This window comes from Heliconius melpomene, chromosome 3 (genome assembly GCF_056956725.1).
Source record: "Heliconius melpomene rosina isolate 202511_hmr_F chromosome 3, ASM5695672v1, whole genome shotgun sequence".
NCBI lineage: Eukaryota > Metazoa > Arthropoda > Insecta > Lepidoptera > Nymphalidae > Heliconius > Heliconius melpomene.
The window spans coordinates 5,527,352-5,599,440 of record NC_140391.1 but is presented as its reverse complement, the minus strand read 5'-3'; the positions used below and the strand labels follow the sequence as shown (position 1 = coordinate 5,599,440).

Genomic DNA, 72,089 nt, shown 5'->3' with positions numbered 1-72,089 from the left:
GTCGAGTTGATAACCTCCTCTTTTTACAGAAGTCGGTTAAATTGTATAGAATAGTAATATATTTATAATTTATATTCTGTGTAAATATTTTACGATTTATTATTATATGTTTAATTAAATATTTAATACATATTTCTACAGTAATTTTATCATTTTTATATCTAGCAAGTATTATGAAAACTCTTTACAGTACTAAACCTCTTATCCTTGACATCACACAGTATGTGATTACAGCGCCTATTCGGGACGAGTAGTTTTGAATAGGGTGACGGAATAAGGGTCAGTTATATAGGGCTGGCCAATTGTTAGCAACTATGGAGCTACGTATGTCAATTGTTCGCATTGTTACACAGAATTATAGGTAACTAGAAGAAATTTATAAATTTTATATATTTATAAAATAAAAATATTTGTTTTACATTAAAAGAATTCGTAAAAAAATAGCTTTTCAGAGAATGATTAATGGTTTTTTTCGGCTTCAGGCTGTATCTCGCATGTAGGGTAGGTAGAGGAAGCCTTTCCGCCGAATTCTGAGGCATTGTGTGAGTGGCGAAACTTAACGCCCCGCTTTTCCTCGACACCAGATATATATAAGTGATTTTTATAGAATTTTTAACATTTTTTTCTATTACTAAATTAAAATATTATAATAGCTTCAGCTTATAATATTAAAAAAATATTGTTTAGACAATTAAATATACATTATTTGTATATTTTTCAACTTAGTAAATTTTCCTAAAGACAATTTAGAACATATCTCCAATATTGACAAACGATAAAGATTCTTCATATTGGACTAGCCAATTGGCAGTGGGGTAAAAGGGTGGGGGGGGGGCTGGGGCAGGCTTTGAAATACCGTGTCCTTCAACCCTGAACGCCCGTTGTATTGTAAACTTGACGTTCCTTTACACAGCGCAAATACTCAATTTATCTTACTAAGTAACTGAACAGCTATATTCTGGTACCAGCAGGTGGTTTTGATCACATGCTGTAAAATTTGAACACGTCTTCGTTCTATGTCATAAATGCTGCATTTTTGTAGTGTCGATTGTATTATATTTTATAGTTTAATTTGTTTTTATATAAATAAGTGAATTATTAATAAAATAAACTAATAAGTTACAGTCGAGTTGTAGTTATAAACTATGAACGATTTTTTTTTAATTTGTAAAATATCTCGTTATAAATTATTTATGAAATATTAATAAATAAATTTTATATTTTTTTATTAAGGTTTTATATGTATTTTGGTCCTGTATATTAGTATTTTTAATTACTAAACGTTCCTCTAGTTCAAACAATAACACCTAGCTAGCTAATTTCAGTGACGTAGCGGTGCCGTCGCACCGGGCATCAAAAGGAAAGGGGCATCAAAGTCGACTTTGTTTTTCTTTTTTTAAACCTTAGACCATTTTAAAGGGCATCAAGTCCCCTGAGCCGCACCGGGCAGCAAATACCCTAGCTACGCCACTGCCTAAATTCCACAATAAAATTCGAATCTACACCCTAATAACAACTTTAACTAAGAACACATCAAATAAACGACTCAATCGAAAAACAAAGTGGCCGACAGTTCCATATTTGTAACGGGTTTTCACTGAAGAGCAAAAATTAGTAGTAGTAATTTGATGCCTCTCAGTATTGGAGTCACGTCGCCGAACTGAATTAGATTTCGTCGAGTCAATTTTCACAAGATAGCAAACGAAGCATCGCAACCTGCCATACTCGTAGTGCTGTACCACGCGTGATGTAACGTGACGTTATTAGCGCGGGACAAAGGGGGCATTCCGATTGTGTCTTTTGTAATAATATTGGGAATTTCACACTTATTTATTTGAGATGTTTTTCTTATTTATCATTTGGAAAATCTGAGTAAAAATGAAATATAATGAGTACTTGTAACCTGAATGTAACCGCACAGTTATAACACGCGTTTCCAGGTCGATGCGGCATAGGTACTTTTAATAAGGTTTTTACTATGAAGTAAACAGTTGCTAGTACCTAGTGGTTTCTCTGGTGTTACAGGGTCGTCGGCAGCAGTGACTTAACATCAGGCAACTCGTAAGTACGCTTGTTTGTCTTCCTTGTCTTTTCTATAAAAACTTCTATAAAAACACGCATAGCCTTGAAAATTCAGGATAATTGGAGAACTGAGTGTCTTACCATTAGATTCTCTCTGCCTATCCTGCTAAATGTGCAACACGGCGTGGAGCCGAAAGAAAAAATTCAAATTTTCCAATAAAAGCTTATTTCAATCGTAGTTTTAGAAATACTTATCAAAAAAATATGACTTAATTACTGAAAATGATTAGTAAACAATGGAAGACAGAGAAAATAATGTATTATTCATCAAAATCCCGATAACAAAATGAGTATAAAACCAATTGATATATCCTCGGAATATAAGAAATAGAAACCAGTAAAGAAACAATAAACGTCTCCCTCGCGCCGAACAAAGGCATAAATTGTTCAAAGTGTCAGTTACAATCACTATTGTCACATTCAATCATAGCATTCAAACATTACGCGGAGAAAGAGGAAATAAAAGAACTCGATATAAGAGTACCGGAATTTATATAGTAAAAAAACTGATCTCATCCAATTTTGCATTCAATCTACGAGCTCGAGAATTGCGCCTTCCGAGATGACCCCCCACTTCCTACGCAGTAAAACGATGACCTAATCCCGTTTATTTGATTTGAGTCCGACCGCACTCTGTGTTAACAATTTGCTGGAATAAAATTCACAGCCGCAATGATAATAGAAAGGAATGTATGCAAAGAAAGAAGAGAAATGAAACAATGTCATTTTGAAGCCAGTCGTGGCGTAGGAGCACAAATGTGGAACTGTAACGTGACGGTTGTGGGTTCGATTCCTGCTCGAAGAAATGAAATATTAAGTATTTTTTAGTTTTTCGCTCTGGCGTAGAGGCAAAGCGCCATATTGAGTTCCTCTACTCATCACGCAATTCCTCTAGAATTTAAAGGAAAATGGGGGGGGGGGCAATTATTATTAAATTTATAACTATTCTAATATTATTTAATCACAACTTCACAATCACACAGAATACAAACATAATAAAAGTTATTTATTATTTAAGTTTTATAATAATTACATACGACCTAATTCTGTAAACGCGATCAACCGTTACACTAAATGTTAATAATGTGCAAATTCAACCATTCACGTCGCCATTAGAACGGTGGACTGAAATCTGCGGCTAACCAGTTAATTTTCGATTAAAACCATACTTTGATTTATTTGGTGGTGCACCCAGCATGGTGGTGGGCACATGGTGGTGGGCACAGCTAGTTGATGTACTGGATATAATGTAAATATTTGTATGTACTTGCGATTTCAATTCAATGTTTATAGCTGACATACTATTTACATAAGGTATTACTAGCTCGCAGTAACGAAATGCTGAGTCAAATTAAATTTAAACTTGAAACGTAATTGTGAATTAAATATGTTGAATTAACAAAAATGATTTAACTAACAACTTAAATATGTACTTAAACTAAATCTTAAAAATATTAACTAAATTCTGCAAAATTATTCATTATTTTTGAATATATTATTTTTAAGTATAACTAATTTAAGGCCAAACGTTGCGCGATGTGTGACTGTAATTCCAACAGATTGAAGATTCGATTCCCACTCGAGCAAATATTTAATATTTCCATTTTCTCTAGAGCGGAATAGAGTTCAGCCACTCAATATACAAAAATTATATAAATTGCCCTAATAATATAATTTAATTAACAAAATTAATTTATACATTCATCAAAACATGAACAGGTTAAGTTGATTTCAACTACAACCATTAAGACTCCATGTTTCCGGTACGTTCGCGTTAAAACTCCTTTGAAACCCAGTGTAGCTGACGAGCTTTGATTCACCCAATTTCACGTGCCGCTGGACCTGCTTTGCAGCGTAGCAGGTCCAGAACAAAGAAAACTTCACTTCGCGAAACTTAATAAGCGATTCTAATTTGCTTTCTGTTTAGGTGCTCGTGTTAACGGGTGGGTTTGTTAATTAACGACATTAACATTTCTAAAGGGGTATGTGATGCGGTCAATGACCTTATTTTGTCATCACAATGCTGCAGAAATCTTATATGTATGGATATAATTAAGTTGTTAAGAGGAGGAAGAAGTTAATTATTTCATATAAATGAAGTAATATGTATTTATCTTTTATATTCGACACGGTCACAGTGCATATTTGCATAAATAATTACACTGATACCACAAGCTATATTAGTCACTCGTTTGTCTACTTTTCAGCCTCACGCTAGTGAACAGACACTCTGCTCCATTTCCGCCGAATACTGAAGGCATTGCGTAGTGAGTAGCGCAGTTCAACACCATGCTTTGCTTTGCTTGGCAAAACTAAAGAGCGAAGAAAAGAAAATATAAATATATATCTTTCTCGAATGGAAATTGAACCCATAACTTGTCCCACTTACAGTCTGGCCTCAAGTCACATTCATTGTTTCTAAGTAAGCTGAAAGTGGTAAACAGATAGAAATACAAATATTTTATATGTCATACATTTTTAAATATACCCTAAAACCAAGTACTCATTAAAAGGTTATATTGAATGACTTAAAAAAAATATTATGAAATAAAAACAATATTATATCGAGAAATGGAGAAAAAGTAATGAAACAATATTAAAATCTATACCTTTATAAGTTATGTTCTACTATATTCCTATCACAACAGATTTTAGAATTCAAATAATTTTATGAAAACTAGATCCTTGTCAAATCCATTCAAAAACAAATAACTTGTAGAAGCATTACTATAAATAAAATTAATTATTGAAGAGAATAAAAGGTTGTGAGAAAACTTTTTCATAATCCCTTATGAAAGAAAGGAATGAAGAAGTTATCAGAACTCAGAGAGATTGTAAACAAAGCCTTTAGTGAACCCTGTGATTAATTTGAAAGAACACTTCCAGCCACAAATGGCCTGTTAGAAGTTTATTGCAGTAAAAACTCGACTTAGTACAGAATGACGCGAGGCTTATAATAATGATGTTTAAACTTGTACCATTAAAACAAACTTTTCACTGAAATCCTATTTATAATATATATTTATGTGTATAATTTATTTCTATATTTATTTTTTATAATCGTTGTTGTATATATTTATTATTTACACGAGATGGAAAGATGAAATTATTAAGACAGCAGATTCAAGCTGGCTTACCAAATCACGCGAAGATTGGCTTTTGGATCTATGGTTGGTTGGCTGATCGCTTTACCTGTATTTATTTATTTTTTCTTATTATAACTAATGCTTGAAAATTAACACATAAGTAGCAATTTACTAAAGACGGTCTGTAAAAATGAACTTCAATTCATACAATTATTTTTTTCAGATCGCTTTGTTATCCCTCTTATCCGTCTCGTGGAGGTGCAATGCTTTATTAATATTAAATATTCAAATATATATTCTTTTGTCGCACAGATAAATTTAAAAATCTATGCAGTCAAAAGATACTAGCGTTATTTATATGATTTTCCTTGCATTTTGTATAAAATATGCCGCGTTATCAAAATGTATAATAACCAAGACCTCACAGGAGAAATAAAAGATATTCATAAAGCCTGAAAATGTTAAATTAATCATATTTATATTTATTAAATATCATAGTATGTAACTATTAAAAATGTATATTTGTAGTTTTTTTTCAATTTATATAAAATTAGTGCATACGCCCGCAAGCTTAGAGCTTGTCAACTTTTATATATTGTACTTTCCGTTGGGCAACAATCATGAAATTGGTTTGGAAGCCTCGGCGGGTCCGAGTCGACATTTGTCTCATATTATGTGACACACACGTAAGCTATAACCAAAGATAAAACTTGACAGCTATTTAAAATTATCCTTAGTTATTTAATATATAAATTAAAATTCAGAAATTGATTGGGCAATTAGAATTGATTTTTTTTGTTTTTCTTTCTTTTTTGTTCGCATGAATGAATATATAAAAAACGCGTCAAGTGCGATCTGGACTTACCCACCAAGGGTTCTGTTACAATTTCAGGATTGCAGGTTAACGGGAAGTACCTATAAATGATGAAAGATAACACACTTAAATTTACGACGAATGTACTCTTTTTCTATGAAATGAAGTACAAATATAAGTTTGTAATGATTTTTTTCTATAAAATAACTATAAACTTTCGCTATTCAGATGTTTTTTTCTTAATTTTATTGTTAATTCTATATACATGCCAAATTTTAATCTCCGATCTCGATTTCAGTTTGATATCTTTACTATCTCGAGATAAATGATCTTCACAGACGGATAGACGTACAAGAATATAATCCTATAAGGATTTCGTTTTTACTTTATGAGGTACGGAACCCTAATAAAAATACACAACACTATAATTAGAATTAGACGTAGGTAGCCACCCAAGTTGTCACTCAAGAGCAACATGTATTCATAACAGAACAATAACTGTATCTAATAGAAATTAATATTCTACTGAAAATAATTTCATTGAACAATAGAAGCTCAATCTGTTTAATATTGAAATCCTCCTATTAAATGTAGATAAACGGACTCTGTAATAATTTCTGAGATTGACCCATTGTGTATAAGACTATTAGATTTATGAGGAAGTATTTTCAGGTCAGTCAATAAAGGTATTTGCATATTATCGGGCCACGGACAGAAGGTCGCGTGTCACTAAGGACGAATTACCATAAGAATGGATGAATGAATCAAACATCTATATTTAAATTTTATTTTAGCTATTGTTATATTAGCAAAGTGTGGGTAATAATAGGTTGCCATATCTAATATCTAATTAATGTTATTTTTTTGAATATTTTCTTATTGTATGTGTGAGAAAATAAATGGAACTGTATGATTAATATATATATATATATATTTACAGTTAAATGTTTATTTTTATAGCTTTATACAGCTAATATATTTCCACAACAGGATAGACAAAGAAAATCTAATGTTCCGAATCCGTATACGTAAATAAATAATTATTATTTATCGCCAAATATATAAATTTATTCCCCCATGTGGGGATTGAACTAACAACAATTACTTTCACAGTCAATATAGCCTCTGTAAAATTTTTATATTTTAAAATATTGGATATTGGATATTTTTCAGTAATTTTCCTTTAAACATAATAAAAATATACTTAATATTATTAATGTATTTCATTTATTTTTTTTTTAAGTGTCAATTTTTATACATTTTAATTAGCATTACCTTTTACACCTCGTCGTTGTCAAGTTAAGTTTATTGTCGCATGATTCTCGACAATTTCCTAGCGACAAAAATTTACGACCCACTAAATTGATATACCCTCAGCCAACAGCTTTTACTTATATATTATTCAATTGAGAACCAAATGAAAGTTTGGGTCACGATAACTGGAATATAACTGACATTTGAATAGCAATTTGAACATCTCAAAGTCTTATTTTGTGTAGAAGTGGATCTCTGGATTTTAATAATCTTAGCGCTTACAGTTCTAGAGAATCAATTTACTCAAAAATCCATATATGCTGGGAGTGCGGCGTGTAAGGAACAATATTTGCTACCGACGCTATATTCGATACTACGAGTGTATTGCTATTATTGAGCTTCGCGGTTAAATGAAATAAATAGACAATATCGGACAGCTAAAGATTTAGTCGATATTTATTTTTTATATAATTTAAATCCAGGGGGAGGCCAGTCGTGGCCCAGAGGCATAAAGTGTGACTATAAACATGATAAGTTGGGGGTTCGACTCCCACTCGAAGATTTTTAATATTTTTATTTCTTCCTTCCTATCAAATATATTTACAGAATTACTAAGACGCATATAAAACGTGTAAATAAGTATGTATATTGTATATTAAATTAATTTTCTATAGTTGATTAATTTATATGTTTTTAATTATATAGATTAAAAAATATATAAATTTAAACTGTATAAGCTCTTATACGTAAAATAAAGTCTTTATAAAAACTATTTTTTAGTGTGGTTTAATCGAGTTGAGACCTAGAAAAGTAAAGGTCGACCTAAAATAATATTGTCACGCAATCTTCTTACTCATTTGCATTTAACTCTTACAAAGTTCACTGATCTTATTTAATATTTAACTTTAGCTGTCGGTAAATAGCTAAACGGTATTATATTTTTTATTATAGTTTCAAAGCTCAAAGCTTTCAATTAGTGGATTTTTTCATGGCTCATTAAAATACAAAGAACAACATAAATTCTATTTTTATTCGTCAGTATTAAAGAAAACACTTTTTAAAGTCATTTATCGATGGAGAGAACCTAGTGATAAATCACCTTTCTTCTTCACCTGAATCGAAAATTTATACTGACAATAATAGAAATATTTGTGCGACTTTTCTTGCCATCTTGTCTTTTTTCTGTGGAAATAAACAAAGAAAACAGAGAAACAGAAGAAAGAAGAAAGAAGAAAGAAGAAGTAAACAGAAATTTTGCGCCAAATTATGCTGATGATGCTAAAATACATTCTAACATAAATATCTTTAGTAAAAACTTAAAATCTGGCCTTGGATAATAAGAATAGCACAGTCGATTATAACATTAAAAAGTACGACAAAATAAAATTAAAATAATTGTAGTCTGCATTGCAAACGCATACTTCACATATACGAGTAAGGGTTCGCCTTATGGAAGGTATAATTAAAATGGAATAAAAAGTAATGGGAATTTTAATACTATATATATTATATTTGATATCTTCACATAACAAAGGAAGTGCTCATTTCTCCTCAGAACCACATTACATATCTACGAATTAGATTTTTATTTAAGTGTTTAAAACGTTTTCTACTAAGAATGAAGTACGTAGTAGAAAAGTATAAAGGTTTAAAGCTTTAAACAAAAAGTTTTACATGTTCATTAAAATGCCACGAAAAGAATGATATAATATTTTATGTACTCGTTTGTTAGAGTTATTTTAATGAATTGAATCGTTAACTGTTGTTTGAATTAATTTTTTTATGAATTATACATGTATAGCTTTTATGTCGCGCATTGGTATGTTCATTATCCTAGCGTCGTGATTTTCAACACGAATTAAAAGTCAAAAATAACAAGCCAGTAATGGTACAGGAGCACAAGCGTGTAAACGCGACAGACTGTGGGTTCGATTCCGACTCTAGGAAATGAAATATTTTATATTTTCTTTAGTTTCGAGGCAAAGCGCGACGTTGAGTTTCGCCATTTAATAGGCAATGCCTCTAGAATTCGTTGGAAAGGAAAAAGTGAGTGTCTTAACTCTCTGTCAGATGCGGAATACAGCGTGAAGCTGAAAAAAGACAAGATAAACAAGTAATTTGTCCAATATCCATAGGTTATTTAAAGATTTTACAAAGTTAATAAAAATAGACATTTGTATATACATGACCTTAATTTCATTTGCTACTGATGAATTATTGAGGCACAATTTTATTACGTTTGTACAATATTTACATGTTTAATTATAAAATACAGGCAAATTTAACGACATGATAATGTTTTAATGAATAAAGTAAAAATAATTAAAAGTTAGTAGAAGTAAGATTAAAAAGCAGATCCGAGAAAAATATTTTTAAAGTTATGTTTTTATCTTAGTTTCAAGTTGCAAAACGTAAAGTTTAGGTTCTATGGAAATATTAATATAGGTACGTGTGCGCATATCTTCAAAGAGATGCTCGCTGCGTTTCATTAAATAACTTTAATGTAGATTTTAAATGAAAAATTGCATTTTTTGCACAGTTTCACTGTAAAGTAATGTATTTTATTAACAAAGTAGTATAATAATGTTTATTACATTTATAATTTGAAGCCAGTTGTGACGCAGTGGCACAGAAGCGTTTAACTGTAAACGCGACAGGTCGTGGGTTCGGTTCCCACTTAAGGAAATGAACTATCTAATACTTTCTTCGTTATGATGTCGCAATACGCAATGCCTTAACAATTCGGCGAAAAAGGGGGACCAGAATATATTAACACTAGGTTCTCTCGGCCTACACGCTACATTCGGGATACAGCGTGAAAATGAAAAAAATATATACATTATAAATTTATTTTTAAATTTTTATGATACAAAACATTATTAAAGGATTCAATCAAATTATTGTTCTTATTGTTATCGTCCGTCCGTCGATCTTATTGTCGGAAAAAAAAATGTTAACTTTTCGGGATACGTAAACTTTACCTAAGATTTTAAGAAATATTACCTTACATTTTCCCCACTTTCTGCCAAATTTTTCAAAGCATTGCGTGTTCAGTGGCGGAACTCAACGACGGGCTTTTTGCCCAGTTGCCACAGCGAAGAAATGAAAATATTAACAAATAATAATTCATTCCCTCGAGTTTGGATCGAATCCACAACCATCGCGTTACAGTTTTACTCTTGTGCCCCTGCCACCTGCCACGACGGCCACCTTTATGGTTATCATTTTATAATAATAGGTTAAGATGCTATTTTATTTTATATACAAAAAGACCGTCAAAGCTCATACGCCATTGAAGAGATTAATGCATTGTGCTAGATTCCGTAGAAACGCCCGTGACCGTTGTTAGCAAAGCAACAATGGAAAATAAAAAGAACGTTAGAATATTTTACTAAACATATAACACTTTAGTATTGAAATATATTACATTTTTATGTTTTAATAAAAATATGAAATATATACGACCTAATACAATATGTTAGAACGTTCACACGTTCTATGTAAACGTTGCTGAAACATTTTATTTTAGTAGTTATTCTTTCAAAATATTAAAAGCGATATTATATACTCTAAGTGACTTTTTTTTCGGTTTTAACTATTTCAATGATTAAAAAAAAGACACTCCGTCAATCAATCATTTAAATTATATATTAAAGGTTTCCTGTTTTACTTCTTATTATATCAAAATGAAAAAAATGTCTAGAATAGTTATTATAAGCGTACGACGTTCAGTGTGGCCAGATGGAGAGGCTAATTACTTAGCATAAGGTACTTTCTCAAAAGTAATATATTCTGTTTTTTTATCATTTTTTCCTCTTTCGTTAACATTTTCAAATATTAAAATATTAAACAACGCGAGTACTTCAGCTTCTTTACACTTGTTATTAACGAGTAATAGTTAATGATTGTTTTCATTCAAATATTTCTAAAATATTACAAGAAGTTGGGGTCTGTCTGGGTTTTATTCTGTCTCGGGGGAATGAAAGTGTTCAGTTCTTCCACCCAACATAATGTTCCAAAAATAAAGCAGAAAGTGGGGAACCTAACGTTAAAACACGTTAGGTTCTCTCTGCCTACCCGGCTATATGCAGATAATGTAGTACACCGAGAACCTGAAAAAATACAATACAAGACGTCTAAAAGCTTGTTGAATGAAATATCACATTTTGCTCTCAAACTTGAATACTAAAAGTCGTAATTTTACTTTTTCCAAATAAAGTTAATTTATTGCTCTTTAAAGTAGCCTAAAATGTACATAATAAAATGTTTACAGCTAATAACTTCGTGGCACGGTGCAAAAGCTAATAGCATTACATGCGAGTATATAAGTTCAAACTTCACTTTTCAGGATTTAAAAGCACTGACGATTTAAATATGCCAAGATGTTTATCAATTTTGAAAGTATTAGTTGAAATGGCGCATTTCATGAAGAAGTTCCTCTTTCTGGATCTGGATATTTGTCCTACCGTCAGCAAAATGTTTTTTTTATATTTCTAAATATATTTTTTATTATTAATTTATATTTAAAAAATAAATATATTATTTTATTATTAATTACAGTCATGTCATAATATTATTTACTGCGAGAAAAATGTACTCGTATTAACAATTTCCATAAAGCTCAATCAGGCAGCGCTATTCAATTTTTATATTAATTAATATATTCATGATTGAATACATGAAAATTTTATTTTTGTATTAGGTACAAAGAGAAACTCTAGAGTAAATTATTTTATATTTTCCTCTTGAATTAAATCAGCTTCACGCAGTATCCCGCACACAGCAGGGTAGGCAGGGGGAACCTATTTTCCTCTTCATTATTTTTTTTATAAAAAATAATCATTATTTTAATGAATTAAAATTAAAGCAGTTACTTTATTAGCCTTTATAACAAAAAAAATATATTATTATACCAAACAAATTTTACTTAACTATCTCAGTACAAAAATGAATGGAAGTCAAAAGTTTCCCATAACATAGCACTCAAAATACTCAGAACATTCGACTACATTTCATAAACAACAAATGCTCTCAAATTTCCGTGACGTGAAGACAATAATGAAGCCAGGAAGATTCACCAGCTAACACTAACAGCCACTAGCTGGTGCAAGTATGATATTATGGACCATGATTTGTACCCTCCTTCCTGTTTATTCATGCACTCCCAGAGGCGATTACCTACTGGGTACCTCATGAATATATTTTAATAAATTTACAACTGAGGTGTAAATGATGCAAGTTTTTGCATTTAAAAGTTTATTAATCATTTTCAGTTCTCGACGACGACGGCTACTTGCGTTGATGATAAGGAAACCAATGAATAAGCTTATGATGGTGTTTTGGTTTTGTTTCTTATAAATATTTCATTATTTTTTTTAAATAAACAGAAGAAAACGATTTTTTATTTAAGTATATCTAAGAGGCGGTCGTTTTATGCGATAGAGCCACTATATTCTATGTTTTGGGTGTTATACAGCAAAAGTAGGCAGAGGGAACCTAGTGTTAAAACACTCCGTTCTCCATTGTCCACCGAATTCTTGAGGCATTGTTTATTGGGCATAGCGAATATTTAATACTTTAAAAATTAACCATCTTTCCGCATTCCGGGATAGGCAGAAGAAATCTAGTGTTACAACATTCCGTTTCCAAATTTCCTCTCAATTTTCAAGATTTTGCGAGTAGAGTAGCGTATCTCAACGCCGCACCACCCAGACGATTTCCCAGTATACTACGACTGTCTCAATATCACATTTAATAGTAATAAAAATTAAGTTAAAACACAATACGAAAATAATATACTTATTGTAAAGTGCACTTAACCATTTGCGATGATGGCTTCACAACTACCGCTTTCCTAAGAACTCGTACTGCTTCTCATTTATAATGCTGATGTTTCGAAAAATACAATGAGTACTGTAACGGCGGTTATATAAGTTTTGTCGTGTTATTATTTTTAGTATTACATAATATTAAACTATATTGTGGATTCGATTCCCACTCGAAAAAAATAAATATTTGTTTAATTTTTTTACTTTCATTTCTAGAAATCGGCGGAAAGTGCTGAACGGAGTTTCTTAACACTCGGCTCCCTCTGCCTAACACGCTCCTTGCGGGATACAGCGTGAAGCTGATGAAAAAACTAAAATATAGCATATTACAAAGTTTAATTAACATAAAATATACATAACAACCGCAATAATAATCTTCGTGCATATTAAAATGACATCGACATACAGATATGTGTTTACACGAACCCAGCGGCAGCGGTGAGTACGGATAGTGGTTATAACGTAATTATTAATTAATAGGAATATTATATTAGTTTTAAATTATTTTTATCTAATAAAAGCAAAACTAGAATAATGTTGATTTGAAAGTTTTAATTATGAATGATACATAGATTATGATAGGATTATAATCATATATGCTTTAATGAATTAAAAATATATATTTCTGGAATTTAGATATAAATTCAGTTCCGTACATCCATCATAGTGCCAGCCATCGTAGTGTCTCACTGTAACCGGATGTAGGTTCTCTCGTGGAGATATGAGTTGTTTTTCTTTTTTCTGGTAACAAAGCAAAGGGTTGCTTGAAAAGTTGAGTTCTGCTACTCATCACGAATCGAGTGTCTTTATGTGAGTGATATTGTGTAGTATATAGCTAATAAAATAGTAACTCAAAAATGATTTTGCTAAAAATAAATCCGTAAAGGGGAATAGCCGTTAAAATTATGGAATTCAAATGAGAAATCGAAAACACAAAAATTTAAGTTAGAATTACTAAAGGCATACGCAATCGTTAAAAAATGTGTAAATTTAAGAGATTCTCCGACTCTCTGTTATTACATATTTTTACAAAGAAAATTAGCCAACGAAAAACAAACTATATCTCGCCTTATAAAATTATATTCTTACGAAATTGATTAATGTAATCTTTTGTATTTTTCTCAAAAGTTCCCCAATTTAAATTCGAACCTGCACACCAGACCAAAATTCTTCTTTGCTACAAGTAATAGCAATCGGACTTCCGCAGTATGTGAATAGATACGCTATCAACGCATTAGCCTAGATTAAAAATCACCTACACTTTAGAATATGAACTTCGATCTTAAAAGTTAACCTTCTTTGGAAACTTAGGAGTGTCTTAACACTAGTTTCCCTGTGCCTAGCGTGCTATATGCGGGATACAGCGTGAAAAAATCTTTTTTTTAAGCAAATTTCAAAATGTAACTGAGAATAGGTACTGTAAATATAAATATAAACCAGAATACTTTTGAATGCTGTTAAGGGAATATTTTGAATAAAAAAATACCGTAAAGTTTTCGGATTTTCTATTTTTTGTTTATTCGCATCGATAGAAAAAAAATGGATGAACAAAATCGGTATTTCAATCGGTTGGGTTGGATACAAAGTTAGAAGTTGAGATTCATAGTTTGCGGTCCCATGGGAATACACGAGCGTGAATAGATACTTGAAAACACCATATATACACCTGGAATAGCTGCTCTTATACGTACATGTTATATTACAATAAGATAAATGTATATGTACGAGAATTCCTATGGAATACTTATTATATTTTTTAGATTCTTTTTTAAGGATATAAAAATTTTATACATTTTATTTTAAATAATGAGAAATAAGAAATAAATTAATTTGTAAATCTCTTCTGCAAGTTTTTTTTCAATTAGACCAATAAAGATGTTACGCTAGAGAAATCATCCTACATTAGCACCTTCCTAATGAGCATGAAATTATGAATATCTAAGTTATACTTTATATAAATGTAAATGTAAATGTAAGTGTAAATGTGTAATCATATTATATAACTAGCGACCCGCTTGCGGCTTCGCCCGCCCAAACTACACAATTATTTATTTACGAATCTGACTTTCGTGTTCTAATAACATTATCACTTTAAAAGCAATATCTATACATCAAAAACTTTAATTTTAGTCAATTCAATAAATTAATTAGCAGCAATTTTGTCGAACCAGATATTTATATTGATATAAGTTTTTATTTTATGAACCGATTTAAACTATAAAAACGCTAAATGTTAAGGAAAATTACTTAAAACAATAGTGAACAAACGCACAGACAAACAGACATACATTTTAAGAATCATTGTTTTGGTTTTAATTATTATATATTGTTAAATGCCCCCAATAACAGATTCTCATATATCTACCATGTATAGACAATAAAATACATAGAAGCAATAAGTCGTGTTTCAGAATGCTGAATTCAATAATCAATAGTTTCCATATCAGCGCCCTTCAACTTGAAGCTCATTAAAGCACGATCTGAACACTGTTTTGTATGCGTTAAGCGTATTCGTTATAAATTATCTGACAATGAGAAATGAATTTACGCTTCGAGCGTGGCGTGTGTTACGTTGACGGACGTTGGTTCGATGATTTTGTTGAATATGCAACGGGTTTGCCGTTTTCGGGGATATACACAATGGGGGCTCGGGATTGATTCGTGCTGTGAAAGAATATTTTTGAACTCGCTTTTAGTTTTTAGTTAAAATTGCTATATAAAAAGTAAAACAAAACGACAATAGACGTTTTAGAATCTGGTTAATTGTTAGCTGTTAAGAAACTTGGAATCCCTTCTAAGGTGAGGAAATAGTTTACACCTCAACTTCTTCTCACATTGTACAAAGCACAAGTAAGACCGTGTATGGAGTACTGGTTTGACTTGGGTACTTTAAACTCTCGTTAATTCTTAGCTGCATTAGCCAACGGCGTAGGGTTGCCTTGTTGTCAGTTTTTTACCAAATATATTTAGAGGATTATGCCTTCGAATTACATAACCTAAATTCTCCTGCCCCATTTTCCCATAGAATCTCAAGAAATACAGCTTCACGCCATCTGTACATGGTGGAAATTCCTAAGGTACAATTGTACTTTTGATCCACATTCTTTCGTCACACAGCTAAATAATGGGATTGCTAGCCTTTGCGCTTCTCTCAGTGCCGCCGTCTGTATTTTCTGTGTGATACAATGTCCACCAAATTGTATTATATAAACAGTGAATTGTGAATATTATAGATATAGTAGAAAAGATATATAATATTATAAATAGAACGAATGGGTAGTTATTAGCCCATCATGCATCTCTGTAGATCTCACCTAAGCTTAACATAAGGCTCGATGCGGTTAAACGCAAACCTATCTTAGTATAAAAATATATTCATTTATGAATATAGTAAATGTAATTCTAAGCGAAAAGGACCAATTTTTATATAAAAAATGCAACGAATTGAACAAACCTAATATTAGCAACGCGTGAAACATTGCTGCATGCACATAAGCAATACAACGACCACGCGACGTCACACTCAATATAACATGTCACAAGTTAATTCATAGCTTTTACTATGTAACCTAATATATTCTAAAACAAATACTATTATAGTAATATACGTGACGGTTGTGGATTCCCCACTTGAGGAAATTAATTATTATTTATTAGTATTTTCATTTCTTCGCTCTAACACCAAGGCAAAAACCGGGCGGGTGAATTCTGCCAATCAACACGCAACGCCTCGAAAAATTTGACGCAAAGTGGAGAACAGAGTGCCTTAACACTATATTCCATCTGCCTACCCTGCTGCAGGATACAGCGTGAAGCTGATTTAAAAATAAAAATAAATAAAGCTAACCATTATATATATATATATATATATACTATGTAGTTTCTCTAACACTTCGGACCCTTCAGCTTTCGGCCAAGGCTCACGACACCCGTAGGGACAAATAATTTGTACACGAGCCAATCTAACGCGTGCGTACGTAGAATGTTGTGACATCGCATGTATATTGCTTTAATTTCGGCAAAACTCTCGGTAAATAACTGAAGTAATTGCCAACAAGAAGCCAAACTGTGACGTAATTAATTTTCTTCGATTTAATTCTTTATTGAAAGTATCCCTTATCAAAGTAAATTGTTATTAGGAAAATGAGGTTATTGATAAAAATTTAAATAATTTCACATGTTAGAAAATGTGAAACGTGTTACATAGCATTTTAAGTATGTAACTATACTTTAATTTTATTATTTGTATGATTTTATTAAGGAAGTGTAACTGCTTGACTTTTGAATGAGTTTGTCAGTCTCTTCTAGGATCAACTATGTAGACTTTTCACTGAAAAGTTAGGAACTGATAAACTTACTAAAAAATATGCTTTGAGGATCGGGGGAATATATTTTGGGGTTTTTCCAAAGGTCTAAAAAAAACTAGCATGACCTAGTCATACTGAAAAGAGCTTGCCTTTATTCAAATTAGTTTTATAAAATGTGACTACTGTTTAAACTGGAAGAACAACAAGCCCCAAATTCGTAAAAATACCTACACATTTCACTACCTAAAGTATAAAATAAAGTGTAAATCGGTTTCAGAACGATTCCGGCGTTTTCTTAAACGTCGTCAAATAAATTTTCGCTTTTAAGATTTCCGCCTCACGATAAACTTCCCTAAGTCCATATCAAATCAGTGCGGAATGGTAGGTCCTGTTCGTACGAAGGACGCCATAATTTCGCGTCGCCGAATTCATTTTCTCCGCGAGATAAGGGAATGGCAATTCTGTTATCGAGGCACCGGATCACAAAGCTGTACGTTTTAAACAGAATATGAACAAACGAATATTATAGTCCTGGGAAGCCACTGACCCGAGATATTGGAGTTGGGGTTAAGCAAATACAAATGAAGGAGGTAGGTATTTGTAACATTTATTGGTTGAAAGTTTCATGTAAAAACAAATCAGCTTCACGCTGTACCCTACCTAGTGTTAAAACACTCCGTTTCCCATTTTCCACCGAATTCTAGAGACATTGCATGTTAAGTGCCTGAACTCAATGCTCTACTTTTGCCATGACACCAGAGCAAACGATTATGCGGGACCAAGTACATGTACCATGCGCACGTTCGTAGATAAATATGAAATAAAAGATTTTTCTAATATTACTTAATAAACAATTTTAAATAAAGATTGCAAGAAAACATATTTATTGATAAAATAATAAATTAATTAATATTTAGTATTATAAAAATGCGCTACCATGAAAGAGCAACAACCTTTTAGTTCTTATTTCCTAGCTGATTTTCAAATATTATTATTAAGAATATAAAAGATAATAGAAATATAACTTTAATATTATATCTAAATATATTCTTTAGAGATCGATCACGTGAAATAATTAAACGTAAACAATCTGTCGTGCCCACGGGCGATTGATATAGTTCAGTTTATTTTTATCAACTAACTAGATTTGAATTGGATCGTAGTTCCAGAGACTCCTTGAAAGCAATTGTTTTTTCAAGTAAATTCCTTATTGAATATAAATATAAAATCATATCTGTACTGCCTTGAGGAAGGTTTACTTGACCTCAATTTCTGGTAGTGGGTGCACGATATGCCTGACTTTCATAGAAGAGTGGGTTCTAATTGTGGAAAAACACATGTTTATTACAATTTATGTTATAAATTGTATATGACCTTAATTGTATTATACCAGCATTCAATGTAGCTTGAAATAGAACGACAAACCCAAAGTTATTTTTGAATAACTAATCTATCTAATCTATTCATGCTCTATCTCTCTAATGTCTCACACTTAACAGAGTAGGCAGAGGGAACCTTCCCAGGTTCCCACCTATTGTTAAGACACTCTCCACTTAGCCACTCTTAATCGAACTCTTAAATCGAACGATTCCGTTTAATTAATCATTACAAGTGAAAATAAGCTAAATATATTTATTATATTATAGAGTCATAAAATTAAGAAGATTTTTTTCTAATCTTGCAAAACATCTTAGAATAACATTTATTATTGAATTGAATTTAACTATCGAATCATTTTGAATTTAGGGAGTTTCAAATTTAAACTTGCCGCCAAACTGCGGTTAAGCGCTTGATTGGTTCAATTATACCAAAGACGGCCAGGAAATGGTGTCACCAGCCAAGGAGAAATGTTGTAAACTCTACTGTTATAGAATATATATATATGATAAATATATAAAATAACTGGATATAGCATTAAATTAATATAACGTTTCGCTTTTCTTGTATGCAGCAATTATACTAACATTATTTCAAGTATTTTATTAATTAAAAATATTTCGGTAATATTTATTGTCCAGTAAAAATCATAGTTAAAATCAAATAATACATTGTTTTAAAGGGTTAAAAGTTCACAATACCTAGATAAGTCTTATAAATTAAGAAAACAACTTAGAAGAATTTTAACGTTGTGACGTTAACGTGGTTATAAAAATAATTGTATTTGTAGAGCTTCTGTTAAAATTGGCTCTATTATTGATATAAAATTTATTATTAGTGATTATGACAAGAATCAATGTATTATATCACGTCTGACCCAATATTGCATGACGTATACGTTTTTTTTACTAATGCTTACCATTTCTCACATTCTCGTGTTATATTGTAAATATCGATTTTTATTTTATAGGTGAATGCAGTACTGGATCTCTTTTTATCATGCATTCTCCTATTGTGTAATATTATCTGTTTTTCCTTATTATCTCCTTCGGTGTTCTCCATACAAAGCACGCAAAATAAGAACTAAACTGTATTTACCTTTTTTAAAAATTGTATACTAACAATCATTAAAAAAGATGTGTTAAACCTTACGAGAATACTTGATTATTACACAGGTATAATATTAATTGAAGTATTTTTACTAAAGGCGTCCATTATATTATATACTTTTTACATTATATATTATACTTTATTATATTTACATAGTGTTTTTGCACTAGATTCTCTATACATATTTATAAAAACACTTCGCTTTTCGCCCAAATTAATTTCCCTGAGGATAGAATTCACAACCACCCTATTTACAACCAGAAGCTGGCTCACTGCGCCCTTACCGACGGATGTAGATATAAATAGGTACACCAATATAATAAAACTAGACATCTAATATAATTCTTAAAACTAAAACAAGGCTTATTGGATCACACTATAAAGTAAACGCAATCACAGGAGCTATTCGCAAACACGGCGGGCAAACAAAGAGACTTTTTTAATGAAAGCCGAAGGCTCCGGGCCGTTGGTCCGCGAGCCCCGTGGGATTAACTCATTTGGACGTAGGACAAATTTACACGAACCCAATCTAACGAAGCACGCACGTACGGTATTGCTAGCGTTCTAGTGTTTTGCTTTAATTTTGCGTGTGTCTGGAGTAAAGTAAGCCTGGAATCGAATATTAAGTTTATATATTGTTAATGTCGATTATTTTATTGGGAAATTATGAGAAAACCTTGATTATGAGAAATGAGAATTATGAGAAAGTTGAGGCTAGTTGTGGCGCATTGGTAAACATGTGTGAGTGCAAACGCGAGAGGTTATGGATTCGATTTCCGTTTGAGGAAGAGAAATATTCAATATTTTCTCTTCCTCACCCTGTTAACAAGGCGAAGCGTCGTTATGTTCTGCAACTCAACACGCAATGCCTCTTAGTTCGGCGGAATATGGCAAACGAAAGTGATGTATAATCTTATTTTTTATATCATACACTATGGAAAATATATTTTAAGCACTATAATTCGATAATTCAAAAGATTTCTGTTTAATTTAATACAATCCTTAATGTCTATTACTACATGTCAATTTACAATTTTGTATTTAGTTCATACATAAATTGTATTGACAACAAAATGAAACCAAAATCAAATGTAATAATATTTGAAGCAAATACGATGAGAAAGATTACAATGTTTGAGTTATATTCCATGAATTATAATATGAACTTTCTTCTAGACAATGTATCTAAATATGAATTCTAGTTGCCGTCGTAGCGCAGAGGCAGAATGGTGCGAGTGTAAGCACGACGGTTGAGTTCCCTTATGTGAATCAAAATATATAATAGGCAAAGTGCTGCATTAAGTGGGAAATGGAAGTATCTTAATAGGAAACGGAGTGTGTTCGCACTAAGAAAATATTTGTTGTTACATTTTATATAATTGCAAAGCAAAACTTAATGTTAATCAAGAACCTAATGTTGAGACAATCCACTGCCTATTTTCCGCAGAAGTTTCGCGGAATTTTCAAAATAGTGTTTGTTGTATATCTTGATACCAGGGTGAAGAAATAAAAATATAAATAATTCATTCCCCCCAGTGTGAATCGAACCCAAATCTGTTGTTTACCTGACTTAAATTCGTAAATATATATATTTTACATTCGTATATAAAATTTACCGATGATATGGTAATCATAATTTACTAAATTGAATAAAAAAACATAAAATATTTTTAAGAAACACCAGAAAATATAATTAAAAAATATATATTAAATATTAATTCACAATACATCGACAATAATTAACGAAGCTAATAGACAATTAAGTTAATAGCAGCGTGGGAAGCTGCAAGTACGTAGCTGCATAAGTAGTGGGAGGTAGCACGCGATGTTCAACACGATAGGACCATGTCATGGCTCGATTTACGACCCCCCTTTAGCTGCACGTCATAAAACAATATTGGAAGGTAATAATGGAAATTTTATGGTTAGAGACCACTTATAGCGCAGGGGTTTGATTCTCACTTGAGGAAATGTAAAATTTAATCCAGTCTCCAGAATTCTGAGAAAATGGTAACCAGATAGGATTCCCTCTGCCTTCTTTGCTGTGCTCGCTCTCTGCAGGATATTGCGTAAAACAAATATTTCTAATAATTGAATCGGGTCGAATCAAATGTATTTTTTTTTTCATATTAAATATTATTTAATTGGTATATTTATTTAAAAGTGGGGAACGGAGTGTCTTAACGCTAGGTTTTCTCTGCCTACCCTTCTATGTGCGGGATACACCGTGTAGCTGATTTAATTGGCTTAAAGTATCATAAGCAAATGTTAAACAGTTTGTAGAACTATCTTCAAGGAATATTTAGAGTATTTTCACAACCTAGGCGATTTTCGGTTATTGTTGACCAGCCATTAGGTTTCGCCAGTTCCTATGCAAATGGATAGACTTGTAAATCATTAAATACGCTTTGTCGACCACAGAAAATACTGTCGATGATGCAATACATGTCACAGATAAAATACATTTTACTTCATTAGTTCTACATGAAAGTAAAGAATTAAAGTTGTATTTTTGATGTTGATGTCATTACGGCACAATAGGGCAGTGTTCGACGGCACGGGCCGTACTCGAGGGAACGTCCGTATTAAAACAATGTTTCGCTTCTTACACGTTTTCGATACTTTATAAATTACCTTTTTAAAAATGAAAGGAAAGTGATGAACGGAGTGTCGTAACACTAACTTATATGTAGCCTATATGAATTTTTTTACCTATTTTTGTAATAAACTATACATACATACATAGCTTCACGCTTTATCCCTTGCAGGATAGTCAGAGAGAATGGAGCGCCAAACGCTACAGTCTCTACACACCTCTTTCGCCTCGTCTACTGTCGTCAACTTCATACATGCCCATACATTTGGGGGGTCCTCATGTGTTAAAAAAATAAAAAATAAAATAAAAATACTTTATTTGTTCAACAGATTTTACACAAAAATAATTGTTACAGAGATCTCCTTTTAAGCAAATATGTGTTTTGCGTGACCTTCCTCCAGTAATCTTTGATACTATATTTTCAAAGGTCAATAAACTATCTATAATAATTATATTTTTATATAATACTAAAAAATAATTATTCTAGTATATTTATCTGTGTCCATGATGTTCCACGTGAATCGATAACAATGTTGAGGGCTACAACTTGTTTAATTATAAACTTTGCTACAGCTGCCCTCAATTCGTGACAATTTCAATTCCCTTTACTATATTAATTTATGATATTATAATTCTGTAACATTTATTATTCAGTATTTAAACATTATATTATAATTATATTGTTAATTAAAATTAGATATTCTTCGAATTCTGTCTAGGGATGTTAGGCTATTATCATTATTAGACGAGACATCAAAGTCAAATTTTGTTTACTGTATTATTATTACAAAGATTTAATACACAAGTATAACTTTGAAATATTTAATATTTTCATTTCACGCGGCGTTAAGTTCCACCACTGAACACGCAATGCCTCTAAACGTATTTCGACGGTAAATGGGGAAGCGACTGTCTTAATATTAGGTTCCCTCTGCTTAACCTGCTGTGCGCGTGATTCAGCGTGAAACTGAACCAAAAACAACTCTTAATTTTAAAATGCAAAACAAGTTAAATTCTATTTCAAGTTAGGACAAAGTGAGTCAGCAAAATGTTTAGGTCATGTTTGCGAGAGGGTCGTCATAACTTCGTGTCACCGAATTCATTTTCAAAAGGAGATAAGGAATCCCCAATTTAATACCCACTGGGTCACAAAATTAATCGTTTTTGAGTAAACGCCTAACAAACTGTGCCATATGTTCAACCTATTATATTAATACGAGAAAACACAATTATTTTTTGATAGAAATTATTATTAAAATTTAAAACAAAGAATTATTATTTATTATTATTTGGCCAGGCGGGAATGGGAAACGGAGTGTCTTAACACTAAATTTCCTTTGCCTACCTTGTAGTGTCCGGGATAAGCGTGAAGCTAGAAAAAAGAATTACATAAGAGACTTAATTATGTTTATTATTAGTATTTGATTGGAATTATTATGAATGAAGTTATTAAATTAATAAAAAATGTATCACTCTCGTATTATTGGATTTATTGATTAAACACTAACATTATATCATTATAATTAAAATAGATTTAACTTGTATCTTCAACTACCCGCATTTCAGCGTGCTTTGATAACAGCAGTCATACACGTTTTATCTTTCCGTTTCTAATCCCGTAATGCTTCGCATCCTTTCCGTTGTAATTGTATTAACATAGTAGATTACGTGAGAGAGGCGAGATAATCAACTTTTGAAATAACCTTTTCACTTGTACCAATGTTGCGGATCATGTTTTTCCTCAAGATAAGTTAAGGAATTGAGTGAAAATAAAATTATGGAAGTAGATGTTTGTGTAAACTTGTTTTATGTAGAAAAAATATATTTGTTTTGTTAATTTTGCGTACATATTCTGTTTTAGATAATGAGAATCTATAATAAAATCAATGCGTTTAACTTTTCGCAAGTTTTGGAGGCTTTACAAAATACATATTGTATATTATTTGAAATTATAATTATTTTTTATTTAGTAAAGTTAATCACGTTGAATTGCATTGGAAAAATATTCAGTTTTAAATACATTTGAATAAAGACTATTGCTCCCATAGTACACAGGATGGTAGGCATAAGGAACTTAGTGCTAAGATACTCCGTTCTCCACTCTTTACCGGAATCAGGAGGCTTTGCTTGTTGAATAGTGGAGCTCAACGCCGCATTTCGCCTTCATATACTTAACTCAACTATGAAGTAAAATAGAACATTTCTATATAGTATATTAAAAGTTCGTAGAATAATAACAGCTTGTTTAAGTTGCTTATTGTTATTTGTATAACTGAAACCAGTACGTTGTCACATATTTATACTTGTTATAGTTAGGCCGAATTTCAATCAAGTAAAATAATTAAACGCAAACAGAATGTCGTGTCCACGGAATATTGAGATAGTTAAGCAGTTCATTTTTGTTTTAATCCAATAATAAAACATTTCATATGTAACGTAGCTTACATTTTAAATGTATTTTATCACTGCGTGATAAGCTTTTAAGAGTTTTACTTTAATATCAATAGCACCTACATTAAGCTTAACCAGCTGAAATCGGCACATGTCTTCAATACTATTTTTTATTTTATTTGATAACTAGCGGACGCGTGCAACTTCGCTTCCTTATTATTATTCTAATAAACCTAAATAAATTCTAATAACCATGAAACATGTGTTCAATTAAATACTTTTAATTTTTCTTTTATTAATTTTACAAAATCCCTTCTTAGTGGATGTCCAGATTACGAAACTAAACATTGGTCCAAATTTCACTTTTCTACCATCAGCGGTTACGGCTGTGCGTGCTTCTTACTCAGTCAGTGAGGAAAAGTCCTTTTATATAAATATATATATATATATATTTACATTTCAATGTAAATACTTCTGTTAAGAGGTTTTGACTGACTCAGAATTATCACTTTTAGTAAGACATGCCCAATTTCAGAGGATGGCGCCCTGTCTTTTTTTATTATTGGAAAAAATCAAATTAAATAATCAAATATCGCATCGAACATTCCTCTTATGCTCTATAAATCGAGAAATGCTTAAAAGCTGAAGATGCTACTGACCTACATAAGACTCGACTATTTATGAAATGGTAGCTAATGTAGGTACTAGAAAATGAAACTCGAGTTTTAGGGAAAAACTGAGATTTAAAATATTTAATAACTGGCCAGCTGCGAGTCGGATTCGTGCACGAAGGGTTCCGTATTATCTATAAAAGCAACGAAAATGTCACGTTTATTGTATGGTACCCCCTTAAATATTTATTTTATTCTGTTTCTTAGTATCTTTTGTTATAGGGCAAATACATCATCTGTGAAAATTTTAAATGTCTAACTATCATGGCTCATGAGACATATATAGATAGACGGACGGACGAACAGCAGAGTCTTAGTAATGGGGTTCCGTTTTACTCTTTTTGTACGGAACCCTAAAAAAAGGTACAAATGAATATTTTATATATATTTGGCTTACTTTACTTTTTTTACATTGCACCTAGAGACCAATTACTTAGAAATAAAAAAGAAAAGTCTAAATATTTAATATTCATATGATATTAATTTTTATGTATGAATTTGCAGAATAATTATTCATATAATATGTATACGTACACGTACACCAGAAAACTCCAAATTAGTGCACTCCCATTTACAACTTTATTAAAATGGCTAAAAGTTCATTTAAAAATACATAATATTCAAAATCTAACCGAGTTTAAAAGCTGCGCTATGAATTTTAAACTGGAAACTACTCTCGTTATAAGTAGAAAGGCGAGCGATGTGTAAACATTTTGGTCATTCCACCCTTTCCGCATGATATTAAAGTAACTCAAAAGATGCCAAACGTTCAAATGTTAAATATTTACAATGAGATACCGAATACAAATCTAATATTATTTAGAGTTTTTTTCAATTACTTTTAATTTGTTTCTGAAAATCATGTATTTTCTTTCCATTATTATGCCAAAATAAATTGTTCTAGATTATAAATAGTCAAATTATTCTTTACCAATATAGTATTTGTAAAAAGAAAATAAATGAATTATTTATATAAATTGATCAGCAAATGTGTGCGAGTGGGGAACGAAGTGTGTTAACACTAGGTTCCCTCTGCCTACTCTGTTGTGTGCGGGATACAGCGTGAAGCAGATCAACAAATAAAGAAAAAAGCAAATATTTAAAATGTATGCTGAATATATTAAAAAATAAACACGCTAGTTCCCTTTTTACCTATCGAAACATGATACATAAGAGAAGGGACGAGTTGATAAGAAAACCGCCGTGGGCTTCATACAAAGGGCTCAGTTTGCCTCTGTTGAATACAAAAGACAACCCTAAGTAAACACAAACAAACATGTTACTTAAATTAAATTGAACAGTATTTTTCGGATGAAAAGTGTAGTTTCGCAGAATTCTACTACGAGTAGAGTTCCTTGTTTATCTTTGGTTACGCATCTGGTGTTTTTTTTTTTTTATTTTTTTTTTAATAACTAAAGTGCTTAAATAGATCCTTAATTTTTTTTAATACTGCACTGTTGTTTATTTGAAAGAAAATATATATATTTTTGTATATTGTACGAGTTCTTGGATAATATCCGTATCAATCAAAAACTTACGGTAAAATTATTAATTTGATTTTTACAAATAATGTTAAATTGCTATAGAGATTTCATTACTCACTAAATGATGTGAAATAGAAACATAAACAAAAATCCTAGAACATTTTAAAGCATTTGTAATATATATGAATATATACAGTTTGACGCTGTATCCCGCACACAGCAGGGTAGGCAGAGGGAACCTAGTGTTAACATACTCCGTTCCCCACTTTCTGCCGAATTCTGGAGGCATTGCGTGTTGAGTGGCAGAACTCAACGCCGCGCTTTGCCTCGACACCAGAGCGAAGAAATGGAAATATAAACGTAATTAAATATTTTACTTCTTCGAGTGGGGATCGTACCCACAATATATACATTAATCATTATGCCTTGACTTAAATTACAGAATTTCTAATATTGATATGTTTGCGTTGAATATTGAACATATTTAGTTTGAATTTAGATGTACTTAGTAGAAATTATTCAATAAGTTTGATATCTATTCAAAGAGAAGCTGGAGCTGTGCTAACCGCACCCCATTCAGAGAACAGATGCTTTACAAACAAACAGGTCTCGATTCAAACATGGAAACTGTAAATTTCGGATGATTTATCATTTAACTATTGGAACTCGAAAATATATTACCATAATATAATTTTATAATGTACTGTAAATGTTCATTTTGCTGAGTAATTAGATATTATTGTAAATCTATGAATTCTGATGTTATAAATCTTAATTATTAGAAAATAGCTTAATATTTTCATCTTAAAATTTTTAACTTAGGAAGTAATAAGTTATAAATTTTACAAGCAATAATAAACATAACAGTATTCATTACTTTTATTAATAAATTAAAAAAAACAACAAAATAAACACACAATCTATCACAGTAATAATATTTAAATTTGTACTTCATTATATGCAATCACGCTAGCATTTCTACTCCACTGCTTAACGGCAAGTAACTTAGCCTGTCCGTTTAGAATATCAAGAGGATTTATTCGCGTAGCTTATCGGGCGCATGTGCACCGAGTTAGCAAACTTAGCATAAGTCCATTCTGATGTCGGCCCCAGTCGCGCTACAGATCCGTAGACAGACGCCCGTAGCGCCGCTTTACCGGATGTGCTACGAACTTCGTAGACGCTACGACGTAGCGCCAAAAGTATGAAATATATTAAACGCGCTGCCACTAGGTTTATAAAGTTCTAGTTAATAGTGAAATTGTTGCAATGTGAACTGAATTATGTTTGGGAAAATTTTGTTCTATGTACATTTTGGACTTGTCTTCCATGTTGTTATTTGTTTTAAGGATACTGTCGGTAAGAGTTTTTTTTTTTCGATTTGTGTTGAAGTTGGATGTTATCGCTTATATATTATATGTTAAATATAACATTTAATATTGGACAATATTTAAGTATTTTTTTGTAAACTAAATAAGTTTACAAAAAATCATTTCAAAATAAATCTAAATAAGAAATCATCAAATCTAAATAAGAAAAATAAAAATGCTTAATAAATAAAGCCTACCTACCTATAGTGATTCATTTTCACGCAAGGTAAATTAGCATAGTAAATAAAACATGACAAATGTTTAATTAATAAAAAATATTTTCATAACGAAAAAAAAAAATGTTAAAATATTTAAAGGTTTATATTAATTCGTTGTATCGATTTTTAAAGCGAGTATATATGTAAATATTTTAAGGATTTGTTACTCAAAGTAATGTGTAATAAGCATACATAACATTATTTAAATAGAAAATGTACAAAAATCTCACTATGTAAATTCAATTAAGTAAAAAAATCCATTAAAGCAAAAAAATAAAGATCTAATTACAATGAAATGCGATTTAAATGGGAACGTGCCTGTAATTTTTATTTCTCCTTATTGCCATTAGAATAACTCCAGGCCTCGATAATGAACTGTTTGCCAATTTACTTTACCCCCACTGATCTTATCACGCGTAAATTGGAATAAAATCGTGTTTATTGGTAATCTGTAAGGGAAATTTCGGTATATAGAATTAGCCATTTACCATATTAAAGAGGCCCTCGTGGCTCGTGGCGTCGTGGAGTTTAGTTACGCTACTCAACACGCAATGCTTCTAGAATTCGGCGAAAATTAGGGAACGGAGTGTTGTAACACTAGGTTCCGTCTACCTACCTATGTTCGGAATACAGTGTCAATTGAAAAGAAATACAAGTTTTAAAATTTATATCCATGTGTGGATTAAGTTTATATAATTACTTTTTTACATTCATATATATTTTGGGCAAATTTTATTTAAATCTCAATATATTGCAATTGTAATTAAAATACCATTTGCTCTCATATGTATTTGCCTACGTAAAATCCATAAAATTCCACGAAAACGTAATCAGATTAATAAATTTATATCTGACATATTTTTTTTATATTTGCAGACATAACGACGTCAATTAAGACAAAACCAGTAAAATTTTACTTAATTTTTTTAAATTATATAAATACTTTAAAAAATAAAATATAATACAATATTTAACCTATAATGATCTAATTCTTCTATCAAAATTATTTGTAGTAATAAAACATACAATTTCTCTTATTGAGCCTGCATAATTCATGAATGCCCGAGTAATAAATAAATACAATATAATACAAGCATTCACATATTGATCATTAAATATAACTTTACGTCGCGTTGTTCAATTTAGAGAACCTATTGCTAAGACTCTCCGTTCTCCATTTTCCGCCAAATTCTAGAGTAGTGGAACTCAACACCATGCTTTGCTTCGAAATCAAAGCGAAGAAATGGAAATATTAAATATTTCATTTCTTTGATTGGGAATCGAACCGACAACCTGTCGCGCTGACATTCACACGCTTGAGCTCCTGCACCATTACTGGCCTCAAATTATAGACATGTTCCTCCATGTTCCTAGTCAATGGGTAAACGATATTCGGGTGAATATCACATACGTATTTGCTATTTTGGAATATAATTCGAAAGTACACTTACAAATGTTTCCCTTATGACAATTAACTTTCATAGTAGCTCCAAATAACCGTCGAGTTTTACGTTTACATTTAGCAAAACTAACGTCACTCGAGCGTATTTTAATATATTTTGCATATTTTATACACTACTGCATATTCAGCTAAAACTATTTTAAAGCTATTTCTAAGTTAGTATTTCTAACCACAACCATTTAACGGTCCAGAGATCACTAGTGCAATTATTGGACTCGGACAATTGCAATTTTGGATAATTTGTTTTAAAAGTAAATTTGTATTTAATTCTTTTAATTTTTGTGTACGGTCTTTTATATGAAAATTTTATATACTTAGTTTGTAATAAATATACAACTCAATACATATAGTAAGATACGACGATAATGTTTCTTCGCTCTGGTGTCAAGGCAAAACGCGGCGTTTAGTTCCGCCACTCAACACGCAATGCCTCCAAATGTAGATAATTAATATAATACACAATTTAAATTTTGATTATGATAAGTACAGTAGGCTTTAGGCTTATTTAACCCTGTTCTATTTGCAATTAACTAAGCTTGGCTAATGTAACAATACTTTGGAAATTGTACACAAACGAGAAGTGTTCGTGTAATTGGTTTTACGATTTGTTATTTTAGCTAAATATACACCACTGGCGTTTGAAGCTTTTTTATTTTTAAAAAAGTTTTAATTATGTATATAAAATTAATATTTTATATACATGTAATTAACATAATTATTCAAATATATATCATCAAGAAATATACCAAAAAAACTAGTTTTTTTTTTAAGTATGTATTGTTATTTTATTCAATTAATTTAACTTAATAATATTACTTGAATATGTCATTGTCTTTATTAGCGTTCTAACAAGGCACTGCAGAATTGGCAGTATTATTTTTATTGACCCTTTATTCCTGAATAGAAATCGAACCCCCTTTACGATTGCCTCTATTATATAAATATAAACGATTTATTTTTTCATAATTATATATAACTTAATGAAATATCTATTTATTTTACGATATTTCCGTACTAATCCTAAATTAACAGCAGGAACGTACAATAATTCTCTCGCAACACATGTAGTGGTAGATTGTTGTTATAACGTAAGGTGAACTAAGCCAGCTTAACGGCGTCAAGCTTGTCTCGCTTACACTGCCAATTTAGAAAATCCCCTAACTGAAATATCTCAGATCAAAACTATGAGAGAATAGATATCGAGAGGAAAATAAATATCTATAAATAAAAATTTTTGGTCAGCTAAAATGTGAATCTATCTTGAAACTAGGTTAGATTTTGGACTTCATGAATTAGTAATTGCTAAATATATAAATATTTATTTTATATCTTTTTGATTTAGTTTAAGTAATTCAATTGTATTAATTTAATACTTAATTTAGTGGTTAAGTAGGTCCAGCTGGCATCAGCAAGTCTGATATAATAGAAAAAAATCATAACTACTAAAACATAAGATATGTATATTGAAAATATTTGTTTTTAATATTATATTTTTATTAAATGTTACAAAAAGATTTGAAAGTTACAAAAAGATTGAAGTTTTAAAATTAACATAAAAAATTCTGGAGTTTTCAAAACATTATTATGCTAAAATATTATCATTTTCAAAATATTCTAATCGATGGAATTCCAAATTAAAATCTATACGTTCACTTCTAAGTAAGGTCCTTGTCTAAGGAAAACATAGTCTCGATTAATCAACTAGAGCCGATCGTATCTGAAGGGGAATTAACACGCAACCCAAATAAAACCTATTACACGGTGGGAGTTAGGAATAAATTGATTTCTTTTGTTTGTAATACAAGATTTTTATACAGCTAATAAAAATACTCATATATATACATAAATGTTAATATGTAGGTATATATATATATATATAATAAAAAAAATATTTAAAACAATTACAATATCGAATAATAAAAATTGAATATTAATAAAATATTTATGAATATTAAAACGACTGAATGCAGCGACAATAAAGCTATTTACTTGAAACTTCAGCTGAACGACCACTTGAGCGATATTATGCAAGTTTTAAACAAATCTATAAGTTATAGGCTTTTTAATATTTTTTTAAAAGTTGATGTATTAATTGTGGCCAGTCGTAGTGCACAGTGTCTGTTAACGCGACAGGTTGCACGTTCGATTCCCACTCGAGGAAATTAAATATTTCCATTTTATTCGCAATTCATAACTTTTTTTACTGTTACTAAATATTATTCACCTAATATATTTTAATGTAAACTATTCAAAGAGATAATTAGGAATTTCTAGGAGAACAAAAAGAGTCTCAAGGAGAACAGAAGAAGAAGGAGAACAAGCAAATAGCAATAAATTATTGAACAATAAATGGTTTAGAAAGTCTACCATCCGAACACGTCCGCCAAGTCCCGACCAGCCATTAAATTAAGAGAACCCAAACTTCATTTATCTCGGCTTGTTACTTCCACGGACGATAACGTTTGGAAACACGGCTGGAAACTTCCCAAAACTTACAACAAACTTGAAGGGAAGTTGTCGAATCCCGCCGATCGTTCGCAAATTTGTTAGGTACTTACGATATTTTAAAATTCGTAACAGCTCTTATCAGCAAAACTTATTAAACGTTTGATCATTTCATCTGGCTTTGTTCAAGTATATTTAAGATGTAGAATAATAAAAATAACCTTTTTATTGTTATGATAACTGTTTGATGTAATCTTGAAAGAAAAAAATATTAACTTTTGGTCTTAAGTGGTTTTCATTTGTTTGTGTTAACAGAGTTGTTATTGTTGATATTTATTTTTTTAGTTTTGATCTTTATCCCCCACATAGCAGGGTTAGCGTTGGGTAGTAGTGGGAACCTGAAAACCCCAGTTCGTTCCCCTTAAAATATTTTTTTCCTCTTTTACCGCCGATCTTGTATACTGAAAGGCAGACTCAAGGCCGAGCTTTTAGCGTGTTACCAAAGCGAAGAAATGAAAATATTAAATATTTTATTTCCTCTAGTGGGAATCGAACCCACAACCTAAACTTACAAATACATACTTGTCTCCCTGGGACTAGCCTCAAATTGTTGACATCGATATTTCAATTATAATAAAAAATCTAGAGCAAGGTGTTTAACTTTAATTTGCAAAGCGGCCATCGATCCACAGTAAGGCTATTTAAAGTGGAATACTCACATACAATTGGGAGATTGCGTGACGACGTGCCTCACAACTACGACGCGAAGGCGCCCGGCGATGTGATACGCAAATATTTATATGCATCAACTTTGAAACAACTTACTCCTTAAAAGCCTTATCTTGTACTCGGTACTAGGAAAAATATATCAATATAATTTACCGCTAAGTCACGTAACAAGTAAATTGTGCAATCTTTCTTTGAAAGATATAGCCTTAAATTTATATTAAGCGATGTCTGTGCTGTCATAAATGAAAGATAAATTATTGCTAGAGATTTAGATGTAATGATGTGGAATATTAAATAAAATATATATTAGATTTTGCTGGGTTAAGCGACTGTCTGGTGATGAGGAAGATATATTTATTATAGACCGTAATATATAGTATTATATTCCTATTACAGTCGAGGCCGACTGTGCCTTTAAACGGCTTGATTTATTTTGTTGGAACTTAGAGCTTTTTGAGGATAAACTTTTTAACTTTAAGATTTTATTTCAAATTTATTGCCCCAAAGTTTGTGTCTCTAGCTTAAAGTTTAAAATTATTGTAATATTATACACACTTACACGCAGACTTTTTTAGTATTTAGTATATATTTTTTAATATTAAAAAAACATATTAGCCCAATATTTATAATTCCATAACCTAAAAATTAAAAATTAACTGTGCTAAATATATTATTCTATTGCTCTAAATAACCTGCATAATAAATATGTTTAAATCATAATAGCTAAGACCAAACTGAGACAAGTCTGACAGTTGGCTTGCAGGCTAGACATCGTTCACAGAACATTTAGTTAGCTGGTGAGTTTCTGCTATCACTAATTCCACTTATAAATAAATATAAAATATTTTAACACTTTCAATAGTCGTTATGAAGTACTTAAAATAAGAAATTGTAGCATCTTCTAGTCTTACGTATATTTTTAAATAACAAATAAATGTTTATTAACATTTGATAATAAAAATACTTTTTTTTCTAGTAAATTTCAAATAATAATATGTTATCACAGTATAATAAATAAACATGTTCTTGCATAATATCATCATAAAAACCCCAAACCCTACCTTACGTACCCGTAAAAAGATAAAGTTCATAATATTTTGTGGCGCCTATTACACAAAAATAGTGGAAATAACAGTTATAATAAATCATTTATAATACGTTTTCCTGGACTATTACTATTTACTGTTAACGTTTAATATAAAGAGAATATTTAAAATATTTTTTTTAATAAAAAAAAATGTTTACATTATGTACGCACAATCACTGTCGTAGACGATCGTAAATATAACCCAAACACTTTATTACCAATAAATACAGCCATATATTGTTTTATTTTGCTTAATCTCTCTTTTTCTCTGCGTCTCTAACTCGTATTTTAAACTCTACTCCATTCACTTAAGCTCTATTTTATATTGCATTCTTTTAAAATATTTATGCAAGGCTGAACAGCATTCGGTAATAAAATTTGAGTGCCAAACAGACATAAGAGAAGCTACTGACTATACTACACCTTTAGTGTATTGGCCACACAAAATGGTAGTAGAAAAACGTTCATTATCGGTTCAGACGCGTAAATAAAACAAGATAGCTCCCTGAGGCCCGTTCTCTTGGATATTGCATCCCACAAGCAAATTTACTCTAGGCACAATAAATGCTTTGGACAGATCGTGTGAGAAAACAACAGCTGGAAAGAATAAAGCTTATTTTACTTGTTGTAGCTATAGAGAATTTGTAATTTATAATTGACTAGCAGACCCGTGCGGCTTCGCCCGCTTAAAGTTGTTGTTATAGTATAACCAGAATTTATACAAAATATTCCCATAAATTATAGCCTATATGTCATTCTTATGTATAAACTATATTTCTGTAAAATTTTATTTAAATCTGTTTAGTAGTTTTTGTAAAAAAAATATTAAAGTATATTTCTGTAAGTTTAAATATAAAGAAAAATATAATATGCTTTTAAACAACTTTTTTTAATGTAATAGAATACAAACAAATATAAGAATAATATTCATACGAATATTTGATTTTTTTAATTTATTAGAATAATTAAGATAATTATCTACATTCAATATAACACTAACGCAATTAATAAACTTAGAAGAACAAAGACATCGTTTTGAAAAGGATAAAATTTTCCAAAGGCATTGTAATTAGGCAACATAAAAATGCAAGCCCTATTGTGTGAGGGAAAATAATTTAAATAAGTATAATTAAAGTTGGAACAATACAAACACGAAATTTTGTTTAATTGTTCGTTGTATTATATACGCGGAAAGAAATTATAAGTTACATACATATAATTTTAAACTAGCTAGTTTAGATTATGTTGACGTGACCAAATGGAACTTTAAAGACTATTTTATAATATTTAATATATGAGGCCTAGTTGGGGATTCGATTCCTTTTCGAGATAGAATGTGAAGCTAAAAAAAACTTCAATATTATTCTCACGCAAACGTATGCTAACAAATGTGACACTATATTCCAATATTACAATTTACTAAAGTATTAATTAAAATGTATTAGGTACTATTATAAGTTGGCTAACACCTGCCGTGAATGTTGCTATTAACTAATCCGTGTTAGCTGTATAATCCTTAATTAAGACAAATATAAAACTAGATTGTTTTTAGGTAAAAATAGTATTTTAAATGAATAATAACTATTTTGATTATACATTAAAATTAAATATTTTAAGGGAAATTTGATAAATTCATATGTTAAGCTTTACGTAAGTCTATCATATCTGAGTACATAGGTATATGAAAATGTATATCTAAATTTTATGCAAATCGTACATCGTGTAAGCAAACTTAATTCTGGAAGTCCGTAAACTTGTTAGCGTGCATAGGTATACATGGTGTAACTCGATCGACAGATTATCGGTAGTCTAAGGTATCTATAGGGGACCTCAGGGTATCCATTTTACCCCCATGTATATTTAGGGATTTTCTGTGGTTCAGCAAATATACTACACCCAGGTGCATTATCTATGTTGTATAGGCCTGAAAGTTTTTGCTAAAGACGCTTTCCCTCAAACAATTCGGTGGATAGTGCCTCTGCCTATCCTGCTATATGCGGGATACAGCCTGTAGCTGATTTATTTATTTAATTTGAAAATATAAATATTTTTTAGTAAGTTTTCTTTTTTCGTAAGTTTTCTAAAGTTAATCTATAAAATAATTTCAATAAATCTAATAATATAAGTACATACTAAAATGTATGCCAACAATAATTTCAACAAGAGAGGACCTATTATTTGTTTTATAGGTGAATCGTTTATTGTTATAGCGAATTTCCTTTAGCGGAATTGTCCTTTTCCAGAAGTGCCACGTTTTGAAGATAGCTTAAACAACCTGACAGTATCATTAGGAAGGGAAGCTGTATTTACGTGTGTTGTCAATGACCTCGGCAATTACAGAGTAAGTGTTTTCGACGCTTCTTTTGTACCTTAACTAGACTAGTTATTTATATATGAATAGCTATAAATTTAAATGTTATAATTTTAAGTTTTGTTTTAGTAATTTTCTTTAAATATTGTATGTTTAGATAAAGCCGAAGTGAATAAATATAAAGAAAGTTATTTAACACAGATTAAAAAAAGCATATATAAAAAGGTTATTACTTTTATATGTGTTTTACGGCACTATCACTACCTACCTGTTTTTAATTATATCTGATTCTTTTTACCCTAAAGGTTATCTGGAAAAGATAGAGCCTTTGTCAAAATGATAATTTTATAAGTTTATATAAATGTAACCTTAACAAGGTGGCGTGGCTACGCGTGGACACGCAGACGATCCTGACGATCGCTACCCACGTGATCACCAAGAACCACCGGATCGCGGTGAACCACAGCGACAGGCGGGTGTGGTTCCTGCACATACACGACGTGCGCCAGTCAGACCGCGGCTGGTACATGTGCCAGCTTAACACGGACCCCATGAAGAGCCAGACGGCGTATTTAGATGTTGTAGGTATGTATTTTTTTGTTTTTTTTTATTGGTAAATTATATTTGGAATTGGTAGATTAACTTCTTTTTTAATTCACGCTGTATCCCGCATTTATCAGTATAGGCAGAGGGAAAACATACTGTTCAGACATTCAGTTACCATCAAAAAACTTCCATTTCCCATTTTCGGCTGAATTCTAGAGGTACTGCATGTTGAGTGGCGGGATTCAACGCCGCGTTTTGCCTCGATACTAGAACTCTAGATATTCTCTCCTAGTGGGAATCGAACACACACCCTGTCGCGTCGCCAAGACTGACCACGAAATAGAATTTAATTTTTTTAGTTTCTTTGGTTTTGACAGATCATGAAGATTGAAAATACGAGTATACTCGTATATTAATCTTTTACTAAAAATATGAAATCAAAGAAAAGCAATATGTGAAAGACTTGCCAGAAACCATTTAATAGTTAATAATATTTTCCTAGACTAACTTCTTGTCCGTAAAATATTTTGTACTTCTATATACATACTGAACTCATTATATAAGTGTTGAGTGTACTCAGCAGTCAATATACCAATTAATTTATTGGTTATCTAAAATAAGTCTAAATAAAACTTACGTGGGCACGAGAGCCTTTTATGATGTCAAAATACAAATTTTATTTTTATTTTATGTTGTTACGTTTGACTATGTCCAATTATATATTAACTAGCGGACCCGGACGCGGCTACGCCTGCTTGAAATATAAGAATATAATTTCTATAGAAATATAATTTCAATCTAGATGAAATGCTAAAAGTGACTATTGTATTTATTTTCATAAGGATGAATATCAAAATGACGCGGTAACGAACGCGGTCGCGTAGCGACGACGGTTGTTATTAACATGGCAGAATAAATTGCATGTCAAATTAGAAAGTATTTTAATTTATTAGTATATATGTGTAATGTAATATTATATAGCCTATAGCACTTCTGAAGAATGCAGCTTTCATACAAAACAAAAACAAAGTAAATCAATCCAGTAGATCCAGAGATCTTAGCGTTCAAACAAACAAACAAACAAACAAACAAACAAACAAACTCTTCCGCTTTATTATATTAGTATAGATTTCGCTTACAAAAAAAAATTTTCCAATTAGAACTTAGCTTTAGGCTAAATTTAGATTTCTATATACAAACATATTACAAAGCTTTATTACGAAATAAATATTAAATGTTCAATATTTTTTTTATTAAAAAAGTATTTATATCGAATATAATATTTTCTAACATCAAATCCACTATTATAGAATTGTTTTCCAACTTGTCGAAATATATCAAAGGTTTACAAATATAAAAATTTGTCATACGTTTTCTGTCTTCATAAATTTCCATATCCCAGAATGCGAGTCCTAGCAATTCCCTGCAACGTGTATTGATAGACATATTTCAATTTCCGTGCACCAACCGCAGATATAAAGTATGCATTCTACAGGGTGTTTGTAGGTGTAATAAATTGAAAATCCAATAGAGAATAGTTTCAGTATAAACCTTGTATGATTAAATTTTCATGTTTGCTGTCGACATTGCTATAATTATAATATATTTAGTTTTGTTTATTAATATTTGATTAGCGAATATTTTTACTAATGGAATTGTATATTGTAAACCAAATTATGGAAAGCAGTCCTGGCGCAGCAGCACAATTGTATGATTGTAACTGCGACAGGTTATGGGTTCGCTCGAGGAAATTATATATTTTCTACTTTCAATTCTTCGAGTTCTATTACGAAACACGCAATGCCTCCAGCATCCAGCGGAATATCTTAACACTAGCTTTCCTCTGCCAACCATGCTACTTGCGGGATACATCGTGACGAAAAAAAAACTATATAATTTTACTTTCACCGTGGAAATTCAAAGAAGTCGAATTTTAGGTTGATTCGCTTTAAAAAATAATTAATACTTGACATTAGGATATTTTATATAATGCATTAGCCGAGACCGTGGAGTTTCGTATTGTGGTTTTATGAAACTTTAAATTGAAATTATGCCACAAGCGGAAAATAGCAAAAGTTAAATAGTGATGGGAACTACCGACGACTTTTATTAGAATAAGACTTGTTGTAATGTCAAACTGTTTTCAATTCTGCATGAATATAAGGAGGTTAGTCATGGCACTGGGATACAAGTGTGTGGCTGTAAGCGCGACTGGTTATGGGTTCGATTCTCACTCGAGGAAATGAATTTATTTAAATGTATATTTTCATTTTCTTCGCTCTGGTGTCGAGGTAAAGCGCAGCGTTGACTTCCACCACTCAACACACAATGGCTCCAGAATTCAGCGGAAAATGGAAAACGGAGTGTCTAGGTATTCTCTGCCTATCCTGTTGTGCTGTGAAGCTGATTTTTTAAATTATTTAATTTTATAAATATAAAGCTCTATGGAAAGCTTTATCCGTAGTTCTCACAATTAAATCCACGAACAAATAAACTATAAATTAGATTAAGCGTAATTATACAATAAATTGTATAAATGTATAGAAAAAAATAAAAAGTAGAAAATAACATTTTAATTACTTGAAATTAAAGATAATTAACAGAATTATTAATAGTTACATTACCTATTTAGTTCTTACTAATTAAAATATCTACGTTATTTTTGGGATCGATCCCAAACTAGTATAAGGTATTTATTTAAAAATTAATAAATATTTAGCTTTTATTTCATATATTTGCAAATGGAAACTTCTATAAATGATATTTTTCATACCTGGCACCGACTCTGAAGACCGATTTAGAAGTCAGTTTTTATTTTCTACTGCTTTTAATTGCTGAATCAATTGCCATAAAACTTGTATGGGACTACTTTTTAAAATGTGCCATCATACAAAAAAAACTTACAGTTAAATCGATTCAAAGTCGGTTTAATTTTAGATATTATGATATTAAATGCATGTATTGTATTTAATTGTAGTAAACGTCAAACTATCACTACAAAGAATTAACTCAATAATTATATCTAATTACGGTAAAACGTAATCTATGGGACTATAAAGATATAAATCACTATTATTTTGTATCGTACAAATTTATATTTCAAATATCAAACATTGACATTTACTTTAAAAAAAAACCAGCTTCACGCTCTATCCCGCATATAGCCCGGTAGGCAGAGGAAACCTAGTGTTAAGATACTCAGGGCGTAGAAATGAAAATATCAATAAATCATAATTAATTCCCCAACTTGGAAATCGAATCCACAACCCTAGTAGCACAGCGCGACGACGGCCTCCAATACAAGAACAATTCATAATATATTAAAGCATAAATACGTAACAACAACAAGTTTCGTCCATCGGAACTAATAATAATAGCGCGAGTGCGTGTCGTGGTCTCCCGGGCAACGACGCGTAATTGCTGTAATAAGTCGCAGCTGTGATAAGCGAACAAAACACACCGTGGACCTATATTTATACGAATGCTTTTACGTGGATTAGGTAGGCAAGTATGTATATGGAGTCTACTTCGTGTGTTTTAGTATAATTTCCGACTGAGCATCAGGATTTACATTTGTATATACGCGGTATTGCGCGCGCATCCGTAGTAAACTAATTTCCAGATTTAGATTAGTAAATACTGTTATTATAAAATGTACTATTTCATATCTATATAATATAAAATAGGGTATTGTTTTATAGAGTACAATATAAAATAATACAAATTATGAACAATGGAAAATTATGAATTAACATTTTTAAAATGTAAAATAATGTTGGAATTGTGCAGTTTTTCATGTATACTTTTTTATATTTCTGATAATATTTTTATGAGGCTTGTGAGGTTGAGTCACTCAGGAGCATAAGACTGTAAACGCAGGTAGTGGGTTCGATTCGCACTCGACGAAATGAATACATATTTAATATTTTCATTTCTTTGCTCTAGTGTTGAGGGAAAAAAATAATAATTAATATTTGTTGCTTACTAAATCACATATTAATATTTTCATCTAGTGCCTCCCGACATCTTGGACTACCCGACGAGTAGCGATCAAGTGGCAAGAGAAGGAGCTAATGTATCACTTCGATGCGCAGCCCACGGGGTGCCCACTCCCACAGTGGTATGGAGGAAGGAGGCTGGGGACTTATTACCTACATCAAACTTCAGCGATACACTGAGTAAGATACATATAGGTATTCGTTTAATGTTTTTATTTAATAACTACTTCCAAAAAACTATATTTCTATAATACAAGAAAATGTAAATAATAACAACGTATCCACTAATATAGGAAAATATTTTATTGAAATAAATTAAATATAAATGAAGTGAGTGAACATTAAATGTAGGCTTTTATTTTTAATGCAACTTAAAAGAATAAAACTCCTCTACGTCTACATTTAAATACATTTAAATGAAAATTTATGAATATTTCAAATGTACTGTTCACATTAAATTAATAACTGTAGTAGAATATATGATATGTTATAAATAGTGTTTCATATGGAAAGAGTAGAGTACGTAACATCAACTTCAAAGCATGCAACATGCAAACCACAAAGTCTACCACTTTCAATCTCACAGTAATGCGCAGTAGAAAGCCGCGGCCACTTTTTATTCAATATGGAATTTTATTTTCTAAAACATAAAGCACAATTTTAGATATAATTAATGATTTTAATGTAACACGATAATAATGATGGGGCAAAAAGTGTGTAACGTGATAGGTTATGGGTTCAATTTCCACTCGAGGAAATGAAATATTGAATATTTTTATTTTTTCGCCCTGGTATCGGGACAAAGCGCGGCGTTGAGTTCCGACAGTCACCGGGCAATGGCTCCAGACTTCGGCGGAAAATGGGGAACAGAGTGTCTTAACATCATGTTCCCTCCCTATATGTTTGCACGAAAAAGTTATTGATACAGAGTGAAGCTAAAAAGATGATTTATTTTATGCTTGACTCTGACTGTGGGTACGCACGTCATTAAAAACTTCACAATTCGTTTTTGGGGGAAACTACGAATTCGTTTGTTTTTTTTATTAATTTAACGATGCAAAATGACAATAAAGGCCGACCTTTATAGCTTTTTGGGAAAAATATAATTTATATATACCTATTTTTTTTTTTAAATGAAATATATGATTGTAGTAGTAAATTTTAAAGATAATTCTCAAAGCTTAGTAAGAAGAAAAGTTTAATCTATTTTTTATTATAAAAAAGCGGCTCTATACTACTCAAAATGTAATCATGTAAAGGTAATTTACTCTTTATTTCTACTCAATTTTATGACAAAAACATATCACTTTGCTATCTCCAGAAGGTATGCAATAATAATAATTCAAGTGTTATAATAAATATTTCATACACTCGTTTCTTCTTATAAAAACACGTATCTACTGGGAACTTACCTGTTTACCTCTTGGGAGCTTTTATTTTTCAAGGATAACATTTACAAAGTAAATGAAATATTACGCTACAAAATTTATGGATATATTTATGAACGGATATATCTAAATATACACCTTTACGTAAATGGAAATTTTCACATTATATTTGCATAGCCCGAACAGCTACTTAACTTTTTACGCTAAAAAAAAAATATATCTAGTATGAATTATGTTTTTTAACGTGATAATATTGAGAGACAGATGGACACGAACAACAGTTTGTAACCAGTAGACTCTAAAGCTAGTTCAAATATTTAGATCCTGGCTCCATCATCATACCAGCTCGTTGATACCATAATATTATAATATCACCTAATCTACGTATAGCTGCCAAGTTTCATAAAGATACAATTATTACAAATGCAGATTCTTATATTTTAATTCATAATTAGGTACTTGCCTTGCTACAGGCAGACTTAATAAAGCAACCTAATACACCACTTTTCATGCTTATTACTGTGCTCACCAGCACAGCAACCAGTACTTAGCTAGTTAGCCCCCACATGAAAAGTTACCATTAACCCCATCAAACATTTCATCCCCCAGTGCATAATTACAGTTTGCTAATCTAGACTCGTCGGTGAGCGGCGCCGTGGTGCACTTAGTGAAGGTGTCGCGCCTGCACATGGGGGCGTACCTGTGCATCGCGAGCAACGGGGTGCCGCCCTCCGTCAGCAAGCGGGTCATGCTCGTCGTTCATTGTAAGTACTGTGCTAGTTAAGTATTTTCCTTTTTTTTTTCTTTTTTTTTCTGCTGCATGCTGTATATGCGGTTATAGCAGGGTAGGCAGGGGAAAACTGATATTAAGACACTCCGTTTCCCATTTTCTGCCGATTTCTTGAGGCATTGTGTGTTGAGTTGATTCATCGCCGCGCTTTGCCTTTGGGCCAGAACGAAAAAATGATGACGCAGGTGTTATTTTACAATAATATTCGATCTGGAGAAAATGATTGCAGCATTGAGTTTTTAGTGATGCTTTCCTTTTCTGAAAGTACTTATTACTTTTTAATTCATATGTATATGGAGTATTTAACTATTCTAAATCTAGAGGATTTTAATATCCAGAATATATTATGATTTCGTTTATTGGTTCATTTTTCCGCGTTGTACATTGGTTCATTTGATGCCTTTGTGGTATAGTGGTACGGCGTTTGAGTGTAAAAAAGATGCTTGTGGGTTTGATCTCCGCTCCAGGAAATGGTGATATTGAAGTGATTTTAATTTACCCGCATTAGAAAGGAAAGGCGCGGCGTTGTGCTCCACCACGCAACACACATTGTTTCGAATTTGAGCAAGCTAAAAAATATTACATTTACTGCATATTATTGCTTAATACTTTATTCAGAGAGTACCATTAATCAGCAAGTTATAAGGCTTGACCAAGACCATATCAGCTCTTCGAACAATAATAAAATAAATGAGAATTGCGATTTTTACGTTATGTAAAATAAATATATGAGATGTTTATTAAATAAGTATAAATTATACAATTTTAACTAGGTCATGTCGAACGTTGATTTTAAGTAAACTTTGATACAGTGACGCCTTTCTTGTAATCTGTTTAATTACAATGAAGTTTATTTAAACTCGTTATTTTTTTTTTATTAAGAATTTTTTTTTAAATATATCTTCTATTTAATGACGGTATATTCTCGCCCACTTATGTACTTATAATATTTTTATAATTTGAATTTTAATAATAACGACATTTTTAATTGTTAGGTCTTCAGTAGTAAATTAATATAATTATAATATAAGCAACATGTTCTTTGCATATATTGTGGGTATATTTTCTAAAATATATTTATTCTAAAGTTTTATTTCTACGTTTAGATTTAGAAAAATATGGAATATATTCGAACAAAACATTTATTTTTAACTAACTATATACAATAGTCATATTACTTGCAATTTTCTATATCGTTAAAAAGGGTATAGCCTCCATATCCTATTATATGTAGTATTTTTCGTTTCTAACGATCTCATCTCAACTTACATCGTCTATCAACGTACAAAGCCTTTCTTTCTTCTTATCACGAAGGCAAAAAGAAAAATTTGCTATAAAATCTTATCACTAAGACTTACTTTATTTAGTAGGTAGTTACTTATTCATGGAAACTTGGTTAAGGAATAATTAATTATCTACTACACATTTCAGATAAACACCTTAAAGGCATTTTCGTAAAGTTGGTTCAACTGCCAAACTAATATAGTAGGTACATACGTTCAAATTATATACAGACGTGTGCTTATATTAATTAATCCAATAAATATGTAAAAGGAGTCAATTCTGTATATAGAAAAAATATTAAAAAATCCATGATTTTAATAGAAGCAATAAAAGCCAAAAATATAATTTTTATGATTTTGTATGTCTATCCGTTCGTTACACCACACCCTATCAGTCTATTTAACCTATAAGAAATATTAAAGCGTCTTATAAAAATTGGTCTCCATGATAAAAAATTCTGTTGACATAAAGGAATGAAGATTTGATGTGGAACCCAACAGCTCAGCTAAGCTCTAAGAAATATAAACACAACGCCTAAGGAAAAATTGTTCAGCATGATGAGCACTTTCTAAAGAAATTAAAAAATAGAAGCTTTAAAACACCTGGTCTCATTCCAGGATCTCGGAGGGAAATAGGCCGTTTTGTGCGCTGACTTCCTGCAAATATACTACGTAAAAATATAGTACGTATTCAAAAAGGCATCGTTTAATAGAGTAGATATATTTTTTGTTTTTTTTTTAACAATGTAATATTTTTTGATAAATTAAATAACACTTAATAAGTTGAAAATACCAAACAGAGTGACATATCACTACTCCATGTTATGTTGTGTAATGCGGATAAGTTATAAAAAATAAATATTATTTTTATTATTTATAAAAAAAACTAAAATCTTATTTGTTTTGCTAACAAAATGTTATTTTATGAATATCTAAGGAAAATCGTACAATCTTGTTCTTTACATAATTTGCAAACATTATGAACTAGCTTATGCATGTAGTGGGTATAGTTACTTCTTGGAACGGACGTTGATTGATTTACTTCAAAGATTGTTTAGTCCATATTGATATGTTGTTAATGTTATGTGGGAAATAGTTTCCTGTGCGTCATCGGATCTTTGAATCTTATTTGTTTAGGTATATAATTATGTACATATATAAGGAAATGTTTGAAAATAGAAATAGACTCTATCGTGGCAAAGTGGCATCTGATTGTGAATGTAATGGAGTGCGGTCATCCTCAGGAGATGATGCTTCATGTCTTTGTTTAAGCAACGAAAAGTAATGTTCTGTTCCACCACCGTTTAACCCCTAATTTCCAGAATCTAGGTGAAAAGCGTCTTGACACTAAACTCTCTACTCTCTGCTTACTATGTCACTGGGAATTAGCGTAAAGCAAAAAAAAAGTACCTATGAATATTTTATATGTAACTTAAAATAATATGAAAATACTAGCGGACGCGCGCAGCTTCGCTTGCGTATTTAGGGGTGAATTCCAAAAAACCACGAAACATATGTTCAATGAAATATTTTTAAGAGTCTAAATTTCAAATTTTATAAAAATCGGTGGCGAGTTAATGATTTTTCCATACAAATTTTCAACCCCTTATTTGCACCCTGAGGGGGTGAATTCTAGAAAACCATGAAACACATGTTCAAATTAATATTTTTAAGAGTCTAAATTTAAATTTATATAATAATCGGTCGCGTTTTAAAGATTTTTCTATACAAACTTTCAACCCCTTATTTGCACCCTTAGGGGAAGAATTCAAGAAAACATGAAACATGTGTTCAATTAAATACTTTTAAGAGTCAGAATTCCAAATTTTATAAAAATTGGTGCCGGTTTAAAAAAAAATCTATACAAACTTTCAACCCCTTATTTGTACCCTTAGGGGGAGAATTCTAGAAAACGATGAAACACGTGTTCAATTAAATACTTTTAAAAATCTAAATTTCAAATTTTATAAAAATCGGTGCCGGTTTAAATTTTTTTCCATACAAACTTTCAACCCCTATTTCGCCCCTTTAGGGTTAAAATTTTTCAAAATCCCTTCTTAGTGGATGTCCAGATTACGAAAGTAAACATCTGTCCAAATTTTACGTTTCTACGCTCAGCAGTTACGGCTGTGCGTGCGTCTTACCTCAGTCAGTGAGGACAAGTCCTTTTATATATATAGATATACACCTGAACTTTATGAAAATAAATAAATATTATTATGAAAATATATACAAAAAAAAACAGGATCCATAATCGAATTAGATAGATAATTTCGAAAGGAAGTGATTACCACTAAGATGTCTATCTGGACTGTACCACAAATTAGTCAGGAGTCTAAAGTAGAAATAACAATCTATATAAACACCAGTATATAAATGTTGCCATACCTATTCGAAATTCCATGTATTTCCACCCTCCGACAGCAAGTGAGTGATACTCATCGTTCATTACGGATAAACAATATTAGCTGACTAAGCTGCAACATTGTTGATGGATTCTTAAGCGGGACGTTGATTGATGCTATTCTTTATACAATGCATTGCACAGACAACACTTTAAAAACGTTATAACCAGAAATTCTACAAATAATTCTTCTCTGCCTCAAGGATTCGGCGGAAAGTGGGGACGGAATATCTTAATGAAGAACAAAGAATTAATACTAGGCCCCCATGATCCCTCTGTCTACCCTTTTTTGTATCCCGCAGTGCACGTCGTAGCACGTATATAGTGCAGGATACACCGTGAAACTAAAAAGAAAAAAATGTATATAAAAAAATTCATATCGCATACGACTATACGATAAAATAAATGCAATTTTTATACAATTCATAATAAACAATGTAAAATGTTACAATGTGAAAGTATGTTTAAACTATTTCATTATAATTATTTTTTTATTCTTATATTTTTATTTCATTATATTATACTAAAGTACATATTGTTACAACAGTGGAATTAAAATATTAATCTTTTAAATAAAATATGTACCATTGTCTTTAATTGTGCTTAGTTAATACAAATATATTTGTATTTTAATTTTATTATTATTTATTATCTCAATATAATATATTTTTAAATACAACTTAAAACTAAGCAAGTCACGCCTGTCGTCCATTCAAAGCTATTAACAATAATTAAGCTGCAGCAGCGTTGATCGATTCTTGAGCAGGACATTGATTGATGTGCAAGCTGCCTTAAAATTGCCAGTGGAAATTGTCTCTCAAGAGTTTGTTGCAGTACAGGTGTCAATAATAAATAATAAGATTTAAAATAATAAGAATAATATACTGAAAATAAAACAATATGAGTTTAAAAACAGTGTCGGTTTAAAAAAAACGATTTCGGAGAATTATCATATTTTTTATTTATAAGAAAACAAGAAAATTACGTTACATTATTATAACTTAAAAATGAGGTTAATTTATAAAATTAAACTGCCACCATCTTATTAGTCTTTTAAATCTAAGCTAAAAGAGAGTAAAATCGTATAAATATTAAAAGAACTCTTTGGTAACCATTCCCCACTGAAAGAAGTAGCCATGTCATAATCAATAGCAAAAGAAACTAATGGCCTATTAAAATTCTACCCTAGGGCAAAGCCCTCTTCAACTAACAAGAGGGATCGAAGCCTTTTCCTCCCCACGTAACGGAGTGCCGGAAAAATACATGTTGGTATTTTTAAACTTTATACGTTAATCTTAAAAATGCTTAAAAATTTAAAAAGTTATAATAGATATATGTTTTCCTATATTAAAAGTATAATATACTTGCTACTATATATTTTTAATGTTTTCTTAATAACTGATGTCAGATGATAAATGTGTATATAAGTAAATTAATGTAGGGGAAGGAAGTGTCTTAACACTAGGTTACCAGGTTCCCTCTGCCTACCCTGCTATGTGTGGGATACAGCGTGTAAATGAAAGAAAAAGAAAATTACTTCTCGCTGTATCCTACATATAGCTGGTTAGGCAGAGGGAACCTAGTAGAACACAATTTTCGCCGAATTTTAAATGAAATATATATTAACAATTTCTTAATTAAAAATTAAAAAATATATATATAAAAATTGTAAAGCATATTAAAAATATATTTTTACTTAATATTAATAGTTTTTTTTTCCTGTAGTTCCGCCCATCATGACAATACAGAACCAACTGGTGGGCGCGAATGAAGGCGACACCGTACACCTTGACTGCCATTCGGAAGCCTTCCCGAGGTCCATCAACTATTGGACTATAAATGAACAAATTATATCACAGAGTAAGTATAAGTTTGCTTTTTAAAGCAAGTTTTTTTTGTTTATTATATGGATGATACCTTAAAGTCTAATACTTTACCATATCTAATATATTAATAACGTACATTGAAAATTTATATAAGTATTTAAACACAATGAAAATGTTCAACACTCGATTTCCATTCATTACATGCATTGCTTGTTGTTGGGGGGCTTTACCTCTTTGACAGAGCGAGCGTAATTATTAAATATTGCATTGTCTCGAGTGGGATTCGAATTTACAATCTCCCAAGTGTACAGTCCCACGCTTTTGCTTCTGCGCCACGATTGGCCTAAATCATAAGATGATTCTAGCTTTATACAATATTTTAATAAAAAAGTATGTGAGAATGGCTGTATTTCGTACATTCGGGCTGAAACTGTTATTTACATCTACACACAATCACAGAAACGCCATACTTTTATTTTTATTTTATGCAAATTCGAAAACCAATTCGAGTGAAATATATTTGACGGCGAAGTTCAGAACCCATTGAAATAACTCGGCAATTTCTATTTTAAAAATGATAGATTGTTGAAATAACTGGACAATTCCGTTTCGTATTTGTTTTTTATTTTTATTAATACAAACAGTTTAACACAATATTATTTTGACGTACGACTGTGACGAAATGTAAGCATTGTGCAAGATGCTGGGTTTTTTTTAATTTTTGCTTCTCATTTATTGTCATTTTCCTTCTCTCCGAAGGTACTGCCACTCATTTTCTTCTAATATAATACTGTATTTAATTAACTAATTATTTCTTTTCAATATAATAATTCAGCCACATCTCTTATTGTTAACTTAACTGACTCCATATATAGTAAAAGGCCAAAAATTATAACAATATGTCTTCTTATCATAATTCAACCAAAAACATTAATTATAATTATATAAAAAATCTTGTTTAAGTCTAAATTTTTACTATTTATTCCGATTTAACATGAATATTATATTATTTGGTCAAAAAACTCGTAAAATTTAAAACCGAAATTAGCAATTTAACACAAAGTGCAAAACAATAAGTTTACAAGCAAATATCATTGTCCTACCGATAATAACAAATATTTCCAAGCACACTTAACATATTTGACAAAGTAAACGCCAAGTTTTTGTAATACTGAAAGGAAATTGCTATTGTATTACAATCGCATGCAAACTTCAACTTGCTGTGCAATGTTATTATGAGAAATATTTCAAATAGTAGCAGCCAGTCACAACTGTAGACGCTGTTTTATTACATTTGTTAATTTAAAATATTACACGACTTTAAATATTACTCACTAACTTTTTTATTACATTTTTAATATACGATATACGGTACCGGTAACTGATATGCATCTGGTTATTACAAGTTCGATTTTACTCTACTAAAATTAGTCGACATCGAGAATGAAAGCATTTTTTACGTGTGTTTTTATTTTTTATCGATATATAGAATTCTTTTAGTCATTAAATTGATACAATCGATTATATTATTTAATTATTTACAGCCGATAAAAGGTTTGAAGTGATAGCGGTGGATCGCGGCTACGAGGTGGACATGCGGTTGAAAATAAAGAAAGTAGGTCGCAGTACGTTCGGCACGTACAGTTGCATATCAAAAAATTCCCTTGGAGATACCGATGGAACTATTAAATTGTATCGTAAGTATATTATACTGAAATAGTATGATACATTTATATAATGTTTATCGAGGCTAGTTCTGGCGCAGTGGCACGAGCGTGTGGCTATAAACGCGAAAGGTAGTTGGTTCGATTCCCACTCGAAGGTGAACTATTAATATTTTCATTTCTTTGCTCTCGTGTCGAGGCAAAAGCAAAATATTGAGTTCCGCTACTCAACACACAATGCCTAAGAATTCGGCAGAAAGTAGGGAGTGGAGTATTTTAACACTAGGTTCTCTCTGCCTACTGAAGTGAAGCTGATATTTATTTTATTACAAGAATACTTGTATTCGACGCCTATGCATTCTGTTCAGTCGATTATTTGGTTTCAATTACTGCGTGTTGATTGTTATGCATTTGATTCTGATAACAGTAGATTTTTTTTTATATTTGATAAATACTTTGATTATATGCTATTAATATTTTTACTATTTTTAAATTCTATAAACAAACTTAATCATATCAATCCTTTTTAATGTCACGTCGAAAAGACTAATCAAAGTTTCATTAGCATTTTAAACATAATATATATGAGAACATATACAAATGTAAGTCTAAATTATCATTCTATTTCAGCTCTAACAGGTAGGTTCGAGGATATGCAATACAATGAAGTAGGAGATTTTGAAGAAACTCCCGACGTGAGCGAATTAGAAGCGTTAAAGCGAAGCTCCGCGAGTACACTAGTACCGGTACTCACACTTATAGCCATTATTGCCATATTATAAAGCTAATTTGTATATACAAAATATATTGTTACAATCTTTCCGAGTTTGTTTCATTTTAGAAAATCTAAAAAGATAAAATGAATTACTAATTTACTAAAAAAATCTAGAAAAATAAAAAAAGGTCTAAAATATAGTTCATTTCCTACTAGCAAATTTTAAGTAGACATTGCCATTGAAGGTCGAGTAATTAGAACAAACCAGAAATTCGCTATTGTATAGCAACTGTATATAGACGCATACAGTCAACACCGGTAAATACTATCAGGGTATATAAAATTAAGATAGTGGCGGCATATGAAAAAATGAGTTTTATAATTTAACGAAACGTAGGTACTATTTCGTTCATCTTATTTACTTAATAACTACCAAAGCAACAACCATTCAAATTTTATACGAGTATTCTCTGATAGTACTTACCGGTGTTGACTGTATGTATGAAAAAATCAGGTTTTAAATATAACATTATGAAGGTCTGGCTGGATAGATAGATAGATAGATAGATAAAACTCTTTATTGCATACATAAACAAATACATAACTAAATATTAAAACAGAAGACAAAGAGTAGCTTGCAAAGGCGACCTTATCACTATTAGTGATCTCTCACAGGATCTGGATCTGGCTTTTGAGCAATTACTGAATAATATTCAATACAAAAAATGTCAATACAATATCTAAAAACATTGCTGCAAGCTAAATATTATATTAAATAATCGTCTGATAAATTTTTGATAGACCAATTTTATTTGAAAGAAAAATAATTGCGCCGTTTATACATCACAAAAAATGCTTTCGACGGTAACCTTTGAAGATAGATTTACTCAAATTATATATTAAAATAGTAGTGACTACACTTAGACATTTAATAAATAATGTAAATCTAAGGAAAACATGTTATTAATATTAATATTGAGATCTGGCTGTAAACTTGACAGTTGTGGGTTCGATTCCCACTCGGTAAATTAATTATGTACATTTCCTCGCTGTGGCAACAAGCAACACGCGACGTTAAATTCCGCCGAAAATTGAAGAGAAAGTGGGGAACAGAGTTTCCTAACTAGGTTCCCTCTTCTTAGGGATACGTTCGAATTCCAATAATTTTCCATAGTTAAGAGGGTAAACAATGTGTACCTTGGATTTTAGACCTCACCCCTTTACTTATCTGTATGGACAACGACAAATACATCATTATTTGGATGCAATTCTAATTAAAGTTAATATTGCTTTGTAATATTCAACTAGTGTAAATATTGCTTTTTAGTATACAATAATTAAATAATCTGCTTTTAAGAAACATACTGGGATGCCACTAAAATTTCCACCTAAATAATACTAAAATCGCTTAAATAAAATGCTGACAACGTTGTCATAATATTAATGGAAGTGGCATCACTATATTGAGCATACATTTTTAATGAACTTTATGTCAACCTTCACAAACATTTTCGTTTTAGCTTTAGCCACCAGCATATTTAAGTTATGAAGTACCCTAAACTTCAGGTTTATCATCTTCAATTATACGCCTTCTAAGTCGTTTCACTGTAATTTATAGCACCTGAGTAAACAAACTTTTAACTATTTAATTTACAAGAGAATAGAAAGTTTCAATTTCGGTTAAACGTCTATTTATATTTAAATGATTTTTGATTAAATATTTTATACAGTATTTTTGTAGTATAAAAGTTTAATTATTTTTTTGTTTATAAATACAGACTGCTGATTAAATTTTGATTATTTAAATTTTATAAGCTGAATATTATTTACTTATTTCAAGTTTATAGTAATATTTACTATTGAAAGCTCATAAATATATTTTTTAACACAGAACCGACGCCGAAGTATGGATTAGGTTCTCTTTTGGAACACCAAAAACAGCACGAGGCAGTTTATACACGTTTTTATAAAAGATGAATTAAACAAACATATTTCCTTTATTTCACTTTAGATATAAATTGTAGATTAGGATCAAGTTACTTTTACGGTAAAGATTCGTAAAGTCCACCCAAAAGCAGTTTCGACTGATAACTGGTATCATATAGTAAACAAAGTGGTTTTTCAGCTGTCTGATGTATCCCGCATATAGCAGGTAGAGGGGACCCAGTGTTAAGATACTCCTTTCCCCACTTTCCGTCGAATTTTTCAAGGCATTGCGTGTTTAGTGGCAGAGCTAACAAACGAAAATAATATATATTTAATTTCCTCGACTGTGAATCGAACCCACAACCTGCGTTTACACCTTAGCTCAGTAAACAAAGTGTAAAACTAAAATATTGCAAACTAGCAGTGATATGTTAGCAGAATATCACAAGCACTTAAACGAGCATGGCGTTAGCGTTAGTGTTGTGATATATCATGCACGTCGTGGTCCTGAGCCTTTTATATTTTATGTTTATCCAGGGTGATTTGAGCATCTGGGTCCGTTCGAACTATGAGTACATTTTCCAGGTTTATGTCATGTTTATACCGGTTTTTATTGGGGACATCATTTCTCTTACGATCAGCGTGTCGACCAATTTTTTAAAGGGGAACGTGGTTTGATTTTATCTATATCTAGATTTAACTGTGTTATAAACCATTTTTAGAGATTTTTTTTCAGCCTCTTGCTTTTGCATGTAGTAGGGTAAGTATTAAAGGGAGCCAGTGAGGTTTAAGGTTCTTCGGCCCATTTTCCGCCGAATTCTGAAGGCATTGCGTGTTGCGTGGCGGAGCTTAACGCCGCGGCTTAGAATGAATTTGTTTGGATAATTTTAACTGCAGTTAAATTCAGGTTGAAAATATCTAATATTAAAATGTGATACATACCTTAAGTTATTACTTAAGATATGTATCACATAATATGATATGTATTAGATGTAGAGTAATAACGTCTGAAGACTCTTCGGTTATGGGTTCAATGTTCATTTAGTGCAGTAATCAATATGGAAAATAAAGAAAATATTTCAATATATAGGTGCACTAGATCCTAAAAAAATTCCTAAGCAGAGCTCAGGGTTTCCTCGCAATAAAAAAAAATAAACTTAGAAAACTAGCCACGTCATAAGTTTAGAAAACGAATTCTTTAAACTCAAAACTTTAAAATTAACTTTCAATTTAATTTTCAATCTTCAAATGCTATAATTTTCGGAAACGTCCACTAATTTGTAACTTGTTAACGACACGATTTTAATTTTTATTTAGGGCGGTACGTGTTAATAATTACGTTGAACCTTTGGCTATTACCCCCTATAACCTTTGGTTATTCCCCTGAATGTAACAATTTTAGGTAACATTATTAGCCGCCAACGTTGGATGAAATTATTTCCAACACGCAATTTTTGTTGTAAGTTAATCAAAAAAAATCGGACAAGCGCGAGTCGGGTTCGCCTACTGAGGGTTCCGTACAAAAATTGGAGGTCTCGAGTTTTTTTTGAAATTCAGGCTTAGCTTAGCCAGAGCCCTTTTATTTAATACCTCACTTGAACTAGCTTTGCTTTAATACCAAATTTTGCCCTCGTTTTAAGGCTATTAGGGTTTAATTACAAATGTAAGTAGATCTCAGCACATGATCGTAGATCTTAGTATATGGAATGAATTTCAACTCGATATCTCCAAGCAATCCTGAGATAAAAGCTCTTAACAAACACACAGATTTTTGACGGGTTTTTTTTATTGTTTCAGAAAAGTGGTCCTTTTCGACATCTAAAATTCTTATATATTAATTAAAATAATAAATATACTCTATATCACTATATTTTTTTCATTATACATTTTTTTTATATATATCTTAAAAAAACAATTGTTTCTGTTTAAATATATAAAAATAAGCTACTATAATGACAATTAATATTAATTGTTCATTAAATCAAATAACTTACAACAAGTACCTAGCAACATTATATTTAATTAATATCAGAACTTCAAAAGATCTTTGTTTTTAAGTCTAAAACAAATTAATTACTTTCATCTCCAGAACGTCAAACACCATGTCAGTATAAGAAGGAAAGAAAATAATGAAATCAATAACAATAAAAAAAAATACTTCCCACTTTATTTTCCCATAGCAGTATAGACAAAGAAAACATTACAAGATATTGTGTGTTGAGTTGCGGAACTCAACGTCGCGCTTTGCCACGAGAGCTTGGAAACAAAAATATTACATAATTATTTTATTTCCTCGACTGGGAATGGAACCCACACCTGCCGCGTTTACAGTCGCACGTTTCTGCCCCTGCGCCACTCCTGGCCTCAATAATCAATAATTAATTAGGCAATATATTTCTCATAACGAAAACTTTTTATGTATCTTAAGCATGTGGTAACTTAATTATGCTGCCCAAACGTTTACTTTCCTTTCTTTTTTGATACTGTTTACTTTTTCTGGTTGGATTATTTTATGATTTTCTCCATATGACTCAATATGTGCCTATATATATGTATCTGAGGCCATGGTGGATCAGTGGAGAAGCATTTGATTACAAAAGCGGTGGTTGCTGGGTCGATCCTTCGGAAGAACAATTTACTTACTTTCATTTCACTCTTGCACACAAAGTGCTGCATTAACTTTCGCTACTCAACAATCAGTGTCTCGAATGCCGACGGAAAGCGTAGGACGGAGTGTCTTAGCACTACGTTTTCTATGCTCTTGTAAATATATGTATAGATTGATAATAAACAAATAACATTTAAATATATTTGACAAGACGGAGCCTAGATACATACCATTAAGATATGTAATTACAGTGCATATCAGAGTTAGCAAGCCATAAAATAAGTTTGCATACAATTTGTAAGCGGAGTGTGGAAATGAAACAATTTTGAAACAAATGTAAGGCTATATATATTTCTGTGTTTGCTTAGACAAACTCGCAACAAGAGGTCGTATTTACTCGACTATAAAATAGAAGGGAACTTTGATTCTTTAGTATTAGCATATATTAGCATTTCCCGAAAATTACTAGATATTGTTGTTTTTCCATACATTAAGCTCTAAGTAGAGGATCATCTATGAAGGTAATCTAATAAAACTACCAATTATAAATGAAAAATGCATTAAATAGTACATAGAACATGTGGTGGGCAGGCGGCTAAGTGAAGTAAACTTGGTTCTAATTCGAAACATTGTCTGTAAAGTAGCGGAATTCAACACCGCAATATATCTTTCCTAAGTGGGAAATAAAAATAATTAAGTCCTTTAACTACGAATCGAACCCAAAACCGTCGTGCTTGTAGTCAGACTGTCCTTCTATGGCATATTGATCTTATTTTTATATAATTTTAGTTAATCCAGCAAAATTTTGTTTTAATATGCTTATGTAATTTTTCAAAAGAAATATTTAAATAAGTAAGAATAACAGTCAAGCTCTGTAAAAGCTAAACAATCACTCCTTGAAGTTTCAATGAGAATAATAATGGAAAATTTGAATTTCTAGCATGCTCGCCATAATAAATATAATTTAAACCTTTATACATTCACCACCACCACCACCACCACCAGTGACGCAGGGCATAAAGTGTGACTGTAAAATCAACTGCTTGTGGGTTCGATCCCCACTTGAGAAGATGAAATATTTAGTTAGAATTTATATTTCCATTTCTTCGCTCTGGTGTCAGGCTAGGCGCGGCGTTTAATTCCGCCACTCAACACGCAATGCCTCCAGAATTCGGTGGAAAGTGGGGAGCGAAGTGTCTTAACACTAAGTTACCCTGCTGCGTGCGGGATAAAGCGTGATGCTGTTTTTAATTTAATTTTTAATACATTTCTTATTTTACAAATAAAGGGTGAGTATATTTGAACGTATTATACAAATTTATATACGCTTCAACATATACAGATTTAATATTTATAATATAAATATTATCCTAAATGGGATATGAGCCAAGAACTAGTCTAGTCAAGTAAAGTCCAAACGAAGCTTAAACTGAAAACGTTAAAATTTAAATATTGTAAGAAATACCTTCTTTTGCTAATTAGTTGAAAGTAAATATTATATCTGCGCTTCGTAAGCTATTTTATGCCAATTAGGTTCTTCTTTCATCATTATCTAATGAAAAGAATCTTTATTTTTTATTAAAATTTATTGCAATATTTGCTATTGTATCTAATTAGTAATAATATGAATGTTGACTCCTATTGACATACTAGCTTACCCTGATTTCCTCTGAACGTTAAAAAGAAATAAAATTAAATCAACTTCACGCTGTATCCCGCACTCAGCAGGGTAGGCAGAGGGAACCTAGTATCAAGACACTCCTCTCTCCACTTTCTATGAAAAAAATAAAATATTTAATACTTTTAGAAAATATAATAAAATTTGAACGTAGCGGGATTTGAACTCACGCCTTTTGAAAACACGCTGAGCAACTAAGCCATACGTTCTGATCGGACTACGTCGAAATTCTTATATACTTGTTACAAACTTATTTTTGTTGCTAGCATCGCTGTAGGGAGATTTCTTGAAATTTCCGCTACCCAAAGATAATTACTTGGAATTATCATCTTTTCTAAGTATGGAATAACACTTTAAAATTGTAAAAAATCAAATATTAAGTTGAGTGGGAATCGAATCCACAACCAGTCACGTTTACAGTAACACGCTTGAGCCACTGCGCCACAACTGGCCTCAAATGCTAATTCCTTTAAGTAATACGATTAAGATTATAATATAATTTTCTACGCTTCCTTTTATTTACAGTATTTTCAGATCACGAACATTTTAATCCCATTCATTTCAAAGCCAACCTTTACTTGCTCCCCCAATGCATCCGGAACGATCCCCAAGGGTCGATCGCCTTTACCACTCCCTATATTTTATTTTATATTTACTACGAATATACTACTAAAACAGCCACTTTTATTATGGTTTTTTTTTATTTTCTAGTTTATTTTAATTAAAATCCGAATTCTTTTTTTTTCATGTGATTATTAACAAATAATTGTTGTTTAATTTAAATAGAAAACCAGTTAAGTGCAAGTCGGTTTCGCCCATTTAGGTTTCCATATTAATTTCATAATTTCATGTAGGCAGAAAGTACAACCTATAAAAGTTGACAAATGTAAGTTTGCTATGAAATACGTTAGGTCAGTCGTTTCGAAGGGGCACCAGCGCAGCGTGCGACTGTAAACGCCGCAGGTTGCGGGTTCGATGCCCAATCGAGTAAATGACATATTTAATACTATAATTTTGTCGCTCTGGTAACGAGGCAAAGCGCACTTAACAACCAATATCTCAAAAATTAGTGACAAATAGAGAACGGAGTATCTCGTCACTAGTTCACTCACTGCCTGCTCTGATATGCAAGTAAAAGAATAAAAATACTTATTTTTCGTAATATAAATAAATTTAACTTATTTCTATAAAAATAAAATGAATAAAAGTATTTTATTTTCACGATAGGACTTATCGTAGAACTAAGTGTATGAAATTAGTTCGGTATACTCGTACAGTAAGTCCTAACTGAATTAACTAACGTTTTACCAACATAAATTGCAATGTACCCCGACACTGGCCTTTTATCGTTGAACATTAACTACTACCTTCTCAGGTCAGCTAGCCAGACTGTATAATGGAACTAAGGATTGTTTTCCAAATAGATTTTATAAGAAAATATATATTGAATAGTTAGAGTAAAATATATAACGTTATTAACAAGTATATATGTATTTTAACATATTTTTCATGTTTTTATTTATCGAATATTACCTATTATTGAGGAACTCTATAATTAAGACGTTATAGTATAGAGGCACAAGCGTGTGACTGTAAACACGACAGATTTGGGTTCAATTTCCACTCAGGGAAATGAAAATATTTAATATTATCATTTTCTCGGTCTAGTAATCCGTAGGCAAAGCCCGGCGTTAAGTTTCGCTACTCAACACGCAATGGCTCAAGAAGTCGGAGGATAGTGAGAACCGAAAGTTTTTTAAGAAACTGATTATTTTAACAACAGATTGACATTGAAATTAATATAATTCCAGTAGATATATGAAAAATATTTGGTTTATGACATAAGTATCATTTTACAATGAAATGCGATTAGAAATTAATGATTTTTTCGTTATAAATCATTTGCCAATATTATGAATCAATATTTTATTTATTTATGAGTCCACAACGGTACACGGATTTTAAAAGTATCAAGTTCACAGGTCGCGATGCACAACCCAATCACGTACACTACGTGCTCTAGGATTTTGCGATGCTTAATCTTTATTTGGTTAAATACTCATTTTTCTGGAATTAATAGATTATATAGTTTGATTTTTTACCATCACGCTGTATCCCGCACACAGTAGGCAGAGGGATCCAGTGTTAAGACACTCCGTTCTCCATTTTTCGCTGAATTCTAGAAGTATTGCGTGGTGAGTAGCGGAACTCAACGCCGTTCTTTTGCCTCGACACCAGAGCGAAGTAATGAAAATATTTAATATTTTATTTTTTCGAGTGGAAATAGAAGCCGCAATTCGTCGCGTTTACACTGGCCTCATATACTTTTTAAAAGCTTTTATTTAACTTGCAATGTATGTATGTGGGTTCGGGTGAAATCTTAGAGCTCAATTTTGAAGTAGATATCGTCAACCGATTGAGCTGAAATTTTGTATACACGTTTACTTTGGATGACAATGCACGATAAAATATGTGACGTCATTCTAAATCTAATATGGCGGACCATGCAAGATGGCGGAATTGTTATTTTTAATGTACTTCTACAATATGGGTATCAAATGAAAGAGCTCGTTGAGAGCAACTCGAAAAATAATGTGAGGTCACTCTAAATCCCATAAGGAGGAAATTGAAGATTGCCGAGTATCTATTTGGTCTACTTCTACAATATAGATATTAAATGAAATGGGTCGTTGACCGTAACTCTAAAAATAATGTGACGTTATACTAAATCCAATATGGCGGAACATCTAAGATGGCGGAATAGTTATTATTTATGCACTTCTGCAATATGGGTATCAAATGAAAGATCTTGCCGAGAACTATTAGAAAAATAATGTGACATCACTAGAAATCCAATAGAATCGACACGATTCAAGTTTTTTGTGCTTTCATATAATGAAAGGTATGTTCGAACGATTGAGCTGAAATTTTGTATACACGATTGGTTTGGATGACAATGCATGATAAGGTTTGTGACTTCATTCTAAATACAATGTGGCGGACCATCCAGGATGGCGGAATAGTTATATTTCATGAACTTCTATAATATGGGTATCAAATGAAAGGGCTTCTTGAGAGCAACTTGGGAAATAATGTGACGTCATTCTAAATCCAATATGGGGGACCATCCAAGATGAACGAATAGTTATTATTTTTGCAATTCTGCAATATGGATATCAAATGAAAGGGCTCATTGAGAGCAACTCGAAAAATAATCTAACGTCATTCTAAATCCAATATGGCCGACCATCCAAGATAGCCGAATAGGTACTTTTAGTCTACTTCTACAATATGAATATCTATTTAAAGGGCTCGTTGAGAGTAACTCGAAAAATGTGACGTTTTTCTAAATCCAATATGGCGGAACATCTAAGATGGCGGAATAGTTATTATTTATGCACATCTGCAATACGGGTATCAAATGAAAGGGCTTGCCGAGAATAATTAGAAAAATAATATGACATCTAATGTGAGAAACCTTCTTCCTCCTGGCATCAATCCCGGCTATTGCCAGGGTCTGCCTTCCTACTCAACCTACTCCACTTTGCGCGGTCTTTAGCGTCCTCGGTGGTCAGACCATTGGCTCTCATATCCGGCATCACGACATCCACCCAGCGCTTCCTTGGGCGTCTAGGAGGTCTCACTCCAGGAACTGATATAGCAAGGCACTTGCATCCGACTTAATTCATAGACCGGCGCGTAACGTGCCCAAACCATCTCAGGCGGCGCTCTTGGAGCTTATCCGCTACGTCACGGACCCCAAGACTACCTCGAACGAATGTGTTGCGTATGCGGTCAGACCGCGTTACGCCGTACATCCACCTCAGCATCTTCATTTCCGTGACGTCAAGCTCCTGAGTGTGCCGAGATAGTGCTGGCCAGCATTCGCTGCCGTATAAAAGAACCGGTCGTATGATGCTCTTCCTTCGGTCACAGACCATACCAGTGACCTCCCGCCATTTGGCCCAGGCAGCACTTATCCGGCCATGGACATCGTGATCGATGCCTCCGGACTCGTGCATAACGGATCCAAGGTACCTGAACTTTCTTCCAGAGGTTCACTTTACGCTCCAGCGTCAGTCGGTTCTCGTCAATGAGTGCTATGTCGTCGGCATACATCATCAGCCATGGAGGCTGCACTACATTGAATAAGAACGGACTAAGAGTCGAGCCCTGGTGAACCCCCACTGTAATCAGAAAGGGTCTAGTGTCGCCAACAGCATTCCTAACCATAGAAGAGGAATCGTGGTACATGTCTCTAGTGTGAGAAACCTAGCCAGTGGTAACTAAAAAGTAAAAAATAAATTATAAGCAAAAAACAATATTTAATTAAATTGAAACTTAGCAGATTTTACATAATTAAATTAGCACTAGTTTAGTTACACAAGTAAATTCCGCGACAAGCTTTTATGATCATATAAATTGTATACAATGAGATTATGAGTTGATAGTTAAAATTTAAAAGACAAATTTTATTTTCTCCTTTTTAAAGCGTTTAAATAAAAGCTTTTTCTAAAAATGATTTTTTGCTTATAATTTATTAATATATCATAATGTTAATATATATAGAAATTATTGATACCTGTTTATTTACGCCATAAAGATATAGATAATAGATAAGATAGATAGTGCCAACAACATCTTTCTAAAACTATTAAGTTGCAGTTTTTCTTATATCTTTTTTACTTTCCCACAAGGAAGGTTTAAACAGAAACGTTAACAGTATCAAGTTCACAAACCACAATTTGTACACCGACCACGTATAGCTTCGTGGTTTTAAACTTTAAGGTTTTTATTTTAGTTCGCATAAACTATTCCAATAGAAAAACTATGTGAACACTTTAAACATATAAAAGTAAATATTATTTGAGGGCTATGGTTATAAAATTAAAAATTAAAATTAATATAGGTATTGTAAAATATGAAATTTAAAAGGAATCTTTATCTCATATTTATCTCATAAGACTTGCTCTCACCATCTCGTAAGTACGGTGTTAAGTTTCGCCGAGTATATCGGGGTTGAAAGTGTAGAACGGAAAATTTTGACACTAGCTCCTTAGTGTCTTTCACCCTGCTATGCGAGGCTGAGCTGAAAATAGCTTACAGTCATAGCTATTATAAACATTAAAATAAATATTTTTTTGTGGTATTTACTTTAACTTGATTAACAAATATGTAGATATTAATTTTATGCTGTTCTTCACGCTACATCCCGCTTAAAGCTGGGTAGGCAGAGGGAACCACCTTCCGCCGAATTTTCATGGTAAGTGGCCGACCTCAACGCCGCGCTTTTTCATTAATATCAGAGCGAAGAAATGAAAATACTAATAAATAATAATTCATTCCTCCGAGTCGGAATCGAACCCAAAACCGTCGTCGGTCTCACGCTAGTGCCACAGCGCCGCGACGGCCTCACATACATCAAATTTAAATCTCATTATTATATTTAATGATGTAAATTCTGATACTAGATAATTTCATGCTATCAATTAACAAAATTAGACTTGTAGCTACCACAAACAGATTTACGAATACTGTTAAGTCTACGTCGCTATTACTTATCTAAGCTGATAAAATAATAGAAGAAACTCATCAATACACAAAGATTTTCAACAGAAATGTAATTTATCGTAAATAATTAGGTATAGCTAAATAATATAATTAATAGTTCTTAAATTACTGCTTTTAACATTACTTTTTTGGTAAATAATTTTTAGAAGATAAACCGTAATTTTGTGATTCCAATATAAATAAGAACTCTATTTTCGGGATAAAATTCAAGATCAAAATTTCACTTGCCATTTATACGTACAGGTTTTGTTATATTTGCAAGTTAGTATGCTTTCATTTTGTACTAGGATGTCTAGAGTTAAAAAATAGTCAAGTCAAATTTATAATTTTAGTTTTAAAATAGTCAACACATAACTCGGCACCTATATAGATCTCTCATTCTCTGGTCGATGATGTCGGGAACGACGCATTACTTAACATTTAACTTGGCTCTTATTTCATATTTTTATGTTTTTATGGAATATCATTATTTTTGTTAAGAAATATAATAATCTTTAATTTTCCACCAGTTTCCAGAATTCAGTCAATCAATTTTTCCCTGATATAGCAACTGATGGTACTTCCACAAAGCCAACTCCTCTAAGGCACGAATTTCCTCATATACTTTGGACTTAACCAATATTGTTTGAATTAATTTGACACAATTATCACACCCGCCTATGGCTGTAGGTAAATGAACAGCTGGTCTGAATTACCTATTATTTTGTATTGTACGTCAGATGTTCCAAGAGAATATGGCAGTGATAGCCTAATGAATTTGGCATGGGGTTTATTGTAAGGAATAATCGAGTAAACTCATTGCTATTCTATATAAATAACTATAAATAGAATGTTTATTATAAAGCAATACAGATTTAAACTAACCTGTATGAACAATACTTTATTGTTAATTAGCATTTGATGATCATTTTGGCATATGAATTATATATTAGGTATTTGAATGTTGGTACAGATTGATAATAATAATCCTATAGATGGATTAGTTTTTTATAATCTGCTTCACGCTGTATCCCGCACACAGCAGGATAGGCAGAGAGAACCTAGTGTTAAGACACTCCGTTCCCCATTTTTCATCGAATTCTGGATTGTTTGTAATTTTAAATAATACTAGCGGCTCGCTCGCGGTTACACCCGCGTGAACTATGTTATTATTAATTTCTGTCTCCATGACTACGTCCTAGTGACGTCTATGTAAAATTAGAGACTCGTAGCATTTGTAGTAACGAAGTTTCATACAAACTTTCGACCCCAAAAACAACCCCTTAGAAGTCGAATATTACAAATTCCCGTCTTAGCGAGAACCTACGTCCTATAAGTAACTCCTATGCAAAATTTGAGATTCCTAGCACATGTAGTTTCTGAGATTTCGTGATGAGTGAGTGACCTTTCGATTTTATATATATAGATAATGCTATATTATGTTAAATATTATTGTGAAAACTATACGAAAATAGTCAAAAAGTATGTTTTTCACAGCATGTAGTGATATATCATGCACGGCGTGTCTAAGCCCTCTATATTTTATATGTGTGGGGGTCGGGCACCTGCGCCCCGGGTGCGACCCGTCTCGCGTTTCGAATGTAAATTTGTCACACAGATCGCCCAAAGGCACGTGAGGACTGTTATCTGGCTTAGGTAGACTACGACTTACGCACTACTGACAGCAGTGTGCCATGAATAGCAAACTATCAGTAAGATTTGGAAGTCTAGTTGAAATATTTGTGAATTTTAACTTAGATTTTACTTATTTATTCTAACTTAATTTGAGATATTAAATGATTTTTAGTTGTTAATTGTATTCGTTATAATGATTACTTGGAATATTTTTTTTTTGTATAATAAAAAAAAATCAAATAAATTACAATAAAAGTTTTGTTATACATAAATGTTTATATTAAATGCGTACCATTTTAATTAACCATAGCTAAATTTCACCTACATTTTAAAATTACTTATACTGCAATTTCGGGGAAATGTATATATAGGTAAAATTATAACATTCTGTTGCAAATGTATGCTGGTATTACGTTATCTGCATAATAATTATCACTCGTGATAACAAAGCTTCCAACCAATCACTACTAGCTTAATAATTAATATACAGTTTAATACAAACTAAATTATGCTTCTATTTTCCTAAAATTATCCTAACATAAATTTACTAGACTTTATATTAAAGAATAATATAGCATTGGCACTACTTCCACATTCCTTGTAGTAAAAAGCGATCGGTCTCCAGGGAGCTGCCCCGGAAGCAGTCAGTCGAGCTCAAGAAATTCTTGCTTTACTTAAAACTGCTGCTCGTTCGGTATCTTACGTAAGAACATAAGTAGTCGTACAATTTTAATAAGGTCTTTTAAATTTTTCTGCAATATTTCAACATGAGATCAAAGACTTTTAGATATATGTAAAAATTTAAAAACATAATTATGCTATGTTAAAATGAGATTCACCTTAAATCAGCCCTTTACTTTTAAAATGAAGGCTGTATTGTATATACTACCTTATACAAAATAGTAGGTTCATAATAAATAATATTTATTTTATTAATACATAATATTTAGTTTAATTAAATCAGCTTCACGCTGTATCCCGCACACAGCAGGGTAGGCAGAGTGAACCTAGTGTTAAGACACTCTGTTCCCCACTTTCCGCCGATTTCGGGAGGCTTTGCGTGTTGAGCGGCGGAAATCAACGCCGCGCTTCGCCTCGACACCAGAGTGAAGAAATGGAAATATGAACGTAAATAAATATTTCACTTCCTCAAGTGGGGATCGAACCCACAACCGTCGCGTTACAGTCACACCCTTGTACCGCTACGCCACGACGGTCACTATATAATATTTCTGTTATCTATATATATAAAATCGAAAGGTCACTCACTCATCACGAAATCTCAGAAACTACATGTGCTAGGAATCTCAAATTTTGCATGGACGTGAGTTATACAGAGTGGAATTGTCAGCACCACTTTAAATGAAACTACAGTTTTAACTACTCTATAAAAGCCTAATATAATTCGGAAAAAAAAAATAATTCCCAAAAATAAAAAAGTTATTTTTTCAAACAAAATAAATAATAAAATTATCGTTTTAAAATAAAACGCCATTTGTAAAGTATAACATAGGCACGCACACACTTACCTATCAAATCGGAAACGTCGCACACGTATGTGTGCGTCACAGGAAATACAGGTATGGATAAAAATCGTGAAATGAAAAAAAAATCCTACGTCCAAACTGTTGAGGTACCTTGATTAATTTCTTAGGTGTGGATTTGAAATATATTACCATACATGCAGTTTCAATAAAAGAAGCGCTGCCTCTTCCACCCTGTATATAGGACGTAGATACTCATGGAGACAGAAGTTAATAATAACGTAGTTCACGCAGGCAAAGCCGCGGGCGGGCCGCTAATTAACAATATTTACTTAGAAATTTACAGCACGGACATTTCAAATCTCAACTACTTCGTTCTATATATATATATATATATATATATATCCAAATATGCCATAAGCCATATAAAATTTAATTTTACTTAGTGTAATTTTGTAAGTCGTTGACGACACGATTTCAATTGAAAAACCAATTATTATATTAAACGGTATGATTTACGGTATAAAAAAATAGTTTATAACACTGAATAAAATTATATTGGTCACGCACAATATTTAATTATGTATGACATAGTTCATTTTCTGGAAATTAGTTTTTCAGAAAATGAACTATTTCATGAAAATTACTTTGAATATAACGTATGTTTCAAGTTATATAGGCAATTGCATTTTCGGTTTTATTGACCAAATCTATATATATAATAAAACTGTAAAGGGGGTAAAATCTGTACATTGAATATAAACTAAAAAAAACACTTCAGGGGGACTTAATACAACTAATAGAAGGTAAAAATATAATTTTTGGAATTCTTGTCTGTCTGTCTGTTGTGACTCTTTAACTCAAAAACTACTGGACAGATTTAAATGAAACTTCTTTTGTTGTATAGATATTAGTCTTCGCCTACATATAGGCTATAATTTATTTTGATAGCCTGAATACCTGATGTGAAGCCCTAGCAGCCCGCCTAATCTATAAGAGATATCAATACAACGCTTTAGGAAAAGTTATTCAGCGTGATGAGCATTTTCTGTTGACATAAAAAAAATCGATCCTACCACAAAGTGGAACCCCAGTCACCCAGCTAAACTTTAAAAATATATAATCTGTCGTCATAAAATAAATTATTGTACGTAATAAATATTTTTTTGACGTTTATTAATATCATAATTATTATTTAGAATTGTTAATTCATAGTTTTTAGTTAAATTTAAGTAAATATCTTCATTTTACTTTATTAGTTAAGAGCGCCTATTATTATCTCAAAAGCAAACATATATGCTAATTTTAAAGTATATAATTTTATCAGGCGTTCTTTCATTTCTGTCAAAATACGTATTTATATTCATCCCCCCTCACGAACACATCTTTTAATTCCCTTCATGTTTTTATACAACTTCTATGACTACTATTATTATAAAACTAAAGAGATTGCTTAGTTGACGCGGTAATCTCAGAAAGTAAGGATTTAAATTGAATAATTCGTTTTGTGTATCATAGTGCCTACATATAGGAATGTTTAGGCTATAAGTATTACATCACGATATAACCAATCGCAGAGGAGAAACATTAAAAAAATGTTGCAAAACTGGAGAGCTTGAGAGCTTCCGTGCGTCCGCCGCGTAAAGCTACGCAACAATTACATGTGACAAATAATTGTTCTCCTTCAAAAGTTCTAAGTAAAAGTCCATGATAGAAAATGTTTATCTCCTAAGCCTACACTAACCATTTAAAACAAATCCGTATCCAACATGCACCTACAAATCACATTAGATATTATGACTGTTTACTGTAGATCGCCGCACGCAACAGGGTAGGCAAAGGGAACGTAGTGTTAAAACACTCTATTCATATTTTCCGATTTCGCCTCCAAAAAGTTAATAAATCCTTTATGGGTCTGACGTGTATATAATAAAATTCCGCAGTGTATTCTTAATTTGCCACTTCCAAAATTTAAAATATCTGTAAAAAAAATTCTAACAAGTAAAGCTTATTACACTGTTCAAGAATATTTAGAGGATAAGCATGTATGGAATTAATGTCTATTGAATGTAATGCAGGATAGCTGCCAGCTAATGTAATAGTAAAATATACCATTGACTTTAAAAAGAGCAACTGTTGAGTTTCTTGCCGGCTCTTCTCAGCAGAACTGCCTTCCGAACCGGTGGTAGCTTTTTGTTGACATGTACATTCGACGATTCAAAAGTGCTTATAAAGTTTATTTGAATAAAGAATATTTTGAATTTGAATTTGAATTTGATGAATTCTGGAGGCATTGCGTGTTCAGTGAGAAAACTCAACGCCGCGCTTTGCTCGACACCAGAGCGAAGAAATGCAAATATTCGATATTTAATTTCCTCAAGTGGGAATCGAATCCACAACGTGCTGCGGTACCAGTCACACTTTATGCCCCTACGTCACGACTGGTCTCATAATAACCTTTTACTAGATACATTTCAAAGCAATATGTTACAAGTTATTAGGTATTTAAAATGCAGTATAAGATAAAGATATCCTGTAGTATTATTGTATCAGTTACAAGCCACACACCCCGGCTCTGCACGGGTGCAACCATACACACAAGTAACACGTACTTATGTAGGTGCTAACGTGCTGTTAGTGTATAGTCTTCTATCATATTTTTCTATCCATTTAATAAAGAATAAAACTTTATTGTTTTTATAACCCTTATGATTATCAAGATGGTGTGAATGGTATTTAAGTTTATGATTTACCTATTTTACGATTAGAAAATACGGCTGCAGAAAGCAAGTCAAACAGTTTTCCAGGACACTCCCCATGATAAATACGATAGAGAACACACAGCTAGAAGACGTTTCTACGCAAAGCTAAAGTGTCAAGCCTTTTCCAGATCATTGGTTCCCCATTGTTTCAAACGGTTCTACGTTGTAAGCAATTAAATGTGCCAAGCTGGCACTGGGATGCACCCGCCCAGAGACAACGTGGCCCCACATATGAACGTACCTCGATCCTATAAAGCTGCTGATGACCACCACTTTCTTTAAGACCAATTTGGCCTTGCTTTCTACATGATCGCGATACTTTCAGTCACGCGCTCTATATAAGGGTATTGTTTTTGAAGACGACAAATGTTGTGATAAACGCGCAAACTTATGTCTTCTGGAGGTTAAATTGAACCAAGTTCCTTTCACCTATGAGGAAACATTCCCAAGGGATGCCTCAACAGAAGACATAAGTTTGTTTCATCACTGGTCGACGTTTCAAGCTACATGAACAATAATAGAGTCCAAATCTACAAAAAAATTCTGTTTGTCTGTTTATTTGTCTGTACACGCTAACCTCCGGAACTACTAGACTGATTTGAATGAAACTTTTTGTTGTATAGTTATAAAGTCTAGGCAACTTCTAGGCTATAGTTTATTTTGAAAATCTGGACACCTGATGTGGAACCTTAAAAGCCTGTCTAAACTATAAGAGATATAAATATACTGCCTTTGGGAAAATATAACATTTTGACAAACAATTTCCAGATATTTATACGTAACAAAAATTAAGGTCTGGAGTACCTGGCAGCCCTTCTAATCTCGAAGAGATAAAGATAGCATCTTAGTAAAAGTGGATCAACATAACAACTTGGGCCCTGGCCTGGCCCAATATTTGTCAATATTTCTATGGTAAGATGTCAATTGAAATGTGAACGTCTCATTGTGCGTCTATATCACTAAATCTAAAAGCCACAAATTTTATAAAATTAATAAAGTGTTGTGTATTTGTGACTTAAAATAATATGCCTTCTATAAGGCGGTGGACAAATTTAGGCAGAAGAATCTAATCGTACTGCCCAGAACGTGAAGATTGCAATGAACGTGAGCACAATAGTTGACTGATAATGATGCAAATTTGGATCGAGCTGCTTTTTGTTACGATATACCAATTGATGTCAGCAGTACCTACAGCTGTGTTGCTATTGGATCTATGAACTCAGCTTGCCAATATTGTAAGGTATTTGTAAAAACTCAGTTTGCCCATCAATTTGGTGGCGCAATGATTTTATTATAAGGAGGAGGATTGCCAGTTGTCCCACGTTCAATACAAGCTGAGTTGCTGAGATATTTAAAGTCCTCGAAATTGTGGAAACATGTCAAGCTATTACATTTAAGCAAGAATATGCGTGTCATGTTGCAAAATGATCTATCTGGAGACATATTCTTTAAACAACTCATTGATATTGGTAATGGCAAACTTCCTATATATGCGCTGACTGGCTGCATCACCTTTCCTGATAGTTTTTGTCAATTAACGTAATCAAAAGATGAACTCATTCATAAAGTGCTTCCAAATGTTGCTGAAATGTTGCTGATTATTTATTCCATAATTGGTTGTGCGAAAGAGCTTTACTGGCTGCCAAACACACTGATGTAAATGAATTAAATATAAATTTTCAAGATGGCATTCCTGGCAAAATAATGACACATGAGTCAGTTGATATGGCAACTAATGAAGATGATGTCGTGAACTATCCATCGGAATTTTTAAACTCACTTGATTTGCCAGGATTGCCACCTCACAGCCTACAATTAAAGCTTGAATGTGTAGTTATAATGTTGCGAAATATTAACCAACTGAAACTTTGTAACGGCACACGATTAGTGATAAAAAAATAAAGAATAACGTAATAGAAGCAATCATATTGAAAGGAAAGTATAAAAGAGAAGACTTTTTGATGATGCGGGGCATCCCAATGATTTCTACTGACATACCATTCGAGCTTAAAAGACTACAGTTTCCAGTACGGCTTGCTTTCGCAATGACTATAAACAAATCCCAGGGGCAGTTATTAAGTGTTTGTGGTATTAATATAGAAAAATCATGTTTCTCGCATGGTCTGTTGTATGTTGCCTATTTCTGTGTTAGAAAACCATCTGCTCTGTTTGTTTACGCGCCAGATAACCAAGCAAAAAATAACGTGTACCATAAAGTACTACAATGAAAATGAAACTGAATTTAGAATAAGTAAAAATGAAATAAAATATAATAAGTAGGTATCATAATAAGATATCGGAAATTGTTATTTTTATTATCATTTTTAATGAATATTATAAGAAATAAAAATGATTTAAGTTTTAATTTTTTTTATCTTACTAGCTGACCCGGTGTCGCGAATAGCAGAATACATATTAAAAAAAATCGACTGTTAGGCGATACGAAGTTCGCGGGTCTGCTAGTTATGATATATAATAATAAATAAGGCAGTGTCACTTGAGACGACGCGTATTGTGCGGAGGTTCCTGTCTCTGGAGCCCTAGCCACCGATGGCTTGGACCCTTGTCCCGCCCTCGGAGGAGTGGTTTTTTATATTTTTAAATGTATTTTTTTTATAATAATTTATATTTAAAAATGTAAAATTGATTCACTAATTTAATAAAAGTATATTCTGCTGAATAATACATTAAATTTTAAAATCTCTATAACACCGATCTACTTTTATAATATGAATAGAGTATTTTCTTCTTCTTTTATAATATGAATAGAGGACCAAGCGCCCCGTTGAAAACCGCCACTCAACATGCAATACCTCCATAATTGGGCGGAAAATGGAGAACAGAGTGTCTCCATCTACTTACCTTGCTAAATGAAGGACGTTCAGCAACTTCTCTTAACAGAGCAACGGAATGGAGATTCTAAACACAATTTACTCTACGCTCGTAATTAATGCGTCCAACTTACATCGTACAGTATTGAATAAGATGTCTTAATATCGAAGCGAATGGGAGAAGTAATAAATTCAATTCCACTTTTCTTTTCCCTCTTTATTAAAGTTCCGTCGCGACGTTCACAATCACAGCTGGCTCGATGTAAACGTATTGCTGGGATTTAACTATTCTTTTTATTATCAATTGTAGCGAACAATGACATTTCTTTAACGATTTCTAGCAATATGAAAAATCATTTGAGCGTCTCTAACGAGTGTC

At 31.8% G+C, this 72,089-nt stretch overlaps 1 protein-coding gene across 1 annotated transcript; it reads left to right on the top strand.

Annotated features, from left to right (window-relative positions):
- Nucleotides 1–28,137: 28,137 nt before the first annotated feature.
- On the top strand, nucleotides 28,138–51,343 carry LOC146539942 (lachesin-like). The gene is made up of 8 exons (XM_085207695.1): nucleotides 28,138–28,359; nucleotides 36,555–36,652; nucleotides 37,000–37,207; nucleotides 41,182–41,346; nucleotides 43,190–43,318; nucleotides 48,757–48,891; nucleotides 50,402–50,554; nucleotides 51,152–51,343. Exons 1-8 carry the CDS (start codon nucleotides 28,284–28,286, stop codon nucleotides 51,301–51,303), a joined length of 1,116 nt encoding a protein of 371 aa, XP_085063821.1. The 5' UTR covers nucleotides 28,138–28,283; the 3' UTR covers nucleotides 51,304–51,343.
- Nucleotides 51,344–72,089: the final 20,746 nt, after the last annotated feature.

What these genes read in the sequence shown, in the direction of transcription:
- LOC146539942 (XM_085207695.1), top strand. Translation starts at nt 28,284, where the DNA reads ATGTTTGGGAAAATTTTGTTCTATGTACATTTTGGACTTGTCTTCCAT. An exon ending in AAACTTCAGCGATACACTGA is followed by an intron (nt 41,347 to 43,189) that starts GTAAGATACATA and finishes TTGCTAATCTAG; the next exon opens with ACTCGTCGGTGAGCGGCGCC. An exon ending in TGGAACTATTAAATTGTATC is followed by an intron (nt 50,555 to 51,151) that starts GTAAGTATATTA and finishes ATTCTATTTCAG; the next exon opens with CTCTAACAGGTAGGTTCGAG.